Consider the following 72,089-nt stretch of genomic DNA (forward strand, 5'->3'; position numbering starts at 1 on the left):
CTGCGATATGACTTAATTTCTGCTTTAGTCGAGCGATGGCGTCCGGAGATGCACACATTTCATTTGCCGTGCGGGGAGTGCACCATAACTTTAGAGGACGTTGCAGTACAGCTGGGGCTCCCCATCGACGGGAACATGGTCACGGGCGTAAGTTCGATCTCGAGGCCGGCTCGCCTTTGCTACGAGTTACTTGGACGCTCCCCAAGTGAGGGGAAATTTGCCACATTGCGGTTTTCATGGCTAAAGGCCAATTTTGAGCATTTGCCCAATACTGCCACTGAATTGGAGGTTATGCAGGCCGCTCGAGGTTACATTATGCACCTTATAGGAGGTGTACTCGTGCCGGATTCACACGGCAGTAAGGTCAGTTTGATGTACCTACCGCTACTGTCTAATTTGCATAACACGCGTTCATACAGTTGGGGGTCTGCAGTGTTAGCCACGCTGTACCGCGAACTTTGTCAGACGACAGATCCTTTTGTGATGGACATAGGCGGATGCCTTATACTGCTGCAGTCGTGGGCACTTTATCGGATGCCATTCTTGGCATCCATTAGTCACCAGCCATATATATTTCCACTTGTTAATAGGTGATGAATCTTTACATGTTATAGCAATTAATTGAATTTTTTGGGTTATATTGTTCTAACAATTTGTTTCCGTAGATGGAGCACGAATCCGGGTATCGGGAGGTCATACACGGTTCTGATATATCGTCTGATGATCGAGAATCATTCTGGGGAGGGGGTAGGTTTTTTCAATATCAATTTAATTTTATTATTTTTATCTCACTCAACTCACGTTAATATGAAAATGTTATTAACTGTGCAGTTCATTTGGATGCCGTATTCTGTTCCTAAGATTATGGCCGTTATTCCCTCGCATGCATACGTCCACTCAAACTTATGGTGCATTAGCGCACCCCTTATCCATTTTCAGATGGTGGAGTGGTATCATGGCGATCGAGTACTCCGACAGTTCGGTTGTGTACAATATATCCCGACACAACCAGTACGATTGCCTAGAAAACTTCATGGCATGATTAGGAGGGGGATGCATTGGGCAAATTGGGGAGATGTGCATGAAGAGTATGTTACGATGTGGAACAACCGGTTTGGTAGGATACCTCCGATGGATCGTTGTTTGGATCTGCGGCCCTCGACACAGTACTTACAGTGGTACTATGAGAAGGGGAAACCATTTTTATTTGGTGGGCGGTCGATGGTAGTTCCCCCTCATACGACACGGATTGGGCAATATTTTCTAGATCCGCATCATGCACCAACTCCGGAGCCAGAGCCAGAGCCAGAGCCGGAGGCAGTGCCGGACCCAGAGCGGCGGCCAGAGCCGGAGCTACACTCAGGGACTAGTTCTTATCATCCAGATTTGGGGGCCGATGACTATTTTCCGGGCTCTTCAGCCCAGGAATATTATTCAGATTTTGATATCTTCAGCCCACTGCCACACCTGTACTCTACTCCTCCCGGCTCATATCCACCACCGTTCTCTACTCCACCCGGCTCGAGTTCATCAGTGGCATTTGAGACATTCTCTACACCCCTACATATGGCCGAAGAGAACGTTGATCGTCGTAGTCGCCCACAATGTGAACGTCGAGCTCCACAAAGATATACCCCTAGAACCACACCATCAAACCATCAATTTTAAGGGGTTTTGTAATATATTGAAAGGATAAGGTTATTTTTTACCCATTTTCACAACTTGTCGTTTCCAGTCTGCGTTCTTATAATCTCGATAGAAGTTAGCCGCGATTTGCCGTATACAGTAAACAGATCTCCATGGCACACCAAAACGCCTAATGGCGCAACTCGTATTTAAATAGTTAACTTTGTATTTATGTAATGACTTTTTTGCCATTTTATTTATCAATTTTATGGTTTTTTATTTATTATTTAAATAAATAAACTTTATACTAACTATGTAAGTCAAATTAGATTAACTGCAACAAATTGTTGACAAATTTGTGATTCAATCCTTTTAACATGTCATGAAACTACATCTCAATTTCTACCCGATTGCGTTGATTGTCCAACATGGTAGTTTCGGAACGGGCATTTACTTCGATTATGATCGGCTAATCTGTATACGCCACACAGCTTTCCATCGGATTTCTCCCTAATATCCATTTCGTTACGAATTCTGGATGATTGTGGACGACCTTTCAGGTTCCTACTTAACCCTTTATCTGGAACAAGCTCGAAGGTCGTCGGAGGTACCTCCCAAGTAGATAGGTCAGGAAGCACGGGGAACTCGTTCTCCCATACACGCAATGTGTGTGCAAGGGTGTACACTTTATCGATAAAATGTTCTACATTGAGTGAGACTTTAGCACAAGCTGCTACAACATGTGCACATGGATAATGAAGTGTTTGAAACCTCCTGCAATCGCATCGTCTATTTCGAAGATCAACCTCGTAGGATCTAGGTGGTATACCGGGTCGACGACCGATAGTTTCAGTAACTCGAAACGTTTCATTACGTCGTGAATATACTTCTACAGTCATTGACCTCGCCATCCGACGGTTTGCAGCAATTGCATCCTTGACATCTTTTACAAACACGTGTCCCGCCTCCATTTGGTTAACTTGTTGTTGACCCATTCTTGGCATTAAGGTAGCCAACCTGTAGAATGTAGCTGAGAAGACAGATGAAATTGGAAGATGTCGTGTTTTTAACAACACAGCGTTGATCCCCTCTACTAAGTTTGTGGTCATTTAACCATAACGAAAGCCCTCGTCAAAACTTTGAGTCTATTGCCACGGCTTTATAGTACCCAACCACTGTCAGAAAGATGTGTTTGTTTGACCCTCCATGTCGCTCTCAAGTCGAATCATTCTTTGGCGAAAAATGTGTGGCTCTAACTCGTACGCTACATATGTATTAAGAAAAGATAAGTTACAACACTGCCCTAAAACATTAAAACTTATATTGAAAAGATAAGGTAATCCTTTACCCATTCTCACAGCTTGTCTCTTCCAGTCTGCATTCTTATAATCTCGCTGGAAGTTAGCCGCGATGTGCCGGATGCAGTAAACGGATCTCCATGGCATACCAGAACGCCTAATGGTAGCAATTAATCATTTCCCTCTATCAGAGATGATGCAAATATTATCGTTGCTAATAACATACCTCCGTAGGTTGGTAAGGAAGAATTCCCATGATTCCATGTTATCCTTATCGACGATGGCAAATGCTATCGGAAGCACGTTCCTGTTGCCGTCTTGAGCAATCGCAAGAAGTAGGATCTGTGTATATTTTCCATATAACCATGTCCCATCTACTTGCACAAACGGCTTGCAGTGGGGAAATGCGCGCACACATGGATCAAACGTCCAGAACATTCGATGAAAAATTCTTTTTCCCGATTGTAGTTGGTCATCTGGCCCGTAATAAGGTCGTGTCTGCAACCCAATGACAGTCCCTGGCACGTACTCCCTTATAGCGGCTATCCATCCCTGTAACTCATTGTACGATGCATCGAAATCTCCATACAATTGTTCCATTGCCATTTGTTTAGCTATCCATGCCTTTTGGTATGATACTCGATACTGGAATCATGCCTGCATTTCGGCAATCAGTACTGAAACTTTAATGGTAGGCATGTCTTTCACCATTGGCATGATGCACGTACAGATAATTTTGGAATCAAGTTTTCGATGATCTTCTGTCATACGTGTTGAAGTGCATGTGTGAAGCCCAACAAATTTTCGTATCTCCCACATCTGCGACTTCTGGATAAATGCAGCTCGTATCCGCCAATTGCAGCCTTCCGCCGACCTCTAACACTCTCCAATGTATAATGTCGGTTTAGACGTTACAACTTTATAGTCTACTGATATATTCATGCTATACCGCTTAATGGCAAAAACACATTCTTCTTTACTTTCGAATCTTTGGCCTACGAACAACTCCTCAGAATCAGAATATACAGCTATCCGGTGAGCAGGTAGTATTTCAGGGTACTCCGGAAACTCAGCTGCGTGTGCCGCATCGGGGTCTACCTAAGATATGTGTACCCCAGGATTATTGTGTATAGCAATACGACGAATCTGGTTCCCGACTGAAGACGCGTTAACGTTTCTATCATCATTAACGCATTCGTCGTCAATATCATCCAGGACCTCGTCTACGTCGGGATCACTCTCACTATCGACTTCATGATCAGAAGGATCACTACTATGGTATACATCATCACCAACCACATCAGTCTCGGGTGCAGCATTAAGATCAATGTCGATCCCGTGTATAATTGATTGGCTATCAACGTACGATATCGGAACCACCATACATGGCTCTTGAGCTCTATCTTCTTCACCTAATGAAGTGGGATCTTCAGTTGCCTCTATACCAGCTAACTTAGCAAATAACTGAATCGGTGCATTTTGGTTGTTTCGAGTCCCACAATAAAGAGCGACCATTGTCTCCACGTCTTCATCGTCTACGACTTCTATTTCGGTGAATTTTATGGGATCCGTCGAAACTGGAAACTTGTAGAAAAGTTTCGACATCCTTCTCCCACAACGTTTATAAATTTTTTCACTAATTTTTTCCTTCATATCATCAAACGAGATATTTTTACTAAATCTCATTGCTACTTGTTTGCGACATTCAAATATACATCCCACGGTTGTTGTTAAAATTTCTCCATCGAAAAAAACACATACGAAAAATTGATTCTCCATCTTCAATACTAGATCTGTTAAAAAAATTTCAAAATTTTCAAAACAGTTTCGAATAGAAAAAAATACATAAAATTTTTAATGCAAAAATTTTCATTCATAAGCTAACAAAATTAATAACCTAACAAAATAACTTTCAAATAATAAAATTACTAACAAAACTTTACATTCTATTTACAAAAAAAAATACTAAAATACCTTATCCTCCTCCTTGTTTTCTTCTCCTTTCTTTTTTTTTTTCTCCCTATCTTGTTCTTTCCGTTCAACTTTCGTATGCTAAATTTTGTGGTATATGAACCATTTGATTTTCGGGAGTATATATAGGGGAAAAGTTAAGCACGTGTGGGCCCCACCACAACCATATTCATTTGCGCCTCTGAGAAAGGCTCGATTAGTCGCGCCTCTCAAGTAGGCGCAACCTGTATTCGTATTTATACGCGAGTCATACTAACCCTAAAATAAAAAATAATATTTTATTTAAAAAAATTAATATAAAATAATCATTTGTGCCTGTCAGATAGGCGCGAATGAAAAAAACCCAATTTTCGTATATAATTGGGCTGACAACCTATTTGTAAAATAATTTTTTTTAAAATTTATTTTAGTAAAAAACCCTAAATAATTATTAAACTTAATAATTTTTTTTCTTTTCTCTCTTTGCAGGTGGCATGGGAGGGTGCAAGGCTGGGGGGTGGGGGTGGGGGTGGGGGTGGGGGGGCAGGGACACGTGGCGGGCTGCAGGGAAGTCACGCCTCTGTAGCAGGAGCGAATGGTCGCGCCTCCAGGTTTGGCTCGACTCGGTTTTGACTCGACTGAATTTTAAAAATTTAAAAATTATTAAAATATAATAAAATAATAATATTTAAAAAAAATAAAATTATATTATTAAAAAATAGGTCGCGCCTGTCAGGTATGCTCGACCTAAAAAAACAACTCATTTCCGTAAATAATGTATCTGACACCCTATTTTGGTATTTTAAAATTTTTTTTAACCTAATTGGGTAAAAAAACCTTTTTTTTCTCATATATATCAAACCCAATGTTTATTTTGCAAAAATTGTATCTAGGTCCTCTAGTCACCAACTTCACTCACTTTTTCTTTTCTTTTCAGCTTTATACATAATACTGATTGCAATTCCTTCTTTGTTCAAGTCATCTTGGAAATAAGTCCTAATTCATCCATGTAGTGTCAAAAGCGAAAGGTTTTAGTATTCGAATAGTACTTGACATCTGAAGAGTTGTTATCGGGGATGGTAGATGAAACTCCAAAATGAGGAATATTCTGCAACCTTTTTTCTCTACAAGTTTGCCTGTGCACGTAAAGATTGATCTCAACTCGTTTGCAACATGGCAACAACCTTAGTGATCTTGGAAGCTAACACTTGGGAGGACCATTCTTCTATCCATTCCTTATATATTAACAGAGAACACCTTTCCTTCAGCAGATTTTCAACCATCTCTTCCTTGCAAACCACCACTAAGACATGATTTTTCACCTTTTATAGTAGGAATATAAATATATATCCAGTTCACCTTCCATATTGAATTCCATGGAATGGACATAAAGTTCCGACTTCAAAGCTGGAACGTGCAGGATCCAACTTTATCCTTCAATCGTTTAAACTCATCTATTTCACCAATAATTGAAAACCTCATACAATTTGCTAAATAAATATGCTGTTACTTGTTTATGGGTAAACTACTCACTGAAGCACGAAGAATTGTTTAAAATTTAGAAGGGTTTATATAAAAATATTTGACTTTGAAAATAGACTTAGGAAAAGAAGTTAGATGATTTTTAAATTAATAATATTTTATATTATATAATTTATAACACATAAAAATTAAGATAATAATATATGATATTATTGTACTATAAATATTAAAAAATATTAAAGCTTGAAATATTTACAATTTTAATAAATAAAAATATATAAAATTATTAAATTTTAAATTAAAAATAATATAAATGTTTTTTATTTTTTTAAAAATTAATAAGATAGCTTAAAATAGACTTAAATTAGTTATGGAAGGTTTAAGATAAAATATTAATTCCATATATCTGGCCGAATTTGCACAGGCCATAAACTCTATGTTGAGATATATGAGAAAAAAAACTACTTTACAACAGGGTTGAACCCACCAGCCAATGACATTCAACCAAACCATCCATCCAACTACGTGGCGCAGGCTCATTGGTTGATCAGTCTAGCTGTGACGTCCTTTCCCGTATATAGTTCTTCTTTACTCCGCCCTGCTTCAGTCCATAACAATAATCGCCTACGAAATTTGAAACACAAAAGACCAAAGAGATGGATAGATCAAGGTTGCGGTCTCTCACCTTGCTTTGCACTTTGGTTCTTCTTGGATCTCTAGCTTCTACTCAGGTTCACTTTTTGTTCATGTTGTGGGTTTTGTTTTTGGTGTTGATCCGTGAATAAAATGTGAAAGTCTCTTTATATTTTGTTAAGATCTTCTGGGATTTTTCTGGGTTTATTGACCGATTGTTTAATTATTCCGTCTTTCTTTGTTTGTTTCACTTAATTTACTGAGCATAAGATTGGTGGTATATTTCTTTATAATTAGATAGATGAATTTGTCGATAATCAGATGTAATTAGTGAATTTCGTTATTTGATGTGTTTTTTTCTTGGAATTTTCAGGCAAAGAAGTCCAAGGAAGATCTGAAAGAAGTTACTCACAAAGTTTACTTTGATGTTGAAATTGCTGGAAAACCTGCTGGTATGCTTCCACTTTTGTTACTTACGGATTAATCCTGTCGGATCTGTGATAAAAGCTTAAATGCTATCCCTTAAGCTGTGACATGAATTGTCCAACAATGGTGTATGCGGAAATGTTTCTTTGAACAATTTGCAGATAGGGATGGATTTTTCTTTGGCAAGGGAAAGTATAGGGGTTGTTCAAGGATTGAACTCGGAACTAGTGTCAACTGAAAACTTTGATATCAAGTTTTCTATCACTCCATAGATTTAAATAGTAAAGAGTGGTGAAAGTAACTTAGCTTTCTATATACCGTTATTTTCTAGAAGTGGGTGAAAGCATCCTAGACTTAGTGCCTTAAGAAGAAATGAAGATTTAGTTTGACAGGGGGAGAGAACTTTAATTGAATCATTTCCGTATAGATTTCTGGATAGAAGTTATATGTTGCTTCGCATTATAGCTGCTTATGCTTTTCGGTTTAGAGTTAGACAGCTCAAAGATTACTGAACTATTGTTCTCAGGTCGAATTGTCATGGGACTCTTCGGGAAGGCGGTTCCAAAAACAGCAGGTATGATGGTGGTATGGCTACATTAATGGCTGTAGTCTGTTATTGTCCTAGCAGTTATTTTTCTAATTGGCTTAAACTTTCTTATATGCAGAAAACTTCCGAGCACTATGCACAGGTATGAGTTACTTAATCTCTTTGATCAACCTTTGTTAATGTAAATAAAGATGTAATAGCTGTAGGACTAGGGAAAACCATAAGCGACAGTTGTTGTTGGGAAATGAAAATGAAAATAAAAACGAAACTGAAGATTCACTAGCCTTTTGTGAATGGCTCCTTAGAAACTTTTATTTAAAGTAGAGCCTTTTTTTAGATTGGGTTTTCTATTACAGGTGAAAAAGGTGTTGGAAAGAGTGGGAAACCTCTCCACTTCAAAGGAAGTGCTTTCCACCGGATTATTCCAAACTTCATGATTCAAGGTGGTGATTTTACACTTGGTGATGGAAGAGGTGGAGAATCAATCTATGGTGAGAAATTTGCTGATGAGAATTTCAAGCTGAAGCACACTGGACCTGGTGAGCCAATATGCCATAAATAATATCAAGTGCAATATATAACTTAAAGAAAGACTGAAATTTTAGGACAGGACTGAACCCTTTTTTCTTCTTTTTTTTTCCCTTTTTTGTGGAATATAGGGCTTTTGTCAATGGCAAATGCTGGTCCCGACACCAACGGCTCACAATTCTTCATCACAACCGTGACAACCAGCTGGTAAATAACAAGACGATCGCAAACAGTTAAAGATGTTTATAGTTTTCAGGTTTTACATTGTTGGTAACGATTGGCTACTATTTATCTTACAGGTTGGACGGCAGACATGTTGTGTTCGGAAAGGTGCTGTCTGGAATGGACGTGGTTTACAAAGTCGAAGCGGAAGGAAGGCAGAGTGGCACACCCAAGAGCAAAGTTGTGATTGCTGACAGTGGTGAACTCCCTCTGTAATTATCAAAGCTCAAACTTGGGTCTTTTCTTTATTCCAATTAAGTCCATGATAAATCCTCCAAGATGAACCTTTTTTTTTTTTTTGCTTTTTTGCTTTTTTGTCCTAGCAGACTCGGTTTTGTCCTAGCTATAGGAATCATATCTTTCACTTGCTCTATGATATGTTATGCGTAGCCTTAAAAACTTATAAGATTTGGTTACTGGGTGATTACAAACAGCCATGAGTTTTTCAGCCTCTTGAGACTCGTTTAAAACTTGCCAAACTGCAAGAAGCTTTGTCAATCCCAACATCTGAGTCTTCAGAGACATGGGTGTAATGAGTTAAATAAATTGGCTATACTAAACATATATAACTCATCTTTCTTTTTTAAGTATTTTAAAATTATCTTTTTAATTATCTAAAAATAAAATCAATCTCTTTATTTAACCTTTAAATAATTTTAATATATTTCATTTTTTTAAGAAACTATCCAACGAGTAACCAAACTTCCTCTCGCCACTATTGAATTAAGCTCTATGATATTCCCACCATCCCACTATCAGTAAACCCCATCATAACCTTCAACCATCACCTCCGTCATAGCCACCATACTGCCTAAGCCACAATATCATTATATTCTTAACCCATTTTCCCATTGTCAAACAACCAACATCACATCACCACCATGCCCCCTAAACCGAGAGCCACTCCATCAGTCACCATCAACTCTCAACTCACCATACTAACTTAAACCCAGAAACAACAACCCACAGAAAGACTAGTAATAAACAATAGTCAATAACCAAAAATTAAAAATTAGATACTAAAAAAGATAGAGGGAGGAGAATTGATCGGTGCCCTTATTTGGACCAGAGAACTGTCTGAAAAACGAGCGACGACAGTGCAAGCACAACGATCATTGGGAAGCAGTGGTGTTTGTGGGAAACCAATCAGGGAAGAGATGGAGAAGAATCGGTTGTCGGCAGCTTAAACAAAGTCCGAATACGTCGGCAGCAAAACAACGACCGTTTCCGTTTTTTCCTTTTCTTTCCTCAGACTCTGCTAGTAATAAGGATATTCATTTCTTAAAATATCTCATATATGTAGGCAGAAATAAGAGAAAGGGTCAGATTTATCTCAACGGGAACAAAAGTAACAATATTGTTTATAATGTTACGACAACATATGTAGTAAGTAAAATCATACGAAAAGAAAAAGAGCAATTAGCCCATCCTTGAGAATTGGTAAAATTTTTACTTATTTATTATTTCCTTTTGTAGTACTTTAATGAAAGAAATCCTTTAAAGTTGATGTACAATATATGCTTCAATAATTCTTGGTTATCAAATAATTTTGGTATAATTGTGGTTAATCCCTCGCATGCATTCATGTTATCATAATTTTTTTTTTGTAAACATATTGATTAATTTTCAATAATTAGTCAATGTCCCTGAATTAATTTGATCAATGGCCCCTTCACTGTGTTGAGTAAGAATTTTTTTTAATAACAAGATGTCTTTACCCGAATAAATTTAAACAACTTTTTAACACACTTTTTAAAATTATATCAAAATAGATTTAATATTTTTTAGATAATGTTCAAACAATTTTTAAACATTTTAAAGACTAATTCATCAAGAAAAATTAATTTTAACAGATATTTAATTTTTAAAATATCGTTCCAAATACTTTTTTTTGAAATACTTTTAAAAAGAAAAAAAAGTTTTAAAAAATTTAAAAAATTTATTTATTTAAAACTCTTATTTCAAATATAATTAAGAACGGAAAGAATTTAAAAATTGTTTCTAAAATAAAATTTTCATATATTTTAAAAATTATTTTAAGCATATCATTAAATGTTCATTTTTTCCTATATTATAATTAAATACCTAAATTTTTTTATTTAAAAATGATTTAAATATAAGATTTGAAATTTAACATTTAATGACTTTTAATTTAAATAAAAATTAAACAAAAAATGAAGTATTTAATGTAATATATACATTAATCTTAAAATATAATTTTTAAAAACGTTTTATATTTTCTAAATAATAAATGAGAAACCAAATTAAAAAAATTAAAATTTTTTAAAAATATATAAATAAATTGATATTAAATCTTAATTCTTAACCTATTAAATTAAATTATGTTAATTTCCAAATAATTTATATGATATATTTCTATATATGATCTATCATATCCCTAAAGTTTCTACATTTAGAAAAACATCAATCTTAATTACATTAAAAAAATAATTACATTTTTATAAAAATTCCACTTATGAAATTAATAAATAATAACAAATAATTGTTGTAATGTAATACATTAAATACAACCATTTAAAATGCAATAAATAGAATAAATACCAAAAAAATGTTATAATATGTACTATATTCCTAACTAAATTGCGGTCCCTAAAAATTTAATTTAAATATTTTTATACATAAAAACGGTAAATATAAAATTGGGTATAAATTTAAATAAATTAAAACTCTAATTATCCTCATTTAATACATAAAAACTCTAAAATAAAACGGTAAATATAAAACTCTAATTACAACTCTAAAAATTTAAATATTTTTATAAATAAAAACGTAAATATTATTTTAACATATTAATTTAGAAAAATTAAAACTCTAATTATCCTAATTTAATTAAATATGCTAAAAAATTTAGGGCATAAATTTTAAAATAAATTTAAATATTTAAGTTAATAATAAATTGAACTATTTTCATCCAAAATAATGGATGAGAAAATTAAATAAAATTTTGCCTTCAAGTCGGATAAAAATGGTTTTTGCCCTCAAATTTAAATTAAATAAATTTTTAAATTCTTTTATTTGAAATTTAATTGTAAAATATATAAATATTACTATAAATTAATATATTTTATATATTTTATTATTTTTAAAAGAGATGAATCTTAAAATTATACATGAACTTTGATTTAATGTGTAATTTGATACACTAACTTTGATTTGGTGTAATTATACACATAAAACTTTAATTGTAATTTAAATGTATAAATAAAACTTTAATTTTTATTCAAACATGCACTTTTAAATAAATAAATACATCAAATTATTTTTATATTGGATAAATTATTGTGTATGTAATATATAAACATAAAATAATGTTATATCAATAATTATGTTAGTAATTTGTGAGAAATTGATCCAATCAAAATTTCATGTGTAAAATTACACAAAATCAAATTTCAAGTATAAAATTACACATTAGATCAAAGTTTATTGTAATTTTGAGATTTTATCCCTTTTTAAAATAGTAATATGAGTTATTTAGATAGGTTAAGCTGTTAGGCCAAGTCGAACCCAAGCTAAGGCCTAGAATTTTTTTAAATTCAAGCTTCAGCTCAGTTCATAAATAAGTATATTTATCAAATGTTTACAAAATAAATTACTTTTTTTTTTCAAATATAAACTTTCAGAGGATATTCTAATAGAGATTTAATTATGCGAATCCAAGAGTTATGCAAGTGTGAATGGAGAGTGCTCTTAAACAAATACATAGAGAGGTGAACTTAGCTGCTAATATTTTAGTTGGGTTGATGAAAGGTTCTCTTGTAGGCATGAGAATATTTTATGTTGCTCCTCCACAGGTTTATGATTAATTACGGACAGACAAACGTGTTATGACATCCAACCCAGATTCTATTGTTAACTTATAATTGAAACTTTTATATCTTGTTACCCAAAAAAAAAAATCTTTTCATTAGATTTTTTTTTTCACTTTTTAAAATTATTTTATTTATGAAATGGTGAAAAATTTGTAAAAAAAAATATAACATATTTTAATAAATATGCACAATCGATCTGTGTGAAACACAAATTTTTGAAGTTTTATTGTGATTAAAATTAAAAATATTTTAAAATTTTTAAGTATTAATATGAACACATACATTGTTATTGTAAAAATCTAAAAGGAATAAAAATACATATTTTATGTTTTTCTTTTTAATGAAGATAATTTTATTAACTATGTATGATCATGTTAAATTCGGTAAAAATTCTGTTTTTAATAAATTTTAAGATTGATTTTAATTTTTGAATTCCTTTCGCAATTTAATTTTTTAAATAATTTTTTTACTAATAAATAAAAAGTATTAATTTCATTTCAATAAAGTTCATTATATGGATTCTATATTAACATTTATTCAAGTAATACATTTAGAAAAATTTTATATTATATTTAGAGTAATATACAAAAATAGTCACTTTTGTTTGCCTCAGGTTACATTTTAGTCACTTATGTTTGAAATGTTACGTTTTAGTCACTTATGTTATTATTTTGTTATGAAGTGATCATTCTATCGTTAAGTTCCTTTATCTCTCTAACATTATTCCTACGTGACAGTCCAACCAGATTTTAAGTGCCAACTTGGATTTCTAAATAGGATGAAAATATATTTTTAATTAATTAAAATTTTCAAACCTAAACCTTAACTAAAAAAACTGTTCATATATTGAAAAAAGTAAGAGACAGAAAAAAAATTAAAAAAAAGAGATAAACAGTTCTTTGAGATAAACAGTTCTTTTAGTTAAGGATTAAGTTTAAAAATTTTAATTAATTAAAAATTTATTTTCATCCCATTTAGATTAAAACGTATTTAAAATATAGGTGACTAAAATATAACCTGAGCCAAACAAAAGTAACTATTTTTGTAGATTACCCTTATATTTATAAGATTGAGTTTTAACAAAAATAAAACAAATTTAAAGCATTTAATGTAAATAGATTCTTAAATAAAAATTTAACAGAATTCATAAACACATTTAGGAAATTGTATATAACATATAACCAATTTAAGACAGTATTTTTATAAATAAATTATAAAATTATAAAATAATTTTAATTGATATATATAATTATAACCAAATCCGTGCATAGTGAATTTATCAAAATATTTGCAATTCTCATGTAAAATTTTGAATAGATACCATATCAGGCAAGCATTCTTCCTAATATTTACTAATTTAGAATATGCCATTGATTTTCTGGGCAAACAAAGCTCTAAGAGATTTCTTCACTCTCCAACTTTATTTGATACAACAGCCCCAAAGGGAAAATGCTCCTACTATACTCGTATGCTTAATTTGATTTATCATAAACAGAATTTAGTAAAAACTTTTGTTGCCCCTTATATTGAGGCCGGATAACCTGCTCTACACTCCCCGGTGATCTTGGCAGATCCCGTTGACATTCCGCCGAAACTAATTTAGATGAACTAAGGGAAGCATGGAACTCGTCATGCCCAGCCGGCTTTGTGAAACTCACCTCATCATCTCTTCTCTCCAACCAGCATGTACCCTGCACCTTCCTTGTTTGCACCTCCTCCTTAATTCTCTGGAATGTCAAAAAAAGAGAATAAAAAACCACCTTATGAAAGAAGCATACACCAGTTTTATATCCGAACCAACACAATTTCGTATATAAAACATCGTTAATATTCTTCAAGTCTAGAAACATAGTTTATAATCATTTGATCCAGATAAAGAGAGTAAAAGCCAAGTGCCTCTATGCTCAGGGAGCTAATTGCTTATGAATAGCAGCACATAACAAGTTCCCTAAAAATAACAAAAAATTAATAGGAAGCAGATGTGTTTTTTTTCAAGACTAAGACATGTCGATTGGGAGTAAGTCTTTACCATGAATGTCAAGTCATAAACAAAGCTCAGCACCGGATAATAATAACAACTGAATGTCTTTTATGCGAGAGAATTGGTGAAGGTTGAGATATACCTTGACATTTCAAGAATAAGAATAATACCAACTGAAAGAACTTCACAAGAAATGTTTTGGCAAGCAATTTTAGAAATGTCATTTTGTAAAATCTTCAATCAATCAAATCATCACCTCATGGTAACAATAGCACAGAAAGCAAAGGGGAGGAAAAAGCCCTTTAAAAACACACAAAAGAAACCAGGCAGAGTTTCCTAAGGAAAGAACTTTTAAGTTACAAATCCCAGTTTTCGACATGCAACAAAACAACAAAACCAAATGAAAGTATATATACGATGCATTCATCCACACAATGAAGCTACCACGGTCAACTGCATATTTACCAAAGACTAAAATCAGGATCCTATATGTTAACCATGACAAGAAACCTATAATTCCTTTCCAAGTACAAATCATTGACAAAAGTGCAGCAGCATCACTGCATTATACGGTCTGCCTTTCCCATTTACCCCCAGCTTCCAACACAGAGATCCACATAATTCACTCCCTTGAAGAATATTGCTAAGCATGCACTTGTGCTACACAAATGAAACTTTCAATCAATGCACATTTCAAATTGTTCCATTTACCAACATAAATTTTATCCTAAGTTAAAGTCTCCAAAATTCACAAATTTTCAGGGGGAAAAAGAACATATATGAAACAGTACCTAAATGTCAACTAAAACAATTTCATATCAATGAGAATAACATAAAAAAATAGCCTCAGAATATGAAGAAACAAACCTGCAACAATCTCAAGTCGAACTTAGGGAGACCAATATGAGCCACGGTAAGCGAACCAAAAAAGTTTCCCACCAAAGCAGCATCGGGAACAACCAACCCATGGACCAATCCGCCGACAAACCCACCCAAAAAACTATCTCCGGCACCTGTTGGATCAATCTGGTTTGCCCCAAAAGGCGCAATTTTCATCTCCCCATCTTTCCAATAAACTTCACATCCATCTTTCCCATGGGTTACCACCACACAACACCATTGCCTCACTTCCTCAACCTCCATAAACAGTGCCTCGTCCGAAGAGGCCTTCAAAAACTTTAATCGCGGTAACAAATGGTAAAACCCACTCTCTTTTAACCGCACAAGCTTTACCGTCCCGTTTTCGTGGAAAGAACGGATCAAAGCTTGGATATCAACGAAAACGGCGTCGCATATCTCCACCATTCTTTCCAGCGTTTCCGGTAATATCTCCCCGCCAACCCCAACCGCCATTCCGAAATCGAACTTTCTATCGGGTAGATCCGATGGATTAATCGGATCGCAGACTTCGACCCGTTTCAAGACCCGGTCCTGATGAGCATTTTCGCTATAACCCTGGTCGAAATAGGCGTGGAAGACGGTGGTTTTGGAAGTGGGGACGACGATGGGGTCGTGGTTAACAGGGTATTTAAAATCGACCCCAACTTTAGAGGTTAAATGGAAAGAAACGGAAAGGCCGGTAAGGACGTTGGAGATGAAAGAGGCTGCTCCACCAAGGGTTTCGGCTACGACGGCGCCGCCTTGGAGAAGGACATCGTGGCAGTAGTTACCGACAATGAGAACGCTTTGAATTGGGGTGTTTGGGGTTTGAGGTATGGTGGTTACCATGGTGGAAAGAAGGTGAAAAAGAAAAGGAGGGAGCTTTGTTGTGGTGAGTTCTGGTCTGAGATCATGGAAGATGAAAAGGAAAACAATGGAGAAAGGTTTTAAGAATTGAGGGAATCCATTGAAGAGAGAGAGAGAGATTTAGAAAGGAAGACAAAACAAAAATCTAGGTGTCAAGAAGGGGAGGACGCGCGCCAGATACTGGTTTATTTGAGGCTTATTTATATATATAGGTAGCAAAAAGGCCAAAAACTACACACCAATTAATAGAAGAAAACAAGGGTTATTTCACATTTCGTCTTTAAACTATCATTTCAACTTTAAATTCATCCTTCAATTCCAAAAACTCTTCAACGCATCCGTTTTGTATAATCAAGTCTCTTTCTCAGTGAATTTATTGTATCAAATTGTAAATATGTATAGATCAATGATATTTCGAATAAAAAGTAAAAACATTTCCCCATTTCCTCTCAAGAAAATTGGAGCAACTTAATCTTCCTTAATTTTAAAAATGAGTAATCAATGATAATTAATTATGGTGTTAATATTTTTCAGCAATTGTGCATAATTTTGATTGGTATAATAATAAATTTAGCTCTCAATGCTTACATATTTTGTTAATTTGGTCTTGATTTTTAAAAATTCAACAAATTTAACCTCAACATTTACACATTTACAAAAACATTCCAGGCTAAATTTGTTTAAATCATGATTAAATTGTTAGAATGTGTAAATTATGAGAGCTCAATTTGTTATTATACCAATCAAAATTATACACAATTGAAGAAAAACATTAACAATATGATTAATTATCCTTAGTTACTTTTATATCTTTAAAAGGGACCAATTTGCTCAATATCAAACTTGAAAGATACTAAAGAGGCCTCTTTTACCAAAAAATAGAATTATTCTTTTTTAAGATGTTAAGTCCAAGCTATTCATATTTATAACATAGTTTAAAACAAAAAATGATGGCAACAACATAGTTTATAACATAGTCCAAGCTATTCAGATTTTTGAAAGGGACTAATTTAAAATTTAAAAACATAGTTTGACAACTTATGATGGCAATAACTCAAAAACAAAATATGTTTTTATAGGTTGTTTAAAAGCTTATAAGAGGGTCATTTAATTTTAGTTCAATTGGCATACGCATTATCATTAATATAAAAAAAAACGTAAGTTCAAACGCATTAAAATATATTATCCTCATATTTATAAGTTGAAAAAAAATTATGATAATTTTAGATATTGCATAAAAAAAATAGGCATAATCAAAACTTATAATCAACCTAATAAAACAACCTTCGTGTCAAACAAATATAACTTAGATTCCTCTTTTCCCCAATTCTTCATAATTACAAATTTAAAAAAAAATTTATTTTAGTATTTTTTATAATTTGTTAAAATAAAATGAAAAAAAAAGTTATTAAAGTGATTGGGTTCTTTTTTCTGTAATGCACAATAAAAAGTATATAAAGTTCCAAAATTACATAAAAAATATATATATAATTAGACTAACTATATGTAACTTCTGTTTGATAATTTTGACAAAATTACGTCAAAATTCATATAAAAATCTTAAAGTTTAGCTTCTTACAATGTTTAAATCATTTTGCTTATTCAAAATAATAAATAAATAAATCAGATTAGAAGTCCCTTAGAAAAACTCAGCCAAGTTTGATCATGTCTATATTTCGTCAAATAATGTACATATATCAAAAATTAAAGCTTATATTTAAATTTCATAAAAATATATTAATTTAATTTCTATCATGTGCTTGAAAATCAAATTAAGTCACGTTTTAGCCACCATCTTATCCATGCAAGACTTATGAATATATAATCAAAAATATAAATTCCTATTTTCTCTACAATAATAATACAACTATAAATTACCAAAAATGCTATAGTTTTATTAATATTTTACAATTTTGTGAATAATTTTGATCTAATTAATGAAAAGAAAATTGTTTAAAGTCAACTAACCATTGAATCCTGAAAAAGTCCTTCCCCTACCCCTTTATCAAGAAGAAAAAAAGAACAGAGAATTTATGTTGTAATTTCATTTTTAATTCCTGTTGCTTATTTATGATTAAAAAAAATGGGGGATAAACCATATAAAGTTGAAGTAAGCAGAGAGTAATAATGGAAGGAATGAAATAATTGCCAATTTTTTAGATGCCAAAGTTGACAAGAAAAATACAGAATGAATTCAAGGAAGAATTCCATGGCATCTAAAATGACTAGACGAAAGTAAAGGAATATGATTCTGCCTCATCCCAATCTATGCGTATGTATATATGTATATATATCCACACAAAAAAAAAATCATAATAATTGTTTCGAATGTGATTCTACTTTTTGGAGATTTACTTACAATTCTTTTTCTTACCTATTGGATATCAAGATATGCAAAACTATGTTTGAACACAAACCACCGTTCACACAACATTATAACAACTGCTTAAGCCTAATCCATTCAAAACACAGCATGCAGCAGGGCAGGCTGTGTAAACAATCAACGATAAATAGCTTGCACATGAAGATTGTGGAAACAAACACAGCATCCGAAAAAGAGAAACAAAACTATACTGTAAATCTAATTTCTTGTATTAGATTTGAACACGGTGATTGCAGACCGCATTGATTGATTGCTGACTCAATAAGTTAATTCAAGCAGTACAGAGAAACCAAAATTAGATTTGTTTATTTACTACGTAAAGGTCAGGATATGATGACAGGATAATGTAAGTGATCAAACCAGCACATGAAGATTCTCAGTCAGCACAGATTCCGCCCATAAAAGTCCTTGGATTAGGACAGCTCCCCTAGAAATGAGCTTGGGAGAAATCAAAGCCTGGGTTCTGCAGAATGAAGATAACATATTGTTAGTGTAACATGCAAGTCATCCCTACAAGTGGTTGGAATATGGCTTGAACAAGGTATTGAGACAGAAGCTTAACCATGTGGATTCAGGCCTCAATGAACCACATTAGAATTGATAACAATTCAATCACACTTAGATGCGCAACTAAGAGGAAATAAAAGAACAGCTAAAATGATAATTTTTAGTTTCTTATGAAATGTTACCATTTATATAGAAGTGATCAAAAGACAAATGAAATCCTGAAAAGAAAGTTTTACTGGCATCAAAACTCAAAGCATTCCAAAATAAGCACATAATACTAGCATTTTTATTGCTACCAATTACAATGCAGAAATGTTTCAACTCTGAACCAACCTTAATATAGAACAGATCGAACTCCCATTTGTAGATCAAATCGTCCTGTAATTCACAAAGTAGCTTCTTGGTTTATTAATTATTAGTTTAATCTTGCTTTGTTCCATATAAGATACTGTTTTATGTTATGTAGTACATTAGCCAAAAGTTACCTATGACAATAGGACCTCAATAGAGATAAAATAGTTAGACATAAAAATAAAGAATAATTAGTACAAATTTAAACAAGCAATTAGAAAGATATGTAAAACCCTTGTAAAAAATAACACCTCTTCAAAATAAGCAGAAAGTTTTCCTTCTTTTTGTCACAAACAAGTCTTTAGAGTGGCTAAAAATTACCAATTGTGAACAATGACTAAAACATGTGGAAAAAATAATACCCCAACCAAACGTAGCATTAGTGTTAGAAGCTTCCTTTATATGACCATGCGTTTTCTCTTCATATTGCTGCTGGTTAACCTCGCATGCTAAGCGACAAGATACTGTGTAAGAACCGGGAAGTTAGTTCCGTTACCCATGCCACATCAAGAGTAAAACAAAAATCGGAATATGCAGCTTCATGATGGCAGTCAAAAGAACAGATGCTTCTAGTGAGATCATGTTGCGGACATGGAACTCTTAATAAAAATCTTAGGAGAAGTTAGGTAGGACTCTTAATAAAAGAAGTTATTTTATTTTTCTCAGGAGAAGTTAATTGTTTTAGGACTCTTAGAATAGAAGTTGTGTTTGGTAGGACTTTATTTAGTGTTTTACTTTATCTAATTATTGTAATCTCTATTTAAAAGGACCTATGGAATAATAAAAGGTAAGCAGAATTTTTATTAGAAACCTAAGATATTTGGGTGTCTCTCTAATGAGTTCTAAGGTTTCAGTCTCCCTTGGACGAGCTGAACTATCAATCATAATAGGTCGTTCTAAGAATTGAGATAAAGGGAAGGCAATTGATTTCGGCTTCCCCGTCAATCACTTGGTGACACAATCCTATTCTCACATTCTTAACAGATCATTTTCCATTCCTCATCAATTCAGAAAGCACATAACTAAGACAAGATTTCATGCTTCTTGAGAAAAACCACTTCCAAAAGTCTGTAATTATAGTAGATAAGTAGCAACACTCCAATGTGAAACATATGCAGGTCAAGCATTAGCTAATGTGAGGCTTAAGTTATAAACACAATTGACATGTCAAATTCAGGCGATACTTGTCTTTGGAAATTTTCTTTTGTTAACACTTGTTACTATGATCCTAGACACATTATAAAGTGACAAGCATGCGTTGAAAGAATTAATGTATGTAATTGATACAGCTATTCCTGGAAAATTTCAGAGGAACTATGGATCCACGCGAGAAAAATATAAATGAAACAAGGTAAAGCTACACATAGAATACAGCTTGCTGAAATAGAAAACATCCGACCAATATCTTACTTAAGAGAGAAAACCTGAATCTTATAATTAAACTAGATATAATTAACACAAAGACAAATGAAAGTTTCTCAAGGCAAGGTCGTCTGTCAGCGTAAACAACTTTTAACCTGGGATACGCGGGCTCGAAGTGTCGGATACAGAAATGTGTCTAAGAGGGACATACTAAATTTATTCTAAGTTTTTCCATACATTTGAATGATCATACCTCCATATCTATATCTAAACATGTGTTCGGAAAGGAAGCAAGAAAACATAGCTTTTAACTAGCATCACAAAGGAACAAATCGACCCAAAAATGAATAAGCTGAGCACCTTAATTTTAGCAATTGTAACACTAGAATAATCCACTACAGGATGAACTGAAAAACCACATCATAACATTTAGCGCAAGTAATTTAAAGGAAACACATGATTCACCTCTTCCTGAAACCTATGAAGCATGAGGCGCTTTTGCCCGAGATCAGTCGAATATGGGTCTAGCTGACCCTGACCTAGTATAGGTGATGACCAGGTCTGACCCTTGTCCCTCTTCTGCAATGTTATGTGCATTATATCATCCTCTGGCCTTAATTAAAATATCCCCATTTTAGATCAACTCCAAAAGAAATTAAATGATGATTCATCATCCTAAATCATGGATTCAGCCCGGTTCACCGTAATGTCAAGTTTCTATTTTTTTTCTCTTTACCCTAACTTGAACAAAACAGTAATTTTCCTGGAAAACAAAATACCTAGCGTCCAATGAGATGAATCAGTCTTCACCTGCAGAACAAATGATGCTGAAAAAAAAAAGAAAACGAAACAGAAATTATTGAAAATGTAAAAAAAAAATGATATCAAAATTGAAAAAAAACTGCTTGGAGTGGACATTGGAGGTAAATTTATGTAAATATTTACAAGGTCTGGTCCCATTCAAATACCTTTTTTCACCTAAAAATTATAAAAGAAATTATAGAGTTTTTTAAAATAATGAAATCGGAAAGAAGAACGAGGGCGAAAGCGAGAAAGACCGTTGTGAAGGAAACTGTGTCGTTTTTCAGAAGCCAACTATTCCGACCGTCTTTTTCAGCGGTTGGATGTTTCGTTTTTCAGTCACTGATTCTCTCTTCCGTTCTTGTTCCCGCGGTTTCTTTTAATCTTAACTGGCGAAAAAATAAAGGGTAAATTATAAAAATACTCATGGTTTAAATTATGGTCCCGCTGTTTTTTTTAATCTTAACTTAAGATCAAATCTCAAATACCAATCGTAAAATCAAAATGAAAATTATTAAAAATTTTGTGTTTCTTTTATGGTCTTCTAAACTTCATTTTCTAGTTAAAGATTTATCAAAGTTTGATTTAATTAATTCTTGAAACTTAATTTGTGCTTTAAAATTTTTTATTTAGTATTCACACATCGATTAAATTATCTAAAAATGTTCATTTCCAAGCATATTTATAGAAATGGACAGATTACACAATTGTTTACTAGAAATGGCCACTTTTTTGCAAAATATGCCTACGTAGCTGCGTTTACGAGGGAAATTGCCAACAAAGCGCGCTTTTAAGGAGCGTTTTTTGCCACGTCAGCAAAACGCTTCCACGTAAGCGCGTTTTGCTGATGTGGTAAAAAACGCTCTCCCAGAGGCGTACTTTGCTCCATGTTTTTATATGTTAGGGATATTTGCATGTTTAGTTTCTATGATTTTTTAGGGTTTTAAGGTTAGGGTATTGCCAAAATAAGTTAAGGTTTAGTATTTAGGTTTTTGTTAAAATAGGTTAGGGTTTAGAGTTTTAGTAGATTTTAAAAATTACGATTTAGTGTTATTTTATAAAAATTATTTAAATTAAGGTTTAAGGTTTATAAATAAATTAAATAAATTAAGATTTTTAGGGTTTTAAATAAATTAAGGTTTAGGGTTTATAGTTTTTAAATAAATTAATCAAATTAGGGTTTAAAGTTTAAGGTTAAATTTAATTAAATTAGGGTTTAGTTTTTTTTAAAATAACATTGTATTTATTTTTTTAACAAAATTGACTATTTGTACCCTAAAAAAATTATTTTGAGAAAACATTTCTGAATAAATAGTGTCAAAAACGCTTGAAGCAGGATGCACTGTCAGCAAAATTACAGAAAAAAGCTACCACGTGGACGCTCTTTTTCTACAGTAATTCCTGAAAAAATAATTTTGAAAAGACGTTTCTGAACAAATAGTGTCAAAAACGCTTCAAGCAGGATGTGCTGTCAGCAAAAATCACAGAAAAAAGCTCCCACGTGGACGCTCTTTTTCTACAGTAGTTCCTGAAAAAATAATTTTGAGAAGATGTTTCTAAACAAGTAGTGTTAAAGCTTCAAGTAGGATGCAATGTCAGCAAAATTTCTGAAAAAAGCTCTCACGTGGACGCTCTTTTTCTACAGTAGTTCATGATTGGCCTTAGGCTATAACGAGGCAAATTTCATTCTCAGGATGCATAAGTTACAGCAAGTAAAATTAGAGAGGCTAAGCAGAGTAGAAATTAAAGATGAGTGGATGTATTAGTGCTGTTATTTACTATGATGGTGAGGTCCGTGACACCGAGAACAGAGTTGTTTTTTTATCAGAAAACACAACACCAATGGTTTTTAACCAGAGTATAGATTTTACAGAATTTCGTAAAAGAATTAGGCACAAAATCTTCGGAACGACGCCAAGTAGGGTTTCTTTTATTAAGTATCGATTTTGTGCTTCGATTGATCCCGTGACATATGACTCATTTGATATCAAAGTTGTTCGTAGCTTTGAGGCGATGGTGCAAACTCATCTCGCTAGTGGATCACCCTATCTTGATTTATATGTTCAATTTTCATCGCCAAATAAAATATTTGCGACTTCAACATCAACTACTGTTCGAGAGGAATACACGACCCATAGCTGACACTCTGTTAGTGAAAGGCAGAATACGGAAGCACCTGTGTTTGGTGGCAGTATGGAAAACACAACTCTTGCACGACACTCTGTTAGTGGATAGGATATGCACATTGTGGGTCAATGTTCGATGCTGGAAATACGTATTGGGGAATGGCATCAACTTCTAATGGTTGGCAATCCACATCTGATTAGAGACGTTACGAAACGTCCACAAGAAGGGATGATGTACTCCCTACAACGAACATTGGCAAGGAGACCTCATACGTTGCAGATGATAGTGGATTAGAAGATGAGTCTGATGTGGATCCACCTCGAGAGCCCGGCCCCGATGGTGCAGAAGTTGCATTATTTTCTGAACCAAAGCTTGTTCTATCCTAACCTGAAGACGTTGAATAGGGTTCAGATGAAGAAGAAAAAGAAGATCCGCGATTTAGGGCGTACTCCTTCCCAACTATATGCATAATGTCGATATATTGACAAATGATATGTTGGAGTTTCTAGATCTACCACACAGAATGCGTAACTGTACAGGTTCGACATTAGATTCGGGTGATTTAGAAGTTGGTAAGGAGTTTTCCAGTAAGGATAGTTTTCTTGGTACTTTGAAATAATATAGCATCAATCAAGGGGTTAGCTACAATGTGGTTAAATCCAAATTCGAGAAGTTCGAGGCCAAGTGTGCAGTTCAAGACGGTACATGTTCATAGAAAATCATGACTTCTTTTAGGAAAAAGACAGACTTATGGGAGATAAAAAAGTATAAAGGTTCACATATCTGTGTTGCCGGTATAGTATCATTGAGTGTTTAGGGTTTTGAATAATAATGTTATTACTTAATGTTGCATTATTTAACGTACTTCGTTGACAAGTGTTTCATAAAATCATCCCAAGATGGATTCAGATGGATTCAGGCATGATAGCTAGCTTAATACTACCAATGTTAAAGGCGGATCCCAGGGCTTCTATGTCATGCATAATTGCCAATATTCATAGCTAATTAAGATACACTTCCTCTTACTGCAAGGCTTGGATAGCTAAGTAAAAGGCGTTGGAAAAGATGCATAGTGGATGAGACGCTTCATATAATGAGGTTTAGCAGTGGTGTCAGGTGCTGGAGAGGTATGTCCCAAGTTACATAACAAACCTTGAAACGGTCCATGTGTACTACAACGACCGATTGCTCCGTGGATGCCAAGTGTTCAAACGTTTGTTCTGGAGCTTTAAACAATATCAAGACGCATTTGTGTATTGCAAGCCATTGGTACAAATTGACGGTACCTTTATGTAAGGTAGATATACCCATCCGCTATTGCTAGTTGTGGCACAGGATAGCGGTGGGAGAATCTTTCTAATTGTGTTTGCAATAACACCGGAGGAGTCAGCTGATGGATGAGATTTCTTTCTTTCTAGGTTAAGGAGGCATGTATGCCCCCAACTTGATATCTGTGTTATATCGGATCGAGGCACTGGAATACTAGCCACAATTGAGTGATATGGAAGCCTATGAGATCGCACATACCATCGGTATTATCCAAGGCACATTGTGTCCAACTACTACGGGCAATATCGGTCTAAGACTGAACGAAAGCAAGTGACCAACATGGGTATTTTATCTATATTAATATACTTTCGGTTGTAATATTCAATTTATTCTGAATGGAATATTAATATATAATTTTCACTATCAACTTATATTGGCAGGGTACTAGATTAATAATGACCGTTTTCATGAGATGTTGGGAAATTTGCGTTTAGTTAACGATCAAGGCGCAGACTACCTCTATAACATACATTTCGAACAGTGGACACAAGCATACGACGACTACCTACGATATGGTCATATGACCACAAACTTGCCTAAATGCATAAATTTTGTTCTAAAAGGAACGTGTCATTTGACGATAACCTCGGTTGTACGAGAGACATATTTTCGTTTGGCGACACTATTTTTAAAGCGAGCAGCGAGTTAAAAGGCCAAATACAGGGAGGCCATGTATGATTACGAAAAGTATTGCAAGAAATTAACAAGGCAAAAACGTGGGCCAACATGATGCACACTGTATGTCATAATTGTGATAACCTATGGTTTCGTATGACTTAGTTTGGTAGACTGAGCAAATGTATTATCGGCGGGCAATATCGTGTACACCTGAGAAATAGAACTTGCGACTGTGGGACATTTGACGCACTTCATTATCCATGTGCTTATGCAATTATAGCTTGTCAGAATCTCCGTTTGGATTCCATGAGATATGTCAACGAAGTGTACAAAATAAAATACATGTACAATATGTAGAGACACGTATTCCCACCGGTCCCAGATGAACGTAAGTGGTCATCTGTATCGCTTGCTCCGTTTAAGTTGTTACCGGATAGAGAATTACGTCGCAAACCAAAAGGTCGACCTTGCTCGAGTAGAATACATAATAATATGGATATCCGGGAAAAAACGAACCAATAAAAGTTGTGTGGATGGTGTAGAAACCCAAGTCATACAATTCGATCATGTCCAAATAAAAATAGTTGATAATTGCTGTTATGAAACGATGTTCATTATTTCTATTCCGCCTTATTCAAAAGAATTTATATTTTATTAAAAATATAAAATTAATTTACTATTAAAATATAAAAAACAACTTCTTTTTTATTAAATGAAACAATATAGAAACAGTTTCTACAAATATGTTAAAAAAATCAATGTATATACCGGTCGGAATCAGTGCCACATGGGGGTGGACGACGATTACGCGTTGGATTCCTTATTGGTTGCTTCGGTGAAGGTTGTGGGTGTTGGGAAGATGACCCACCTTGGTAGAATAAAGAATGTGGATGTGTTGGTATCACCCACGGTGGAGGTGTTTGAATCCCATAAGGCGATAGAGAATGGTAATGAGATGAGCTCGTCGACAATACCTCGTGCAATCTCTACGGCGACGATGGCCTATATATCATCGGTTGAGTCGGAGTCATCGGGAAAGGAGTTGCACCGGGCCATGCATTCCAACTTGGCATAAGACTGAAAAAAGGAAACATATAAGGGTTAGGATACATATAAGGGCTAGGATACGCACCTAGCATAATCTGAAGGGGCTGTGATGTAGGTGTCGTCAGTTGAGGCATTAGGCCCGATGATTGTAGGGCACTATTGATGGGCCAGGTGATTGTTTAGGCCCTGTTGATGGGCCTAATGATTGTTTGGGCACTGTTGATAGGCCTATGCCATCATCCATTCTTCTTGGATTTAAAGGGCCCCGTCGTTTCTTTTCCACGCTGATTTGCCGACGCCTTTACTCTTCTAACAGCAAATATGGCTTGCCATGGAGCTTAAACCATGGCATGTAATCAGGGGTGCATGCTAACTCTAGGATGGTGATCGGTTCACAATCAGGTATATAATCATATCAGTTTTCCCAAATTTTGATATATTCTGACCAGAACACTAGCTAATTTGTATTCGTTTGCTATAAGTTGATTCTGTGCTGGTCTTTGAGCACCTCAGGTTCCTCAAGAATTGATTGTCGGAGTTTAAATTGTCGCAACACTCTAGCCGTCTGGTGCATCTCGACAGTAGCATAGTTGATCAATAGGACTTTAACATGCCAAATGTTCGGATTTTAAAAGAATTCTTTCGGAATTACAACCCGTATTACCGAATCATCGTATGGTGTCCATTGAAACTATATGAATGGGATAAAAATATTATTTATATACATAATACTAAATACTAAATATTAAATATGAAACAACTATTTTATGTATATATATTTTATTTAATACTTACTTGCGTTTCCGACCGTTGGTCTAATAGAAGTAGTATATCTTCAAGAGCGGTAGGTATTCTAACATAACTTGCCGGATGGTTCCACCTAATTAAATAAATTTTCAGCATACAATTTTATTTTAAATCTATAGAATAATTGTAAAATCAAATAAAAAATTTACCTCGTTATGAGTGAGAATATATATGGGTGGTTCACTCGAGGACGTAAAAATAGAAACCAAATTCGAGTTCATGATTGTAATAGTGATAGGCAACCTCTAATTTTGGCTTTATTTGGTGGCGTCGCCCCGCACATCTTTCTATACAATGTTGCCAACACGGCAGACCCCCAACTAAGTTCACCAGCTACTCTAAAATCAACGAGTTTCAGCAACCACCTTAGATGTACGAGGTTTCGTGACAAGTCTGACATCAAATAACCTCCAATCATCTCAAGGATGTATGCTCGAGCATATCATATTCTTCCTACTTTATTCAAATTATTCCCTAGCTTCGGGAATGTGTCTCGTAATTAGCCCATTTCGATCCGACCTCCGTAAATATTATTCGAAATCGCACCCAAAAGATTGTAGCATATGGCTCCCTAATCAGCAGATTGAACGGACCCGGTGAGTACGACCCTATCCACCGGTAATCCTAATTGTAACTGGACGTCCTCCAATGTGATAGTACACTCTCCGCATGGAATGTGGAATGTGTGCGTCTCCGGTCTCCATCTCTCTATTAACGCGCTAATGAGTTTCAAGTTCAACTTGCATCCTCGACCTATAGTGGTTGCGTGCTAAAAAACCGTTTCCCTCAAGTAGTTTTCTATCAACGGTGATGGTGGACCAGACATATTACGAATATAATATTGTAACACTCAATCTATAAACTGTTATAAAAAATTATAAAATACAAATTAAATAAAATTACATAAATGAAAAAAATTAAATAATATTCAAATTTTAAAATAAGCCGTTACCATTTTCATTTGTTCAACGGAGATATGTTTATGATCGAGACGAATTAATTCCCCGGCCATTGCTAACACGATCAAATATTTTTGAAATTATAAAAAAATAATACTAATTTAGAAAAAAATTAAAGTAAATAACTAATTATAAATAGTTTTGAGAAATTTAATGAGAAATTTGAGAGCTTCAAGGAGAAATTGTAAAGATTTTTTGCTAAATTGTGAAGAAATTATGTGTGAAATAATAGGAGGGGGATTTTATATATACATACATATATATTTACCGTTGGATCCCTCCCAACGGTAAAAAAAAATTAGCCATTGGGTTGAAAAATTGCCAGTAAAGCGCAGCCCTAGGGGAGTTTTTTTGCCATGTCAGCAAAACGCGCGTTTTGCTAACGTGACAAAAAAGCTCCCCCAGGGGCACACTTTGCTGGAAATTTCCCCTTTAACGTGGCCACGCAGGCGCATTTTGCAAAAAAAATGGCCCTTTTCGGTAAATAATTGTATAATTGGCCTATTTTCGTAAATATGCTTGGAAATGGACATTTTTAGGTAATTTAGTCTCACACATCTTCTGTTTTATGTACAATTATTCAAGTTTGTTAAATATTTAGTTGGTATGGATGCGTGTGTTACGTTCAAAATATGGAATGAAAGAGGTAATTCCAGAGAGTCTAGGAAAAAAAAATAGTTCTGCACTATGGAAAGCAATTGAGAAGGTTTGGCCTATATTAAAAGACAACCTATGCTGGTCGATTAAAGCTAAAACGAAAGTTTGCTATTGGAAAGACAACTGGATTCCTACAGTTGGGCCACTGATCAAACATGTTCAAAATCCAAATAGACCAACAAATGATTGTTTGCTCAAAGACACGATAACAACGAAAGGGGTCTAGAACCTAGAAGCATTTAGAGGAAACTTAGTAGACGAAATAGTACAAAAAATTATAGACATACCTCCCCTACATCATTTAGCAGGGCCTAGTAAAATTAGATGGATGCCTGCCTCTACTGAAAAATTCTCGATAAAATGCATACCAAATGATAACAAAAAATTCATGGAATACTAGAGACACTAGGTTGAAGGAAATTTGGAAATAGCCAACTCCCCAACGTATTCAGTTCTCCTATGGCTAGTTTGCAAACAACGGTTGCTAACCAATTTAGAAAGAGCACGAAGAGGGCTCAGCCACAACACCTCTTGCCCGGTCTGTCAACATAACACAGATGACGTTCTACACATTCTCAAAGACTGCCCGACAACTAAAGAAGTTTGGTTAAACATTGTCCCTCTAAATTGGCAAACCCAATTCTTTTCAAGTAATATTTTTGAATAGGTGGAAGAAAATTTAAGACATCACGAGTGGCTGACATGGGCTAAAGCTTCCAGGCCCACCTTTTTGGGCTAGTAGCATGGCGTATATGGAAGAATAGGAACCTATTTGTCTTTCAAGGTTTAACATAGAGTTTAGCAGAAACCATCAATATTTCTGTTTGTTGGGCAAGACAGTATACCAACTCTCATGTGTGAGATCCATCTCAAGATTTAAATGAAGAATTCGAGCAAAACTTAGGAACAACTATTGAGTAAAGACGTAGATTTAGGCTTTGTTTTTCTTTTAATTTGGCTTGTTTTTCCACAAAAAAATATTTGGTTGATATTTAATAGCTTAGAACGGTTGCCTTATCAATTAGAATAGTTAAATTCATAATTTATTTAATTCATTCTAATACTAGTGACAAACTGTATAAATTGTTTATGCCGTTGTTAGAATTAAGCCTCCCCATTTTTAATGTTGCCGATAAATTAAACATTGAACGTTAAGTTATAATATTATTTTTCAGTTAAGAAAGTAATTTCAAACGTGCTACATCTTTACTATTAAACAGGTAAGGAAAGATAAGAATATCAGCATTGAGTTTGTTAAAAATTAATTGAATAGCATGTTATAGTTTATCTATTTTATAATCTTATAATTCTATTACCATTTTTAAAAAATAAGTTTGTCAAAACATTTTTTTTAAAATTTTTTGTTTAATTTTAAAAGTACTATTAATATTTTTACTATTCATTATTAATATCTCTAACATATTATTAACATAATTTTATAAAATAAAAAACAATTTCATATATTTTTAGTAATAAATAAAAAAATAAAAAAATTCAAATATTGTTTCACCAATATTTTTAATTAATGTCATTATGTAAATGATAACAATGTTATTATACACACGAATAACTCATGAATTGTACGGAATAAAAAAGTAGTATATTATAAAGCAAATTTTTAACTCAATTTTAGAAATAATTAGTTTTGGTGCAATTCTATAGCTGACATGTATATGTTTTTATCTTCTTCTCTTTCGTTGTTTTTAAAATATTTTTTAAATCATTATTAATACTTTTTTTGTTAGCATGTCCTTTTTTACAAGTGGTTTTTTTTTATTGTACACTTTTTTGTACTGTGGGTATATTTTTATTCTAAAAAATCATCAAGTGTTTTTTTAAAAAAATAGAAAATTATTTATTGTGTATTTGATATTCCAATTATTATATTTTTGTTTTTTAATTAACAAATATTTCTAATCCATTGTACGTTGGGGGGTTCATTTAATATTTTGGACTATAGTTTAATATGCTTAAATATATTTTATCAATATTTTGTATTGTAATTTAATATACTTAAATATACAGTTACATAATTAATAGTACTACATTACTTAAATATACTTAATAATGCCTAGACACTACTTTTACTGGATCAATTTAATAGAGGTTTTTATTTCTACCAATGAGTACACAATTTATTTTGGTAAATAATATTATTTCATTAAAAAATACATTATTTCTATATATGAAAAGCGTGTCCATGAGCATTGGCTCAATGAAACCCTAACATTGGCATAATGAAACCTGTCAAGGAGGAAATATGATAGGGATCTAGGGAAGGAAAATTTGTAAAATTACTCACCCAATTATTAGGATGTTCAATTACCTAACAATGACCTTTTTACATGCAGAATAAAAATTTAGCCCTGCAATGTTTACAAATTATATCAATTTAGTCCTAAATCTAAATAATTCAACAAATTTAACTATCAACTTTACACATTATGTCAATTTAGTCTAAATTCTTAAAAATTAAAATTAAAAAACTTTAAAAATAAAAAAAAATTAAAACTTTATTTTTTTGATAAAAGTATATAAGATTTTGTAAAAAAAAATACATACAAAATTATAACCATATTTATAAATAAATAAATATTTATTTTCTCATTTTTAACATAAAATTATTTTTTAAAATAATAATTTTATAAATAAAACATTAATCTTATAAATAAAATAATTTAAAGAGGGAAACCCATAAAGAGTACTTAAAACAGATTGAATTTTTCTCTTTTTTTTTTTGACTTTAGCAACCAATTACATGTTCAAGTTGGGTAAAAAATTACAATTTGAAGTTGAAAATTGGTGAAAATTGATATCTTTAGGTTGTTGCGCAAAATGAATTTGTTGTGTTTAAAGTTATGCTTGTGGGCGAGAATGATTTGAGAATATATGGGTGAGGATGAGGTCTTAGAAATCCAGTAAGTGGATGGCCATTTCAATAGCTCTACAACCAATTCATAGTTCGATGGTGTAATGATGGAAGATGTAAAAATAAAAGAGATCAAAGTAAGGGTTATTGGCACCAATGGTTGTGGCCGAAGGCAATGCCCAATGCTTGGCAAATTTGATGAGGACTAATGAGAAAGGCTAGACTTATAATAAAATTTATTATTTATAAAATAAACTAAAAAAAATTGAAAGTTTCAACCTAGTTCAGTCTTAATTGTTGGTTTTTAAATATATATATTTTATTTATAAAATTATTGAATAAATAAATTTCATGTAAAGAAAGAGAGAAAATGAATGTTCATTTGCTTATATTTTTATAAAATATTATGTATTTTTATTAAAAATGAACTTTTAAATAATCTTTTCAAAGTTTTAAAATTTTTATTATTCAAAATTGACATAATGTGTAAAGTTGAATGTTAAATTTGTGAGTTTTTAGACTTAGGATTAAATTGATAAAAAAAACTATAAACATTGGACGGCTAAATTTGTTATTATGTCAATGAAAAAAAAGCCACTATTAGTGATTTAAGGGAAGAGTGACCAAAATATTAAAATTTGATAACGTTAATGACTAAAATAGAAAATTTTAAACATAGGTAACCAAAACAGAAACACACTAATAATGCATTCCTTTAGGGAAATGGATAATGGGCTTATTCCGAATTCAGTCCCTCAATTTTTTATGCAATTAAGTCACTATTTGAAGCATTTAGCATGTTCAATTACGTCCATACCTTGAATTAATTAATTTATTTTATTACTAAATTTAGACAAAAGTAAGTTATATTCTCTTGGAATAATAAAATATTATGTTTGAATAAAATTTTTAATTATTTATAATGATAATAATTGAAAAATAATTTATTAATTTAATAATTTAAAAATATATTCACAATTTAAAAATATTATAACTTGAAAATATTTTCATATATATTTTTATTAATTTTTTATAATCTTTTTAGCATTATTATCATTTATAAAATTAAACAATAAATTTTGTAATAAATTTCCCACGCAAGTGGGGCAATTATACTAGTACATGATGAAAATGGAGAGACAATCTAATAATATTATTAAGCAACACTGAATGAAAAGTAAGAAAGATACATTATGGGTAAATTGTTAAAAAATAAAAAAAATATATAGCAATGTAATTTTTATTAAAAAATACATAAGATAGCAAATTGTTAAATTTAAGAAAGAATAGAAAAAAGAGTGTAATAATGCTTTATTATTCATGTCTGTTTTACGGTCTATGTTTAGAGTTCGTAGCTATCCCTCTCGACAATGTCGTATCCAAAGTTCAAACCTAGATCCTTCCCTTGGGAGTGCAATGTGCCTTACCATTATATCCTATCACTTGTTGGTATAATGCTATTATACATAAGTGATCACTAGCCCAAATCCCAGGTAGGATCCGGGTCGCCTACCTGTGACTTGGATAGATCCCACTAGACGATTAAGTGTGAGGCAAACCGTGAGTGGATAGCAAGGGGGGCTCGCAGACCTAGCTCGCAAGGAGAGCTCGCACAAACCAAGGGAAGGTCGCGGTTTTAGTTCGCATATACTCAAAGGAGCTCGCAGAAGGGAGACCACATGATCTGGTAAGCAACCCAGAGTGAAACACGTGTCTGGCATGCCTGAAGTCCGCTTAGAATGTCAGTCCTAGGAATAATGGGGTCAAGTCATAAACAGTGAAGTCATGTTGTGAACATTAATAATATGTATAAATTAATATCATAATGTTCTCATTAATAAGATACGAGATAAAATTACTCAACAAATGCATATCTTTTTAATTGAATTTGAATCTACATTGTGTATTATTATAACTTGATATCATAACCAAAAATTGTTTTTAATAATGGCACAAATAGAAGGATTAACATGTATAATGATTTGTAACTTTAGGATCAAAATGAAATAAAATAAACTTTAAAATATCAAAGTGATAATAGAATATAAATAAACCTTTAATCCAAAATAGATGTTGACATCGTGATTAGGAGGAGGCAAGGGTTCCGACTCTCTAAAATAAAAAAAATTATACTTTTAGTCTCTGGAAGTTTATAAAATTTAAAATAAATCAATTGTAAAATTATAATTTGACCCAAAAAATAATAACTTTTCTTATTTAGTTTTTTTAATATATCTATAAAATTACATTTTAACTCTTATAAAAACATATAATGCAGTCTTAACCAAAAATTTCGAATAATAATATCAATATGTGGGTATATGTTCATTATTAAAAATTAGATGGTTGTTTTTATATTTTAGTTTTGGTTGAGTTAAAAAACATTATACAAGTATACACTCCAATAATTTATAATTAAAATAAAAATAAAACAACTTGGATTAATAATTAAATATATAAATTTAAATTACCTATTTGAATTCCTTTACGTTAGAGTATAGGTGCAAGTCAGTTAGGCAGTTGAATTTGTTAGTAGGCTGTTAATATTTGGTTAATAACAGTTGAGGTCCTATACCTTAAGATATCAAGAATGAATAATACAGATTGCAAAATAATCATTTATCAGTTTAGTTTCTCATATTCTCTTTCTTGTATCAACCTTATCATTTTAAACAAAAATAATTGAGTTTCGGTATCTTTCATATTAGAAGACAATAATTTAAAATAAAGTAAATGAAATGAAATTTCGAAGAGAAGAAAGATTGCAAGATTTTGTATGTATTTAATTCAACTGCATAACATTACAAACAAACTGCAAAAGCGACAATGATTTTTCAGAAGATACTTCTAGAGCCGTGCGGAAATTAGAATAATCAATTTCTTATATATTTATAGAATTTAAAGGGGTTGAATATTTCTTTCCATTTTTTGGGGGGGTTTTATGTAAAATCAGTTTATTCCTTTATTCCTTTTCGGTTCTTAACTTCATCGATTTTCACAACACCATTACTTATTTCTATTCTTTTCTCTTTACTCTCCTCCCTTACTATTCTCGTTTCAACATTTTTTATTTTTAACTTCATATCGCTTTTATTTTTTTAATTATTCTTATACATCAATTCACACAACATTTTTATTGGATAAATTTAACAAAATTTAAAATAAAGATTAAATTTAGGGTTAATTTCAATTGAAAATTTTAAATATAATTTTTTTAAAAGATAAATTCATTAAGTTATTTAATAAATAGAATCATACAATTCAAAAAAGACAATAATAAATACTCTGTCATAAATGATAAAGGAGAAACTCCATCAACACAATATAAAAAGGTTTAGCCTTAGCATAATAGAATATTATAACACGTTGACAATTAGTTTTATCACAACTCAAGTACAACATATCTGGAGTGATTGCAATCACTTAATATGATAAGAAAATCAGCCAAAGCAGTGAAAAAAATCGACAAAAGAATCGAACATTTACCAAACTAGAGAGGACGACAATAAAATCATCCCTAAAATCACTTGTAAAATTAAAATTACATGTATAAATAAAATTAAAAACATACTGTAAGTACAGAAAAAAACTTAAAAAGAACCAGTTTTTTAAAAAGAAAATTCCCAATTCTTAAAAAACCAAGATATCATTTGTGGCCATGTCATTTCCCTTTTGTGAAAAAAAAAACCCAAAAACAAATTTAAGTGGCCTATGAGAAATTGAGAATTAAAGCACCTTACGTAATTGAAGAAAACCAAAATAAATCAATAAAAATATTTTAACCACACGTGATAATAAACAATTTTATGTATAAAAAAAGATAATAAAAAAAAAATTTAAAGCCACATTTTAGGACCCGATATATCTTGTTCGTGTAGTGTTATAACGGTGTCGTTTCCTATCATCTCTTCAGCTCATTAGCTTATCCTTCGTTTTTATATACAGTATACAGACCATCCAAACTCGAAACTTGAACGTCGCTTCTTTTGTTAGAAAGACGTTAGTAGCGGAAAATTTTGAACGTTACTATTAAGGAAGGATAATGCTATCCTTGCGCTTCGCTATTCCTACCGCGAATACATTAACTCCGCCCAAGATTAAACCAAAACCGGGTTTAGTAGTACAAACCGCTTGGAACCAAACGGACCTTTTTCCTTCTCTTCCCAAACGAAATGATTATAAGCTACAAGCAGCTACCACGGACTTATCTGTGGCGGGAGATATACCGGCGGAGGAGGTGGTGGAGCTTCCGGCGGAGCTGAGCAGAGAGTTGATGCCGAAGCACGTAGCGGTGATAATGGACGGGAACGGGCGGTGGGCTCGGCAGCGGGGATTGGCGACATCAGCGGGACACGAAGCCGGTGTAAAGGCGTTGAGGGAGCTGGTCGAACTATGTTGCCAGTGGGGGATCCAGGTTCTGACTGTCTTCGCCTTCTCTTACGAGAACTGGATTCGTCCCAAGGTAATTTATGTACTTGTAACTTCATATTATGGTTTTGATTAAGGTAAAGATGTAGAGAGGGTTAAATTTGGAGTGAATACTATGATTAATTGGGGGTGTAGTTGAAGTGCAGGTGGAGGTTGATTTTTTGATGAGTTTGTTTGAGAGAGCGTTGAAGTCTGAAGTGGAGTCACTTTCTAGGTAACTCCCCTTTCGCTTCTCATTTTTATACCAAATTATTTTACTGCTTATACTTCCAAATTAATTTTTACATCTATTTTTTCCAGATTAATTAAATATTAATTCAATTAAGAAATAATTAATATATAATTAAATTGTTAATTAAAAACTGTTATGTGCTAATTTGTTTCATATGATTTTTTCTTTTTCTTTTTTTTGTATATGAATGATTAAATTGTTCTATTTTAACTTTTTTTTAAAAAAAAAAATTAAAACAATTTCTTGTATCTAGAATTATATTTGATATCCTATTTTGATTGGAGCAGAGGAGGCATTCGAATATCTGTAATAGGGGATTCAACAAAGCTTCCCACATCGCTGCAAAAGTTGATCAACGAAGTTGAGGAGACCACAAAACATAACTCCAGGCTCCAACTCATTGTAGCCGTCAGCTACAGTGGGAAATACGACGTCGTTCAAGCATGCCGGAGCATTGCCGAGAAAGCCAAAGACGGCCAAATCCAACTAGATGACATCAACGAAAGCCTAATCGAACAAGAGTTAGAAACAAATTGTACGGAGCACCCATACCCTGATTTGTTAATTAGAACCAGTGGTGAACTTAGGGTCAGCAACTTCTTGTTGTGGCAATTGGCTTACACTGAGCTCTTCTTTGCTCAAGAACTCTGGCCCGATTTCAGGAAAGACGAGTTCGTCGATGCTTTGAGTTCGTACCAGCAGCGGCAGCGCCGCTACGGCGGAAGACATTGATCAGCTCATCAGAAAGTATATATATATGGTGTTAGCAATTGAAGATATATAGTCTTACTATACATATATAGAAATGTTATACAAATATGTAAAATCTTTCGTGTAGGATAGTCAACTGAATCACAGAAAGTTGATATTAATTTCGGGTTTAATCTCCAAGCAATTTCTACCTCTTATAAAAAGAATACTTACCATAAATTATAGTACATGCTCTTGACTATAATTAATGGCAAGCAGAATAATTTAGTTGATTGAGCAGCTGGGGAATTTTCATGATCAAGATATTGTATGTATTAGGCTGATGTCCAAACATGGTCCTTTCAATCTCTTTTTTTTTTTTGTTTTTTTTGGTGAAAGGTCCTTTCAATCTTTGGTCCTTTGATCTTCTACAAAATATTATGGTGCTCAATGTACCAGTATATCAAGGGATAAAATTAAATAAAGAAATCCAACTTGCATTAGAGTATGTTGGAAATAAGGGTCACCTAAATGTCGCCCATTTTAAGTCTATATCATTGATCTCTGTAAATTCAACGTTTGAAGTGGTTGTTAAAGTAAAAAATAAAATAAAATAAAAGAAGGTTTTGAAATTAAAAATTAAAATCAAAATATAAGAAAACCGATATGAAAATTTGGTTAGAGGTAAAATCCCTGATTCGTAAATTTGATCATTGATGCAAAGATAATTCTAGTGCTCTTTAATCAATTAGTTATAGTTGTCGATGTTGCACCTAACAATCAATCTCTTATTACCTTATTCAATTAGAGGAGGCTTGTTAAAAATATTCCCGTTATAAATAAACAATCTTATAACTTTGCACTTAGGATTAGCTTACTGATAGCATTAAGAAGGAAAAAAAATCCTAATTCAATTATTCAAAAAAAAAATAAAATAATTCTGACCAACATGCACACATAATCAGGGTTCATTTAGATGAAATCATATATCCATATAACATGAATTGCATAGTAGCTTATACTCGATCATGCTATTTGTCACAAGCATGAGAATCAATTAAATCATTACAGATTCAACTATTCTAATAGACAAGGTAAATATTTTAAAAAATTGAATACGATACAAATATTCAACAAACCTGAATATTTATAATTAAAATAAAAGACATGTAAATAGTAAAGACCAAAGAAAAGATGGAGGGCGATTTAGATCTCACAAACTTTCAGAATCAAAATCTCAAAATCCTTTTGACTAGAAAAAAAGTTTAGAAATTCATATATGCATGGCTATATGTAGCCACTAACCTAACTTAGAAAATAAAAAAAAGTGTCCTTAATTAAACAAAATAGATTTTTTTAAAAAAATTCTTTTTGACATATTTTCACATTAAACTTTTGAATAATTTTTAAACACATTATCAATATTTTTCAGGCTCGAGCAATGAAATAAATTCGATTAGAATTTTCAATTCCCTTCGAAACAATATATTATAAGCCTAAAATAAAATTTTATAACTCAAGTTATGATTAAAATACTACTACAACATCATATTAAACTGTAAACTTACTAAAAATAATTTTTAAAATTTTATTGTTTGAGTGATTCTCTAAATTTATAGGAAATAAAATATAATAAAAAATTCAATAGCATAATTTAAAAAGAGAAATATCATAAATAAATTACAATCTACGCACTTATCAACCGGTGAAAAAATAAAGTTGTCTATTGTCTAACTAATATGGGTTTTGATGGACTAATCCTTTTGTTTTGAACGGAGGGATAATCCTTTTCTGTTGAACGTAGAATACCCAAATTGTATTAATGATTTGGTTATTGTTGGACACGGGTTACCAGATTGAATTCACGATATGATTTTGTATGATGTTGGTTAATTAATTATATTAAAAAATAGGCATAATGATTTATTTATATTTTTTATTTTTTAAAAGGGTTATTTTAATTTTTTATTTAATTTTTTTAAGTCTTTAAATTTGTACTGTTCATTAAATACTTAAAATAGATAGAAAAATTAATGTCGGTTAGTTTTGTTAATGTGGTGATATACACGTGGATGCCATGTCAGTAATTAATAATTTTTTAAATTTAAAAAAAATATAAATTATAAAAAGATTTTTTTATATTTTTATTTCAAAAAAAGAATTAATTGTTAATATGACATATACTTGATTGCAACATGAATACCACATCAACAAAGTTAACAGATGTTAATTTTTCCATCCATTTTGAGTGTTTTGATAAACAATGTAAGTTTAAAAGCTAAAAAAAAATAAAAATTAAATAAAAGACTAAAATAATTTTTCTTTTTAAAGTTGAAGAGTTAAATAAATCATTGTGCCTAAAAAATATATTATTTTATTTTTCTTAAATATGCATTTAAAACATTTCTTTGGAGAAATGTAAATGTATTAGTTATACATTTCACTTAATACAATTATTATTATTACAAATAATATGAGTTTGCTTAACTAGTTACTAGTGTCATGGGATGGAATTTTATTCTCGTAATCCGTGTAGTCTTATGTGATTTTTTGGGTTCAAATTCACTTAAGTTAACTTAACTCTCGCAAAGTGAAAATTCTCGATAAGAATTCTTCAAAACACCGAAAATAAAGCGGAAACAACTCAAAACGAAGAATAACAAAAGAATAAAAATTGCCACAATAAAACAAAACACGTCAAATGTTTGAGTAAATATTCTCAAAGTATTCTATTACTTTAGAAAGAATACAAAAAATGGGATGATATAAATGAGGGGGAATGCCTCTATTTATGATTGAGCTTCTCAAATCCAATGGTATAGATTGAATTATATCAACGACTCAGATTAATGCCTATTTACAAGAAAAGAGTAGGGATTTAAACTCTATACATCTTTATCCCTTAGGATTTACATTAATTACTTTAATAACTCTAGTTTTACTGAACCATCAAGGCTTCAAGTAAATGAGTTTTTCCATAGATTCCACGAATCAAATTGATTCAAGTGGGTCAAATGAGCCATATTTAATAATTTAACTTGTATAAGACGTTTTGTGCGTAATTATCACATATTCTAATTCGCGGCCAATGATGCCCATAAACACTAATTAAGACTTATTCCATTATCAAATTTAAAATATTTATTTTATATTTACATTATTTTATTAAATTTAAGAAAAACAATTTACTAATTGCATTTTTATTTGTATATTGACTTAGCTATATGGACTAATTTAAAAAGAAAAAGACAAAAAAAAAATACTAGTAAACATAGAAAGTGACAAAGACAGTAGGGTGCATCGATTTAGAAATCAAAATTAGGTTGACTTAGCATTTTGATTCCTTATTCTTTCCGAAATTTAGACATCAATTTTTTCTATTGGTTGAAGGACATCAATTATTATAAACAACATAAAAGAATCAATAATTGAAAGGGAAAATCTATAACCATCATTTAAAGTTGTCTCCAAGGACATATTTTTTTGTATTGTTTATATTATTCTATACATGTTCGAAATTTATGATTAGTTTTATTAATAACATTATTTTTGAAATTTAAATTTATATCTCTCATTAAAAATGCATCATATCTTATTAATTCAATCACCACTAATTACTAAAGAAATGATATCTCTTAATTTCAAATTTAAAGTGTTTTATTTTATGACAACATTAATGCTGGTGGAATGGGTTTTAAAGATTTATATTTGTTTATTAAGGCTTTACTTGCAAAGCAGGTTTGGCGTATTTTATCCTAGCCTAATTGTTTTTTAGCCAAAGTTTTAAAAGTCCGTTATTATTCTTTCACAGATATACTATAAGCAAAAGTGGGATCTTACCCCTCGTTTACCTGGAAAAGTATTTGCAGTGCTCGGGAGTTGATTGCGAATGAGATTTTATGGCGTGTTGGTAATGGTGCTCACATCAACATTTGGGATGACCCTTGGTTGCTTGGAAGAGGAAAAAGTAGAGTTTCAGTTCAAAAAATTGTGCCTAATTGGACATCTGTGAATCAATTGATTGAACATGAGACTAGTACCTGGAATAAGGAGCTGATTCATACTATAGTTGATGGTGCTATAGCAGCTCGTATTTTTTCTATTCCTCCTACTGGGAGTAATTCGGAGGACTTGTTGGTTTGGAAATTTGAAGGCTCGGGGGAATATACAGTGAAAAGTGGGTATCGGGTTGTAGCTACAAAGCACCTACAGCATACTACTTACACCTCGACTAATGTTAATGAGTACAATGATTTTTACAAGACTTTGTGGGCCTTGCACATCCCAGAACAAATTAAAATACACATTTGGAGGCTGTGTAACAATTTTTTGCCTCATTTTTGCAATCTGGCGCAAAGAACTCTGAGTGTTGACATTTTCTGCCCGCTGTGTAAGGCTGCTCCGGAAGACTCTAATCACTTGATGTGGTCTTGTGGTATTCTACAGTGTGTATGGGCATCTTTAGAAATCACGATTCTATTGTTTGGAGATTTGATGTGTTGCAAGGAACGTTTTGTTAAAACTTTTTCTGCAACAGAAGAACAGCAAAAACATTTCATTATGCTTTCAATATGGAGTCTATGGTATCGAAGAAATAAACTGACACATGAAGGGGTAAAGCTCTCTCTTCATGAAGTGTTGGGGTTTATCAAAGGGTATGAATAAGAGCTTAGAGTTATTCAGAAGAATCATAGACTGTCTTCCAGATCTATGACAAGAGAAATTTGGAGGCCCCCAGGTACTGAAGTTATTAAGATAAACGTTGATGCGGCTTTTCAAAGTCCAGTTAGACTTGCTATAACAGCAGCTCTTGCCAGAGATTCAACAGGAGAAATTATAGGGGCGGAAACTTATCTTTTTGCTAATGTTGTTGATGCCTTTGTGGCTGAAGCGAGGGCATGCGAAAGGGCATTAATTTTTGCGGGATCGATGGGCTTCCGGCGACTGATTGTGGAGGGTGATTCCCTGACGATTATCAAAAGTATCAAGAAAAAGGAGAAGGATAAATCGATTATTAGGTTGATTATACACTACATCAATATTCTGGAAACTCAGTTTGATAAAGTTACATACCGTTTTGTACCTTGTATGGCTAATGAAGTGGCTCACATGTTGGCACTGGAAGGTTGGAGAAGTCAGCGTTTTGGTGTTTGGGTAAATGGAGTGCCCAATGCTGTGGAGGCGAGGGCGATGAAGGACCGTTTGGACTAGAACCAGAATTACCATAGTCCCCCTTGATGCGCTTTGAATAATGGAGAAGGTTCGCTGAATCTCCAGGTCAGGTTCAAAGCTTTCGTTCTTCTTTTTTACTAGTGTTTTCTCAGAGGTTGAAGAAGATGGTCGGTTGATATTTGGTAGAATGCTTCTGATTATTTGGCTTGGGGCGTTTTTTTTTTTCATTTTTGGGTTTGATTGTCCCTAGGTGCTTTTATTTCTTTGTTTGTTTTGCTAGTTGTTTTATTTTCTTTGTTGTTTTGTGGTTTCATGTTGCTGTTCATTTATTTGGTTTTTGGTTGTATTGTCTTTTCGTGATACTGTTTTGCTGTGTTTTTCTCAGTCTTTTCGCCTTGAGCAAAGTGCTAATAAATATCAGTCAAATTCACTAAAAAAAATGGTTAAGAAAGGTGTTATGATTTTTTTTTTGTGTGTTTTATATGAAGAAGTGAAGGAAGAAAATAAAGTTGGAAAGATCTCAATTACTTACATCTTATCTTTGTAATTATACATAGAAAAATAGAAGAATTTTTTTTTGTATTGTGTTTATATTTATTATTATTTTTGTGTCTTCTTCATATTTGAGGTTTTATAAATTTACATAAATTTTGAAATAAGAATAATTCATTTTATATAAATTTTGACGAATCTAATTATTCATGTTAGTTTGAGTTAAAGATGTCATGTTGTGTCAATTATCACTATATTTTATATAATTTAACACCATGATTCATTTTTAACTTTAAATTTATTAACTTATATATTGGATCAATCTCGACAGAAAATAATTGAAATATGACACAATAACGAATACATTAACCATTGGATAATAGATATGACACATTAATATTAGTTGTGTTAATTGTACCATACGTCCTCAAGGTTTGATTTAATTTTAAATGAGTCTCAAACTTTAAAATATTCTAATGGAGTCTTTAAAGTATTAATGTTACATCAATTAGGTGCTTTCGTCAACCTAACTAGTAGTATGAGTGTTAATTTATAAATTGCATGTGTAACTAGCATTTCAAACTTTTTTTTATACAATATTAAGGATAAGGGATGGGGATAACATGGTTTGAATCCATGTCAAACGAGTGTCTAACAAGAGCTTTAACCATCCACCGTTAAAGTCAACATTGTATTTAAAATTTTAGCTTAATTATTTCAACTAAAACCTCACTTAATTTTAAGATAAATATTTTATGTAATTTTTTGTTGTTTTAATGCTATTTTCTTGTTATTTTCTCCTTTTTTTGCTATCATTTTGCTATTATGTTGATACTATTATGTTGTTATTGTTTGAATATTGTATAACACTTGTTTTATTGTTAATTATGTTATTTTTTTAATGGCATTTACTTGTTAAGTTGTATCTATCTTAGTGTTATTTAAGTGTACATATTTTTTTCAAATTTATTTTTAATTTGTTGGGAAATATTAATTTTAATGTTTTTAGTATTTTTTGATGTATTACATTTAGCACTTTTATAAAATATCCAATGTGGTGCCTTAACTATTAATATGCATCCTATTATGGTACCTATACTATCAATAACTTATTTGGTATGTGTACTTTGAAAATGTTCAATGTAGTACATGAACTATCAATAAGTGTTTTATTATGGTACTCAATGTTAACATCGTTAGTGAATTACTAAACTAACCAATGAAAACTCAACACGTAGAATTTTGTTTTTTTCCACATCATCAAGTCCACATGAATAATTTAACATTATGTGAAAAACTAAATAGAACAAAAAAATTTAAATTAAACAACAAATAATTATACATATGGTTAATAAAAAATAAGTAAAATACTAAATTTACATTAATATTATTTAAAAAATCAAACACCTCAATTATTAATATTATTTATTGGCATAATGACTTATTTGGCCTTCTAATTTTATAAAAAAAAATCATTGTAGCTCTTTATTTAAAATTTGTCTTTTTCGTCTTTAAACTTGCATTGTTTGTTAAATAACCTCAAAAACGTTAACATTTGTTAATTATGTTGAATGAAAATTTTTTAAAAAGTATAAAAATTATTATGAAATATTTATTAATATTTTTAATTTAAAAAATAATTAATTATTATCATGGTATACATATGGATTTTGACATGAATGTCACATCTACAAAGTTAATAGACGTTAACTTTTCCACTATTTTAAAGTATCTTAATAAACAATACAAATTCAAGAGCTAAAAAAAGATAAAAAAAATAAAATGCTAAAATAAATTTTCTTTTATAAAATTGAATTACCAAATAAGTTATTATACCAATAAGCCACTGCTTAATTGAGTCATTATTCTTGTAATTGCTCAATGCGTGGCACAATTACTTTGTGGTTTAATCAAATGCAAAAGCAAAGTTCGCCGGATGGCTCAAATCGATTTTTTTCATCCACTAAACCCGAATCCAGCGCGAAGAATTTGCCACTTAAAAAAGAGGAAATATCATTTATTTATTTATTCAATCTTAGGTAAATGATCATTTACCAAATATAATATCTTTTTACCGAATCCACTATAATCTCTTCTTCTTCTTCTTCTTCTTCTTTTTCCTTTTAAAAATGAGTTTTTCTTGGATTTTGTTAAATAAATGAGTTTCTCTCCACTATAATCCTCTCATGCCAAGGTGCTTTTCCAAATCTTGGATTTTCTTTTTTAATTTTATGTTATAATTTTGATTCATTAATTCGCAGCTTACATCTGCTATTTACTTAATTAAACAATGGCATCGATAGTTGATTTCTTCGAGTTAAGGTAGTTTCTTTTATTCTAGAAATAATCTGATTGCTTATTGTTGTTTCCTTTTTGTTTTTTTAATGCTTCAGTCTTGAGGTGGAATATTTTGTTATGTATTTTACTCTTTATTTTCAAATTTAATTTTGTTTTATTGTTCCATTTAGTTTGATTATAATTTTACGAGGGGATCAGGCGAGTTCGGTTAGCATTTTAGGTTATATATTCTAATGCTTAACTTCGTAATTCTTATGCTGAATTATTTGTGATTTAATGGATTACTCTTTATTTTCATTTTTTTCTCGTTCAATTTAGTTTGATTATAAGCTTATGAAGAAATTAAACGATTTCGCAGTAGCATTTTAGTTGATATCCTAATGCTTAATTTCGTCATTCTTATGCTGAATTATTTGTGGTTTAATGGATTTTACTCTCTATTCAATGCTACTTTTTGTGTTCATTGTTCCATTTAGTTTGATTATAAGCTTATGATGGAATAAGGGCGATTTCGAGTTTTCATTTTAGGCGATATCCTGAAGCTTAATTTCGTATTTCTTATGCTGAATGATTTGTGGTTTAATGGATTTTACTCTCTATTTGCAAATTAGGTGATTTTCGGGCAGCATTTTAGTTGATATCCTAATGCTTAATTTCATCATCAATCTTTTTTTGGTTTAATGGATTTCGATCTTAGGTTGCTAGAAACCAACATTGTTACAGTTTCTAAATGCATAAACAAACATGACTAATCTAATTATGCAATTGGCGCTCAGGCTGGCTTTAAAGTAGAAAGGTCACCAGTCAAGTTGTTTGGATGCACATACACATAAGTAGCTAGCCACTAGACTTTAGGTGGAAAAGTGGGCATCTTGAAACCATTTTATCTAGGGTCTTTTCTGAGAACTTGTTTTGTTTGTATGATATTGAGTTTCATGGTTTTGTTTAGGTGATTCAGAATAATATACCAATGGCGGACCTAAAAGAACGTCTGCTCCCACTGAAACCCCAATCGGCTATAAATCTTAGAGGCACTACATCTCAGGCACCTGCCTCCGGACGTCAACCTTTCCAAGGCTTGGATTTATCTGGTTTAAAGAAGCGGGGCCAAGGACTCCGATCTTGGATCCGGGTTGATACATCTGGGAATTCCCATGTCATCGAGGTTGACAAGTTCACTATGATGCGTCGTTGTGATCTACCAGCTCGGGATTTACGGCTTCTTGATCCTTTGTTTGTGTACCCCTCCACAATCCTTGGCAGAGAGAAGGCTATTGTTGTAAATTTAGAGCAGATACGATGTATCATCACTGCTGATGAAGTTTTGCTCTTGAATTCCCTTGATAGCTATGTTTTGCAGTATGTTGTAGAGCTACAAAGACGACTAACAAGTGGAGTAGGTGAGGTTTGGCAACCAGAGGGTCCTGAGTTGAACCGAAGAAGCTTTAGGAATTTTGACAATGTGTATGGGAGTCCATCTCCCGATTATTTACCCTTCGAGTTTAGGGCTCTTGAGGTTGCTTTGGAATCTGCATGTACATTTCTTGATTCTCAGGTACGTGTCAACTAAAATGTCATTGTGTTTGACTTAATACGCGATGATAAACAAAGGTACTTCAATTATAAACTTGTGCTCCCAAAATTATTCTCTTGAGAATATAGCTTGCTGAAAAATGGAGGGTTAGGAATTGCAATTCATGAATTGGATATTGAATCTAAACTAGCTTGTGTGGTATGATGTAGTATCAAGTTTGTTCCCAGCAAAGTTTCATAAATCAGATTTTATGAGTGGACTTTCTTTCTCAATGTCCATCTTCTCACCCCTTTTTGCCTCATCCACGAAGATGACAATCTTTATATCCCTTAATATAAAGACTTTGTTTTTGTTTTGTGATTTAGTATCAATTTGTTTTGTTGACCTTTTTTTAAAAAGAGGGAATGATTATGTTCACACCGTCAGTGAGTAAGATGGATAGTCAAATGTTATAATTATTTATAATTTGTATAGTTAAATACAAAAATAAAATTATTCCTAAAATCTTGCATCCTAAGTCTTATACCCTAGATTATAAATATTAAACCTTAAACCTTTAATACTAATTTTGAAATTTTAAATTCTAGCATTACATTAAAAAAAAACAAATCTAACGGTTAAAAATAGTCTTTGCATTCCAAAAGGAATGATGTGCTTACCTTTTTCCTTTTACAAAATGGCTGGAAGTACAAGTTTGGACCAAGGTTGGCTCATTGACTAGTTTAGAAATTTCAATTGGGTTGGGTAAGATTCTCTTCCCTCTTGTCTATTGGAGAGAGAAAAGTGCAACCATGATTCTATGAGTTCCAACCTTTGAACCTTAATGTCATTTCTTTCTAAAGCCATTGAGAGAAAAGGGAAGTATAAGCATGACAGATAAAGTCTATCTGCAATTTCAAACATTGATCCTTCTTAGTCCTATAATATATGGTCTCCAACATCATGCGCTCCTATTTGTAAATTTATCGGGAATAGTTTTATGTTGGCTGTTTTTCATGAATTCTTGATCTTTACCTTCTGCCGTTTTCAAGTGAAAATGAATAGTTAATTATCACCCATCTAGAGTCTCCATCAAAATAATACTTAACTAATCTAAGGTGACATTAAAAATAGTTAAATTGTAAATTAATAGCAATTATTTGTTTGATGAACACCCTTATTTGATTGATGCAATGCTTACCTAATTGCCTTGCTAAAATAAAAATTTTGGTTTTAGAATGGCATAATCGCAAATCCAATTATTTCATGGTAACTTCATACAAAAGAGCCAATCTGTGTGCTTTCTTCTGCCAAAATTAAGTACTAATGTGCGTCTGCTACTTTATATGGAATGTGAAAAGTTTTGCTTTTAGCTGTCTTTCACTAAGGTGATAATTTCTGAGGAATGCTTTTGTGTTGATGGGGAGGCTCGAAATTCTAAGGGGATTATAACCATTTATGCTTCGATTAACAGGGTATTATTTACTTAATATGTTTTAGTATATGAGATAACAATAAATTAATTTAATTTGATAAATTTAGTCACTTACATAAATTGTTTTGGGAAAAAGAAAGATTTTTTTTTCTTATTTTGAGGTCTTATTTTTTTACTAGAGTCTTTACTTATCTTTCTATTTTCAAGTTTAAATTTGAATTGACTATTTTTTACTTTATCTAAGGACTGTAATACATGTCATAAATAAGCCTTTTTTCTCATGTTATCACACTAATAACCAAATGAGGCATTAATGATATCATGACTTTCGTATGTTGACCGTAAAAACAAATGATAATATTTTTATGTTTAAAGATAGATATTCTTAACACATGCATCAACTTTTTCACTTATATCTGAACGCACCTTATATTTTATTGAAGTTATAAGAAATCCATGATCTGGTTTGGAAAAAGAGTTTAGATTGGGATTACACATTAAATATTAATCATTTGTTACCAGATTCATCAGCTATCTTATATTTTATATTGTGAGCAACCTAATATTCAGTTAAAGTAGCAACAAATCAAAGGGGAAAGATTCTTGAGAATCAATTGCCAGCATTTTAATTTTTATGATGAGTATTAAAAATTTAAATTTTTAATTATTTTTTAATGAATGGTAAGTAAATTGAAGGAACCCAAAATTTTAAGTGTCGAAAACTGGCCAACTATGCTAGTGTGATGATTTTGTTGAAGAGCTTGCAGTATGCATGTTGCAGTTTGTTTAGTTACTTTGTTTTAGTATACAAGCAATGTTTCACAACTTATTAGGTTGATTAGTAGTAGTAGTTGTGTTTGGTAGAAGAAATTGTCTATAAAAGTCATGTATTACTATGATAATGGTAATGAAGATCAATTTTTCTTTTCTTGTTGTACGTTTGTGAGCAAGTAAAATATTTCATGCATCTTGCTACTTTGTTCTTTGTTCTTTGTCCTGTTTTCTACTTTTGTTGTTGATAAAACGCCAACAATTGGTATCATGAGTCTAAGTCTTCAAGAGCCATTGATTTTGCTTTTGCTATTTGTTAAGAAAGACAAAAGTTGTCAAAGCCTGTTATCTTTGAGGGATGATTGTTAAGGCAGTAGCAACTCACTCCTGTGAGACTCCCAAACAAACTTAGGATAACTAAGGGAAGAGTTGATGGAGTAAGAGCAAGCCTTCAAAGTGCGAGCTTGTTGAAGAGCAAACCAAAAAAGTGCAAGCCAAAGTGGCGGACAATTTAAGTGCAAGCCAAAATGGCGGATAGTTCAAGTAAAGCCAAAATGATGGACAATCCAAGTACAAGCTAAAATGGTGGACAGTCCAAGTACAAGCTAAAATGGCGGGCAATCCAAGTGCAAGCCAAAGCGTCAGACAACTTAAATGCAAGCTAAAAGTGGGTGCAAGCCAAAGTGGTGGATAGTCCAAGTACAAGCCAAAATGAGGGCAAGCCAAAGTGGTGGATGATCTAAATGTAAGCTAAAAGTGGGTGCAAGCCAAAATTGCAGACAACCCAAGTGTAAGCCAAAGTGGCGGACAGTCTAAATGCAAGCCAAAAGTAGGTGCAAGCTAAAGTGGTAGACAGTCTAAATACAAGCCAAAATGGTAGACAACCCAAGTGCAAGCCAAAGCAATGAACAGTCTAAATTCAAGCCAAAATTGGTGACAGCTAAAGTGGTGGACAGTCTGTCACACCCCCCAAAAATTGGCGAATTCAGAACGATGAGTAAAGTATGTATGTAAAATATTTAGGATTTACTGTGGGAGCATAATTCGCCATCTTGTTGGCCTGATGGCGAGTCAAAATATTGGCACATACTAACAAAGAATTCGCCCGTTGACGGTATTTAAGGCTTTGATTTCAAGGTATCGTCAAGTGAAGAAAGACTTAGCTCGAAAATGATACACCTAAAGAAGAGTACATTTCAGAGTTTTGGTTAGGCACAAGAGTCTACCAAGTGTATGAGAATGTTACTAGAGACTTAATTGTCTTTAAGGCTATCCACATATGAGTTATTGCCAAAGTATAGTACACTAGGTTTATTTGAACACTATTCATGTTTGTTCTCGTGACAAAATTAGTTGGGAGTCAGTTGAATTGATTAGACCCTCTCTGTGACTGGTCAAAATAGTACTAAAGATATTCGCCAGATTTTATTTACATTCCCCCAGATTTTTTTTTTGAAAAAACTAGGAGATTGAGTTAGGTAAGCATCGTAACTTGTTAAAGTCCATAGTAGGGGGACAATGAGTATATATCTAGTAAGAGAGTAGCCATTTCAGATGACTTTTCTTTCTACTTTACGTTTTGGTCATTCCTTCTAACCTAAATGTTCTTTTCTTCTTCGATGAGATAGAACTAAAATATCATTTAATTAATGGATGATTCAACCTTCTGGTAAGTCTTATAACCCTATATGTTATGATTGTTGATAAGGGAAGATGATGAAAGATGTAAGAACAGTAGGGTGTAAGTGAAAAGCCCTACCTGGGGTCACACGTAGTTGAAACATTATTAAACTAACTGTAAATGAGGATTCTAATAGAAGTTTCATGATCTCTTAAGTAATTGTTACTACTGGATCGAGAAGGAATGTTGAAACAGAAGCTCTTGGTCGAGGTAAAGGTGAGTCGGGTAAGTCTAAACTTGACTCTTGTGTCACGGGGCTAGATTTTTCATTTCGCGATTCGTATGGCCTTAGGTGATCCGTTCGCTCTAAACTCACCTGAGTTAGTCTTTACTCCCAAAAGTGAGGATTCCTTTAAAATTCCTCCAAGGTACTAATTTGTATAGCGGAAGTGGTTGTGCCAAAAGAAGCTACAAATGAACAACAGAAAGCCAAAGAAAGAATACACACAAAGTGTTTGAGTAAATCCTCAAAGAATTCTACTACTCTTAAGAATTCAACATACAATGGATGATTTACATATAAGGGGGAGGCTCTCTATTTATAGTTTAGCTCCCCTAAAACTGACAGTCAAGATCAAAATACATCAACGGACGAGATTAGCCTATTCCTTGATTTTAGGGATTTACAAGATTATACCATATCAAATCAAATCTACAAGATATGATTCTCTTACTTACTAAAAATAGCCTATGTTGCCATATCTTTATTATTGGGCCAACCAGGCTTCAATCTGATAGGCTTCAATAATTCTTGGAATCGGGCCAATTCTCGTGGGTTAAATGATCCCTATCTAATAGATCGACCTTCATGGAGCGTATCTTGTACCATGGTCACGGGCTTTGTACTTTGGCCAGTAACATTCTCCCCCACCCATTCTCGCAACGTCCTCGTTGCGACTTTTAAATAACACTGACTTGATTCACCTTGAAACTTTCTCGTTACCTTGGCTTCTTCCTGACTTGTCCTGTGATCGGGTTGTCCCTTCCTTCGGAACCTTTGCCTCGACTTTCGTCGCCTCTTAACTTGAACTGTTGCACTTGTTGGTACATCTCGTTGGCAAGAAGTATCCGTTCTAACTTGTCTCAATTTTGACTTGTTCCCACTAGAATCTCCTGGATTCTCACATCTTGGCTTCGTACTGCCTACAGTTCCTCGGCCTTATTGCTTAAGAACTTTGAAAGGGTCCCTACGACCTTGCCAAGCTAACAAGTCAAAATTAAAAACACAATCAGAGTGTTTACACGCCTTACTCGCAATATTTACTCACTTTGACTGCTTTTGCATCGGTTCTTCCTCCTCGAAGTCCAATACACCATCCACCTTCCCCAAAGGTGATGACTCTACAGTTGACTCCATAGGTCTCATGTCGATCTCTTGCTCCATTTACTTTTCCGAAGGGACTTTCGTAGTATTCCGTTCTATCGAGTTAATGCTTCTCCCATACGAAACATCTTCGACTAGTTGGATTGACTACAACACCTTGATCCCAACCTTCACATCCCATTGCACTGGCACTATAATTTTTGACAACGGATCAGTGACAATATGAATTTTATCAGCCAATAGAAGCAGAACTGTCTGAATCTTATCAAGGAAGTTTAAGCCAAGTACATAATCATAATTATCTAATTGGATTACCTCAAAGTCTTCCTTGCCCTTCCATTCGTTGATTTGTAGCTCCATATTACAAACTACTCCCACAGAGTTAGGTCCTCCCCAAAATTTACTGTCTTGATCTTCTTATTCGATTTCCTAATCGACAGACCAAGCTTCTTGGTAGCCTTTTCCAATATGAACAAGTCCAATGCTTCCGTATCAATAAGAGCACTCCGCTTTTGACCCGCAATGTTGATGTCCACAAACATCAACCCTTCTCCACCATTCTTTTTCTTAGGAATGAGCACCATTGAATTGACCCTCGATGTCTTTCCCTCAATAAGCTTCGCCTCTTTCTTCAGCTCGTTTTTCTTTTGGATAGTCGAAATCATCAATTTCTTCAGATATTTTCACAACATGTGTGGTCCTTGACAATGAAAGCATTTTATCTTCTTCTCCTTGTCCCTTGGGTTATTGGATCCTCGCTTCGCATCTCGTTGTTTCCCATGTCCACTTGTGCTATCAGTACTGTTGCCATCATCGCTAAGTCCCTCTTTATCTTTCTCATGGTTTCTCTCACCATTGCCCTTTCTATTTGGCTCAGATGACTTGAACTTGTTTTCCGTTAGACCAAGCTCAACAAAGGACTCTGCTTCGGCCATAGCTACAGTAAGTTCGGTGATTCCTTGCCTACACAACTCATGCTTTGCCCATGGCTTTAACCCATCCTCAAACCAATAGAATGCTTGCTTCTTTCTCACTCAAGTCAGAAATTTGAAGCATCAGCTCGCTACATGCCTGAACATACTCCAGAAAAATACCTTGTTATGTAAGACAACACAACTTAACCCGAGCCTCCTTCTCGACATACTGTGGGTAAAACTGCTTCTTCAACTCTCTTTGAAACTCCTTCTAAGTCTCAATTGCGTTCCCACCATGTTTCTCATCCGCGGACCTACAACGTCACCACAAGAGAGCCACATCGGTAAAATAGATTGAAGTAGTGTTTAGCTTAATGGCATCATCCTCGATGCCCATTGCTCAGAAGTGTTGCTCCATTTCTCACACGAAGTTGTCCACATCCCTTGCGGACCTTGTACCCTTGAACTTCTCCGGTTTGGGAACATCCATTACTTGTTGCTTCGGTTTTTAAGACAACATCCCATTACTCAAAGCAGCTTTGTAAATTGTGAGCTCCCCCTTAAGCTCTTCAATTTCTTTATTCATGGCTAACACCATATCCTTGAGATTCTCATCCCTCTCTATCAGCTTTTACATAGAGGAATTAAGTAATTCATTCATCTTTTCTGTATTGGCACTGAGAAAATCCAACACAAAATCTCTAAGTTGCTCTTTTATTGAGTTAAACCCATCTGTGCGTTCCTCGATAAATCAAGTGTCTCCTTCATATTCCCTATAGACTCCTCGAGATTAACCACTCAATTTTCCAAAGCTGTCAGTATGTCCCTCGAGCGACTTACTTTTCTGGCCCTCCCACGGGTTTACATTGGCTCATTTTGATCAACAACTTCTTTCGACATCCCAATAGTGCCTTCGAACTAATAGCTCAGATACCACTTATCACGGGGCTAGATCTTTTGTCTCACTATTTGTGCGGCCTTAGGCGATTCGTTCACTCCAAACTCGCCTAAGTCAGCCTTTACTCCTAAAAGTGAAGATTCTTTTAGAATTTCTCCAAGGCACCAATTTGTATAGTGAAAGCGATTGTGCCAAAAAAAGCTACGAATGAACAACAAAAAGCCAAAGAAAGATTGCACACAAAGTGTTTAAGTAAATGCTTAAAGAATTCTATTACTCTTAAGAATTCAACATACAATGAATGATTTACAAATGAGGGGGAGGCTTTCTATTTATAGTTGAGCTCCCCCAAAATTGACGATCAAGATCAAAATACATAGATGGACGAGATTAGTCTATCCCTTGATTTTAAGGATTTACAAGATTACACAATATCAAATCAAATATACAAGATATGATTCCCTTACTTACTAAAAATAGCATCTGTTGCCATATCTTTATTTTTGGGCCAACCAGGCTTTAATTTGATAGGCTTCTCCAACAATTATTAAAATTGGGCCAGTTCTCTGGGCTAAATGATCCCTATCTAATAGATCGACTTCCATGGGACGCATCTTGTGCCATGGTCACGGGATTTGTACTTTGGCTCGTGACACTTAATGTCATTTTATGTTGGCTATGGTATGGTTGATGTTCCTGTGAACTAATATGTATTCTTATAGAGTGATGTAAATATGTGTACATATGTTTTATTAGAAATATCTACAAGTACGTAAATGAAGTAAACAACATACGACATGATATGACATGTGGTATGCATGTATGAAAAATTAAGTATTAGAAAATATGATTCTGTCTTAGATATGAATAAGATTTTTATTGGTGTTTCTGCCGTAATGAGTTGACTCATAGAGTCTGGATGTGTGTGATATTTTGTTGTTGGTGTGAGTGTGATCATTGTCTAATATCTTCCTATTATATGATTCTAGTACTGACAAATATGAGTTATGTAAAAATGTAAGAAAAATAATTTCTTGTGTAACCGACTGAGAAATTTGCCATAGTAATCTGCCATGACAGGAAACTTTATGTATTTGAAATATTAGGTGATGCAAGTGTCCGCCAAACCTGGTTAGGTCCTGTATTGAAGACATATGAAATTCTATTGCTTGAATTAAAATGTTATATTTTTTTAAGAAATGGACTGATTTGAAGAAGCGATATAGCATGGGTTCTAATAATTGATGGATCCTATAAAAGAATACTTCAAAAGTAGCATTCGTTGTGTATCATTCTTAGAAGTGTATTCAACTATTATCTGTAAAGAAGTTGTGTAATGGGATTCGAAATATGGTATAAAGTCTATGATCTGCCAATTGAATGAAGAGCGTATAAGATGGTTAAGTGTAGAGATCGGTGTATGGTTATCCACTAACCAAGAATTAGAAAAAGTATCTATCAAACTCTGAAAAGAAGTCTAGAATCTTTAAGTTAATGATTTCAACAATATAGTTAAAAGGTAATACTGTTTGGGACTTATTGAGTTTCATATTGAACTTATGGGTGTTTATTTGCAATACAGGTTGTAAGATTTGAATCGGTTCACCGGAAGGGACAAGTCAGGAATGTGCCAAAGTAGTTGATAGTAGAGATATTATGCATATAGAGGGACACTTTTAAGAATATTTTTTTAAATGGAGAATAGTATTATACGCCACTATTGGGTCTGTTTTAATAAAGTTTTAAGTGATATTGTCTTATAATATCATTTAGAATCAATTGTAATCAAATAAACATTTATCTTCAGAAGCTATGACTTAGAATAATAAATAGGTAATAAGTATGTTCAGCAAAGTCTTTGTCCATTTTAAAATTTTTATTAAGTGTTTAATTTTAGTGGCATCCTATACTCAGATATGGTAAATCGGGTTGCGTATAAGGTGTTACACAGTCTAAATGCAAGTCAAAATGGGTGTAAGCCAATGTAGCGAACAATCCAAGTGCAAGCCAAAGTGGCAGACACTCCAAGTGCAAGATATTTCATAGCAGGATGGAGTATGTGCAAGAAGAAACAAGACTAGGCAAGATGCGTTTGAAGGCAAGTTGCAAACCAAGGCTGTGAAGGAGGAGAAGACTCTATATAAAAACCAAATCTGACAAAAAAGACTGGATAGTTAAGTGTGTGAGTCAGATATGGTTGAGAATGAGGCCAATGTTGTAGATGAATTGTTTAAGCAGGTCAACTTGAAACAAAGCATCTTGGGATTGCCAAGCTAAAAAAAATTGATGAATGATTGGTATTTGCAGTATGGAGGTCAATGAGTGTTGAAAAGTGGCCAACTATGCTACTGTGATAATTTTGTTGAAGAGCTTGCAGCTTGTATGCTTGCTGCAAAAACAAATTCCTTGTTTAGTTACATTGTAATTATAGTTGGCTGAAAATTAACAAGCTTGATGACAGCTTGTTGTGTTTAGGTAGCTAAATAACTTATTTAGTTGGCCTATTTTAGTGTACAAGCAATATTTCACAACTTTCTAGACTGATTAGTGGTAGTAGTTGTGTTTGGTAGAAAAAAAATGCCTATAAAAGTCATATATTTCTATGATAATGGTAATGAAAATTAATTTTTCATTCCTTGTTGCATGTTTGTGAGAAAGTAAAATGTTTAATACATCTTGTTGCTTTTTTCTTTGTCATATTTTCTGCTTTTGCTGTTGATAAAACACCAACATTAAGACCCCTTCTGTCAAGTATTTTTTTGAGAGAATCATGGCAACCTGTCATGGATCCCATAATATGTGAGGTCAGCTGAAGTGACTTGTTGAAAGTTTCTGTAAATGTTGCTTGTACTCTAAGGAAATTGTCTAACGTACAAGAATGAGGTTGAGAAAACAACTGAAACCTTGACCTTTGAAATCATTTGAGCTTGAAAAGGATTTATTCAAAGAAGTAAATGTTAGAAGGGCAATTTTACTGTGAACCTACCTAAGCAAACAAATCACTGAGAAGAGGTAGCTAATTGCCAATATTGAATGTCTAGGATACAGTACCATTCAGTATCTAGATTTTGTGTTTGTTCTTTCTTGAATCTTGGGATGACTTGTTTTACATTCATGTTTTGTTGAATTACTTATAATAAACTCTTTTTAGAGGATTAGGCAAATATGCCACAAGTCAGTCAGAGCATTAACTTTTACTTTCTAGAGAGAATATTTAATATGTTGTTATCACATTTGGGTAAAATATATGATAACTTCAATGTGATTTATAACTTCTCTCTTTTTTTGGCCATTTATGAGGAAAGAGTGGAGAAGAGGTTGTCCAAGGTTTGAAACTAGAATTTATGTCAACCAAAACCTTAGCATTAAGTCTTTTACCATTGTATTAGTGGCTTAGTTGGAAATTATTTTTTTCTCCTTATTTAATGCTCTCTAGTTCTGATAATGTGTTAACAGTAATATAGGTTCCTAGAAGCTTAGTGGATACTGGGGAGTTAACTAATGAAAAGCTGAGGATTAGACTAGTTATAACTGAACTATCAAAATTTGACCACTAACATTGTATTTTTATTGTGACCATTATCTACTTGTTGAGCTCTGGGTCCTTTTTTTTAATTAGTGCTTTTTTATTATCAATTTTTCTATTGTTTGCATGTGATTACTTTTGAGCAAGTTGGTAACTTATATGATGCTTTAAAGGCGGCAGAATTGGAAGTTGAAGCATATCCATTACTCGATGAGCTTACATCAAAGATTAGTACGTTAAACTTGGAGAGAGTTCGTAGACTAAAGAGCAGACTTGTTGCTTTGACTCGAAGAGTTCAGAAGGTATAAAGTATTTGCATTTACTTTTGCTCTCTTTCTCTCCCTGGAAAGTAAATGATAGCCTTATTTATTTTGATCAGTGTTGTTAAGGCATTTGACTAGGCATACCTTGCACCTTATAAGCTATATTTGTACCTTAGCGCTAGACAACAAAAGCAACTCAAAACCCTTTTGGGCTAAGCAACGAAAATTCTAGTTTACACTATTTAACATATGATTCCCTAAACTTTTATGTAAAACAAAACTTTTAACTGGTTATTCCCATTAGCTTCCAAAATTTAAATAGATATCAAAATTTATAACCAAATACTAAAATCTCTAATGGATACCAAAATCTTTAACATATATCAAATATTTTAACAAATAACGGTTTGTATGAAAAGTCGGTAAATATCCCTTTCTTATTTGTCAAGAAAAGAGAACCTATTATTTCAACTTGAGGAAAAAAATTCTTCTTTAATTTTTTTTTCATTATGATCAAAACTCATCTCCATTTTTGCCTTAAGAATCAAAATGATTAAGGGAAATTTGTTTGCATGAAGGGATTTCCATTGCTGTTTTTGTTTGCTTGAAAAGATTTGAGTGTTAAAAAATTGAAAGACTCTTAAAAAAAATCTTTTTAGTGTTGATTTTGATTCGATAAAAGAAGAATAAAGTAGTTTGAAAATTAATTTTTGGGCTTAGACTTTAGATTTTAGAAAAGAAAATAAAATAAAAACGTGAAGCCATAAAGGAAAAGGAAAAAAAAAGTCGATTTAATTTTTTTTTCTTTCAAATTTTGATGAGAAAAGAAAAAGATGAAGTCTTGAAAGAAAACCAAAAGTATTTGCAAAAGTTTTGTTCAAAATATATATTTTGGTGAGAAAAGAAAAAGATAAATTTGAAGGAAAATCAAAGGACTTGAAAAAAAAAGTTTATTCTTACTACAATTTTCAAATTTTAATGACCTAAATATGAAAATTTTGAGTTTACAACGAAAGATTTGACTTTGTCGGACCAAAATTCTAAAGAGTGAAGAACATGAAATTTTGATATCATGTTATATACTGTATCACAATTTGTTATACCCAAATTTCCATTTCATGCTTGTGTGTGGATCAATAGGTTAATTTCCATTATAAATTCTAGCCAAATTCCAAAAATTTTGGTAACGGGTCCCAAAATATCTAACAGCTTCCATTAAAAATTTTAGTATTTGATTAGAGATTTTTGCATCTGTTAGAGATTTTGGTATAGCATTTGAAATTTTAGTACAATCTATTGGTCCTACACGAGTGGGAAAAGGTCAATTTTAGTATACAAAAATATCTAACGTCTTCAATTAGAAATTTTGGTATTCGTTAGAGATTTAGTTAGGAAATTTTGGTATTCCTTAGAGATTTTGATATTTGTTAGAAATTTTGGTATCAGTTAAAAATTTTGGTACTCCTTCAAAAATTTTGGTATGCCACGTAAGCAAATCATTTAAAAATTATAAAATCATATTTTTGGCCATAAAAACATATAATTAATAAAAATACTAAAATGTTATAAATAAAATATACAAAATATATTAAAAGTGCACAAAATTATAAAAATTTAGAAATTTTGGTATTCAATTAGAAATATTGGCATCTATTAAAAATATTGGTATTTGATTAGGGATTTTTATATTCATTAGAAATTTTAGTATATTATTTGCCTCCACATATGGGTGGAAAAAGAAAAATTTTAGTATACCAAAATATGTAACGATTTCCTTTTAGAAATATTGATAGTATTGGTATTTAGTTACAAATTTTGATATTAGATTAGAAATTTTCATACTAAAATATCTAACATTAAGGTCAAATGTTTTAAATTGTTTTATTGATCAAATAAAGTCTTTTTACATGATTGACTTCTGTTTGTAGTACCTGGTAGCATGAAATGGAAGGAAAATGAAAATACCCCTTCCGAGCATGTATAACCAAAAAATCTCTTTACAAAATCTGAACATATATATTCCCTGCAAATTGCAATCATATAGAGTAGCTTTCCGTGAAAATGAGCGAGTCCTGAAACTGAAGTCACAGTTTAATAATGGGAAAAGATGAAAATATTTTTTATTCTGCTCTTTCTTTAAAAGCTCAACAAACACCACAACTCGTCAAAGTGGACTTCATCACACTCACCTTGCCTAGTCACAGCCTTATCAATTATGACTTCGCCTATGGACAACACTACGCTATCACGGCCCTCGCAAACATATCGAACACGTGGAGCGCCTCTAATCTAGCTCACCCAAGGCAGGTGTGAAGTCATAGCTTTGCATGGAGCAGACATAGGGTTCACGTTGGGCTCCACCTGATCCACATCAATAACATTATTGGTCCACATAGGGACCAACCATAACAAGATTGGTAAGACGTGTGTCAAGGTCTAAAGTCAAGGGGTGGTCTACCTTTTCTTGGAGGTCTCATGACCTTGTTGAATTTCATAATTAAATTTCTTGAATCTCCTTGCAAACATGACCTTTTCTTCTGCTTCATCCTCTTCATTACTTGATTCATATTCCTTCTCATGTGTGGTGGATTTGAAAGCTACACCACAACTTTCATTGGAGTCTCCTTTATCTATTGATTGTTGTTATGGTTGATCTTTATCTCTAATTGAGTAGAGATCCAATATGCACATCAAGAGAGAGCTTATACAAGTCTTTAGATCGTTCAATGGCTATCACTTTTAGCTTCCCATGACTTTGGAAGGCTATTGAACATCTTTTTCATTATCTTCTTATTTGGATTGCTCTTCCCAAGTGCCTTAAGCCCATTGATAATGTCGGTGGATCGATCGAACATCTCCTTTATACCTTCACTCGGGTTGACTTTGAATAGCTCATAATCCAATGTGAGAAGACTAGTCTTTAATTCATTAACTCTATTTGTTTCTTCATGTGTGACCTCAAACTTGTCATACATTTCCTTTGCATTGTTACATGGATACTACATTGTACTCATTTGGACCAAGAGCATAAAATAGAGTATGCATGAACTTACAAATTTTATTTATAACTTTAAAAAGAGTATAATATTTGAATTTCTTGATGACAAAGAAAACTCCTTTTGGTTCTTCTCTTCAGTTGAACTTTAATCCAAAGGACATCTAAACTTTGATCTTGGAAGGATGCGGTTTGCTCAAGTGTTGCGTGACTTGCTCTTGAAACAAGTTAGGAAATATCTTGATTGAGAATTTGATTCAATTTGGATTCAAGGGTCATTGAGATTTGATCTTGAATCAACAATGCCTACTTTAAGAGTCGTCGAGACTTGATCTTGAATAGGGACAAAATAATCCTTAAAGAATATGGTTTCTTTATAAAAGAGTTCTAAAAGGATTTAATTTCTTAATGTATTTCTTTGTTAGAGATAAACAATAATGACAGATGAAGAATTTTTATTGGTCCAAAATTTCTCCCTTTACAAATGACTCCTCAAAACTCAGTCACGTGCAAAGATTTTGTCAAGTATAAAAAGTTGAAAAGTCTTGGAAACTTTTTGCTTTCAACTTTGAAGATTTTTTTTCAAAAGATGCCATCAATTTTTTATTTGGTCTGAACTTGGCAACGAAACTAGGCTGCCTATGTCTTTTCATTTTTTTAAGAATCAAGTCATAACGTAGCTTAATTTCATTTTGGATGTGCAGTTAAGTTTGTGCTTCTAAGCATTATTTTTTTGATGAACAGTTTAAACTCATGCTTAGGAACATCATGATTTATATTGTGTGAATAGTTTAAGCTCATGCTTAGGAGTATCAACATTTATTTTGGATGAACTATTTAGACTCGTGGTTAAGAGCATTGTGATAGTTTAAACTTATGCTCAAAGCTTTGCTTTTTTATTGGCTTCTTTTAACTAGTGATTAGAGTCCAACCATGACCATTTAAAGATCTTAGAAATAGATGATTGTCCTTAGTCCTTGGAAATTCATTGTCATGCTTCTGGTTGGAGTTAGTGTAATAAGATTGAAAGAATCGAATTTTATGGTTCTATCCATCATATTGAATTGACAAACCATAATGGTTGATGTCAAGTTTGATGATGTTACCTCTTTGTTAAACTCATTTTTTTCTTCATGAAGTTGCATGATTTTGTCTTTCGATATGAAGCACTTCGAGCATGCTTGGAACATCAACATCAAGGAAAAGATACTTATTTTTTCATGTCTCCTTAGGTGTGAATTTGTTTACCTTCATCTTGAGCATAAATTTCACATTCATGACCATAGACTAATCGACATTTTCATCATCAACTAAAATTTTGCCCATATTATGGATTTCTTGCTTAAAAGGTTTTTGATCTGTAGCAATTTCCATATTTAACTCCATGTCATGAGTTGGAGTAGCTAGTTCTTTAAAGGATTTTGGCTTCACACGTTGGAGAATGTAAGCTCCAATTCATGCCTTGTATACACGTGTTGATGGAAGAGGATTCTAACAACATCTCTTTGCAGTTTAAACTTAGATTTCTCTACGATGGATGGAACCAATGATTGACTCATCTTTCCATTTTTTTTAAGCTTGTGAGCTCAATCATGTGGATTGCTAAGTTCAAAATTGATATTTGTAGACAAAAAACAAGCAGTTCTTAGAGCAATTCCAATTGCTTTAGGCACCAACAATAAAAAAATGTAGAAAAACAAAGAATATTCACTATCTTTGGGGCCTTGCTCAAAAGAATATTCACTATCTTAGCACCTTGTACAACAAATATTTTCAAGCTCTAACACTTACCAGTTTAGACTTCTCACCTTTATACTTAAGAACTAGATATTTTCCCTTTAAGAAACTAACCAAGTCATACACTTGATTGTTTCACTACAGGAAAACAGACTTTTGGCGGCATTTTTAGTGGCGTTTTATTAAAAAACGCCGCAAAAATTTTAAAATTCAGAGCAATAGCGGCGTTCTAGAAAAAACGCCGCTAAAACCAGAGCATTAGCGGCGCTTTTCCTAAAACGCAACAAAAAACTAGAGCATTAGCGGCGCTTTTCGTAAAATGCCGTTAAAAACCAGAGCATTAGCGGCGCTTTTCCTAAAACGCCGCAAAAAACCAGAGCATTAGCGGCGCTTCTCGTAAAATGCTGCTAAAAACTAGAGCATTAGCGGCGCTTTTCCTAAAACGCCGTAAAAAACCAGAGCATTAGCGTCGCTTTTCCTAAAACGCCGCAAAAAACCAGAGCATTAGCGGCGCTTTTCGTAAAACGCCGCTAAATACCAGAGCATCAGCGGCGCTTTTCGTAAAACGCCGCTAAAAATCTCATAACCCCTAAACCTAAAAAAAATCATAAACACTAATCTATAACCCCTAAAACAATAATTATTAAAATTTATGATTATACAATATATTAAATATTTTCTTATATAATCATAAAAGAGATAGTATTGAATTTAAAATATTGAATTAATTATCATTATAGTTTAAGGTTTATGGTTTAAGATATATGGTTTAAGCATGTTTAATTAATTATGAGTTAACTATGGTTTAAGGTTTAGGAGTTAACTAGTATTTGAAGGTTTATGATTAATTCAGGGTTTAGGGATTATGATTTAGGGTTTAAAGGTTAGGGTTAAATTAAGTTTACAATTAATGGGACAATTATTAACTTCTTAAGAGATAATTTCCTTTCCAGATTCTTACCTAGCCTGGGATGCTATTAAGAAAGGGTGATTTTGAATGTGGCATGGATTTAGCATTTGTTGAACTATGTATAATTTCCAAGCTTATATAACATGGAAATATCTTACAGACCGGACATTATAACTAGAGTGTTCCAATAGAGAATTAATTGTTTTATTAAAGTTATGTAACTTTGTATAAATAATAATGCTATTGTGTATTTTTAATTATCTATTTTTTTGTTTAAATATATTTAGAATATTAAATAGAATGTCTGAAATAAAATATGTTATAAAAATTAAGTTTAGGTTAAGGGTTTAAGGAAATGATACTATTAGGTAGAAATTAACTGAAGAACGACATTTGGATTTTACTAAGATTCATGTATTTTATATATATATATACGTACTCATATTATTTAATATAATTAAGAATATAAACATATATATATGTGTTTTAATTTGTACTACACTAACATTGGCCACACGAATTAATTCCCAAAAATATATATGTTTATTATGGTTTAGGGTTAACAGTTTTTAGAGTACTTTATAGTTTGGGCTTTATGGTCTAGGAGTTATATGGTTGGTTTAGGGGTTACCGAATGGTTTTGGGGTTTAAAGTTTGGGGTTAGGGGTTTTGTGTTTGTGGTCTAAGCTGGTTTAGGGTTTAGAGTATCAGGTCTAGGGTTTTAAATTTAGAGTATAATTTTGGATTTTAATTTAGAAGATAAATGTATATGAGATAAATATATATAAAATATTATTTTAAAAAATATATAAATATACATATGAAAAGTGGTTAGTGTGCAATTTGATATAATAAATGTAATTTGATCTAGATCTTGTAAAATATTTACACGTTATTGATATAATAAATAGCATCATGTTTTAATTTAATTAATTTATATGCATACATAATATGTATTTTAAAATGTGTATTAAATCAAAATTAAAGTTTCAACTATAGTTAGGGTTTTCGGGTTTATATATAATTTAAAATAAATTCTAAATATATATATAGTTTTAAATTTTGATCAATTTCTATAAAATATTCAGGTGTTAGCGGCGTTTATACATAAAACGCTGCAAAAGATAGAAAATAGCGGCGTTTTTTTAGAAAACGCCACAAAATTTCATTTTACATTAGAGTAAAACGGCGTCGTTTCTTCTGAATAGTAGTGGCTTTAGCGGCGTTTCTATAATAAACGCCACAACGCGTATTAGAACGGCGTCGTTTTATAGTGTAGATAAAATAGGTGTTAGTGGCGCTTTGCTAAAAACGCCGCAAAAGATCTTATTAGCGGCGCGTTGCTGAAAACGCCACAAATTTTCCTTATTTGAAACGGCGTCATTTTTTCTCTCTTGATGTTTATGCCCTTAACCCGAAATCGGTTTCATTTTTTTGCTAAGTCATTTCCCCCATTTCGTCTTCCTACCTCAAATCCCTAAAACAAACACCTCCTTCTTTTTCCCCAAATCATCCCCTAATTCCCCAAACCTGAAATCCCTAACATTTTTCCCAAGTCCCCTTTTTTTCCCTTAATCTGTTCCCCCATACCCGAAATCCCTAATTATTCTCCCTTTCCTCTCGTCGACGGTCAGATGCTTCATGGGTTTGAAATGGTTAGTTTTTGAGTCCCCTTCAGATTAATGTGTAGTTACTGTATTACTAGACTTTAGATCCCAACAAAAATCGCTCCTTGCTGATGATGGGAACCGGGTAAATCATCCCAAGGTTATTGATGATTTTGATGATCTTAATGATGATGATGTTGATACTGATGTTGATGTTGATCTCGATGATTATACCCTTGTTTTAAGTAATATAAAAATATTGAATATGGAAATTGTCGGTTTTTTTCTATTTATTGTTCTGAGTTCGGAAAACTAGTTAGTGTCTTTTATAGGTTTCGGCTCAAAAATTTCTTTTGATCTGAGTTCTTTACTAGTGAGTACTACTGAATTACTAATTGATGATGGTATCTTGATTTGATTTTGCATACTGTTTTCCTTTTAATTACTTGAGCAAAATTTCGTTTCTTTTTTCTTTTTGTCAGTTTTATATCTGTTGTTTGAATATTTTTGTTTGGAATTGGGAAAACTGGTTAGTTCTTTTTTACTGTTTTCAGTTCAAAGATTTCTTCTGGTCTGAGTTCTGTACCAATCAGTGCTATTGAATCACTGATTACTCTGATTTTGTATAGGTTCCCTTTTAACGCAGGTTTCTTTAATTACTTGATCCAAAATTTGATTTCTTTTTTGTCAGTTTTATGTCTGTTGTTTGGATATTTTTGTTCTGAAATGGAAAATTCATTTCTTTTTTTGTCAGTTTTATGTCTGTTGTTTGGATTTTTTGTTCTGAAATGGAAAATTCATTTCCTTTTTGTCAGTTTTATGTCTGTTGTTTGGATTTTTTGTTCTGAAATGGAAAAACTAGTTTGTGCGTTTTTACTGTTTTTGGTTCAATGATTTCTTCTGATCTGAATTCTCTACCAGTGAGTGCTACTGAATCACTAATTTCTTTGATTTTGTAATAGTCTCCTTTTAATGCAGGTTTATATGTTGATAGTTTTTACTAACATTTTTAAAGATTTTCCTCAATCGCTCCTTTTTATTTAATTATTTATAAATCGCTCCTTTCATCAATTTTTAACATCAATGAATTATTGCTATATCATCAAAGGTGGCATTGGAGTAAGAAGCATATAACAGCGTTGGCACCTATTGACGTACGAAACTCCTCAAGTTTCAATTAGAAAAGGTAAATTTATCTTATATATGATTGGGATAATTGTTTTTCAGTCTCTGGTAAAAACATCTGCTGTACCCTTCAACAAAAAGCTATTTGCTAACAAAACAACTGTACCAACCAATATCCACAAACTGCAACTATACCTGAGCAACTTTCCACCATCAACCAAACATATAATTTATCAGATGTAGAACATCACTTCCTTCACATTATCCTTTATGCTGGGGAGCTGCCTAACCTCTACAACCTTGTCTTTCGGCTTTCGGCCTCCCTCAGTAGACCCACTATCCGACATCTCATCCTCAATATAATAGCGTGCCCTAAAAGCAGCGAGGTGAGCATAGTATGCCGGAGGCACTGCAAACATATAATCCAAATATTCACTGTCAAAACCAACCTTAGTCAACAATTTTAACAAGACAAAAAACATCATCACAAACCTATGGAAACAGACTTGGTACACCTCGCATACCTGTCCAAAAAGTAAAATTATTATTATATAATTACTAGGTGCTGATCTAAAGCATTATTTATTCACCCCATTTCAAGATTATAGAGAAAGAAGTAGACACATACGTGTAACATAAACTGTTTGTGAGCACTTGCAAGATGTCAGCAGTGAAGCCATTTTCATCAAACAAAACGTGGTAATGTGTGGGCTTGCCATTTTCAATGGTCTATCACCGCAAAAGGAGTTTAGGACTCGGGTGTACCAGGTTTAACCTCTCAGCTAGAGTTTAATTTGAATTTAGTTGGACGATAGTTATGTTAGTTTTCATCAAGGCCTCTGTACACATAAAGTTGGTATTCTGGTTAGGAGAAGTTAATGTTTATGAGTTTTGTGGAGTATGATTCTGCACATGCAAAGTTGGTTTGTTTAAAGCTGTGCATTTTCATGTTTACATAATAATGGTGATTCCATTTTGGTTTTTTAGATGTTCTTTTGGTCTGTTTTCATGTTTCTATCCAACTTATGTATTTACTGTGCAGTTTTGCCAGATTTTGCTGAGGTGTACAGCTTCATTGGCAGTGTCTTTGATCCTGGTACAAGTGGGTACTTGCAAAATTGATATAGATAAAGTTTTTATATTTGCTTAAACTAAAATATATTTGGTGCTACTCTTATAATCTTACATCTGTTCTAGGTACTATCGAGCACTTGAATTAATATTTGGTGCAACTAAATACACCACAGCCATTGGCATTTGTTCTAGGTACGTACAGGTTTCGTTGCTAAATTTTGATCCTTATTTCTATGCATTTTCACTTTAAATTACTTAACAAATATTACTTTTTTGACTCCAGCCTCTGCTTGCTGGTGAGAGTGGAGTAGACTAGGTACGTTTTATTAAGGTAGGCTTTATTTCAAAATTCTAATCAATAATAGTTTTATCATGATGATTTTGGAAAAATTAATATTTTGGGGTTGCGATATTGTAAAGATTTAATTGCTGGTTCTGTTTGGAGTAGAACTATTTTGTTTCCAAATTAATTTTAAATATTTGGTTCAACTTAATTATTATTTGATTCAACTTAAGTATGAATAGGTATGAATTAATTTTATTACCGTGTAGCTTGCTTGTCCATTAAAATTACAACAATAGCTGACCTTCTCTCCAACCTTATTTTAAATATTTTAAAGATTCAAAGTATATAGGCTGGAAACCTGACGGGTTGCCTTATATCGAGCTGCAAGATATAATGGATCCTCCCTAAGTGTAACAACGCCACGTATGATGAATCTTAAAAAATTCAAAAAGACTTGAAAAAAGTTCTATCGAGCTCATTTACTATTGAATATTTATATAACATTAATTTATTTCCAATTTACTTATAAAAATTAAACTACGATTCTTTTTTGATATTATTATATTCAAATTACTATTTTTTTATATTAATAATGTTCGATTTTAATATTTAAATATTTTAAAGATTCAAAGTATATAGGCTGGAAACCTGACGGGTTGCCTTATATCGAGCTGCAAGATATAATGGATCCTCCCTAGGTGTAACAACGCCACGTATGATGAATCTTAAAAAATTCAAAAAGACTTGAAAAAAGTTCTATCGAGCTCATTTACTATTGAATATTTATATAACATTAATTTATTTCCAATTTACTTATAAAAATTAAACTACGATTCTTTTTTGATATTATTATATTCAAATCACTATTTTTTTATATTAATAATGTTTGATTTTAATATTTAAATATTTTAAAGATTCAAAGTATATAGGCTGGAAACTTGACGGGTTGCCTTATATCGAGCTGCAAGATATAATGGATCCTCCCTAGGTGTAACAACGCCACGTATGATGAATCTTAAAAAATTCAAAAAGACTTTTTATCACAAATATTATCGTCCGTTTTACCATTTAAGTTAAACTTTTTATTCCAACTAAATCATAGCTTTTAAGCTAAATACGGATGTCCACACAGTGCTTTAATATGTAGTTAAGAAAAGATGACTTGTAAAACATAAATTAAATTAAGTGTGGACTATTTTAACTGCACATGTGATTTGTCAAATAAAAACGAACGACATGTATATTACTTAATTAAAATAATTTTTATAAATATTATTTAATTAAATATTATTTAATCCTGCTACTTACCTGTAGATACTTGATACTTGATATATATTATCCATGTGATTTTCCACATCGTGAAATAAAAAACTTACATAATACATAAATATATTTGATATCATAATTTATATAACTTACAAAACGTACATAACTTATATAACTTAGATAAATATATAACTTATATAACTTACATAACTCATATAACATACATAACTTACATAACTTATATAACTTACATAACTTACATAACTTATATAACTTACATAACTTATATGTTGTCAACTTTAGATTTCAAGAACTACAAAATGGATAGGAGTTGGATGAAATTGTCAAGGGTAAGCAATGCCTATCAAAATGGAGTACAAACTTTTCTAAATTTTGCATTTCAAAATGCAAGCCAAGAGAATATGATTCTTTGCCCGTGTAAGAAGTGTGGCAACATCTACTGGCATTTTCGTGAAGTTGTCTACGAACATCTAATTGTTGATGGCTTTATTCGGGGGTATAAAAATGGATTTTCCATGGATAGTGTACATCTAGTGGAACTTCTTCAACGATTAATCCGACTTATCCTGATACTGATTACCATCAGTATGTTAGACAAGATGACATGGAAGATATGTTGCGGGATGCATTTAATATGCGTAGTCATGGTGAGCAATCGTTTCCACCTGACTTTATTATATCTGAGGATTGTAATATTACTGGAAATGTTTTTTACGAAACGGGAACAAGTGCACCTAATGAGGAGCCAAATGAAGAAGCGGCTAAGTTCTACAATTTACTTAATGAAATGAATGAAGAACTTTACGAGGGATCAAAATATTCAAAATTGTCCTTCTGCATTCGTCTATTTCACTTAAAATGTTTGGGAGGGTGGACCGGAAACTCTTTTACAATGCTGCTAGAGTTTCTAAAAGAGATGTTTCCGTTTGCAAAAATTCCCCAGTCTTGTCAAGACATGAAGAGACTAATAAAAGATTTGGGCCTTGGGTACGATAAAATTCATAGTTGCCCAAATGACTGCATGTTGTACTGGGGTGATCAGAAAAACCAACAATCTTGTCATGTTTGCGGTAAGTCTCGTTGGATGAATAGTAATACAGAAGATGTGAATACGGATGAAGGTGGGGCACAATTAAGAAAGAAGCCAGTCAAGGTCTTGCGATATTTTCGCCTGATACCAAGACTTCAAAGGCTTTTCATGTCCTCAAAGACAGCCGAATCTATGAGGTGGCATAATGATCAACGGACCGATGATGGATTATTAAGACATCCTGCGGATTCTTTAGCTTGGAAATCATTTGACAGTAAATTTCCAAGCTTTGCAAGCGATCCTCGGAATGTGAGGCTTGGGCTAGCAGCTGATGGCTTTAATCCATTTAAAATCATGAGTACTTCGTACAGTACTTGGCCTGTAGTGCTTGTTCCTTACAATTTGCCTCCATGGATTTGCATGAAGCAATCTTCATTTATTTTATCAATGATTATCCCTGGAGAGAAAGGTCCCGGAAATGATACTGACATCTATTTGCAGCCACTTATTGAAGAGTTAAAACAATTATGGGCGGGTGTTGAGACATATGATGTATTGAGAAATGAGAACTTTAATTTACGTGACGCTTTATTGTGGACAATTAATGATTTCCCGGCTTATGTTAATTTATCGGGTTGGAGTACTAAAGGACATTATGCTTGTCCTTGTTGTGCTGCGCAAACTTGTTCGAAGTGGTTGTACAATGGGAAGAAGTTCTCTTACATGAGCCATCGTCGGTGGTTAGATGGAAATCATAAATTTAGATTTCAGAGGACTCTATTTGACGGTACTGAAGAGTACAGAGGAGCTCCTCAGCAGACCGTTGGATCTGAAATCTTGTTTATGTTAAAAGATATCAACTTTAGTTATGGGAAGATGAATCAACCACCTAACACGAGATCAAAGAGAATATCGAGGGATGAATCTGATGATGAATCTGACGAAGAGGATGATCCTAATGAGGCACACTTATGGAAAAAAAGAAGTATTTTTTTGAGTTACCTTATTGGGAGCATAATATTTTACGTCACAATCTTGATGTCATGCATATTGAGAAGAATGTCTGTGAGAACATAATTGGGACAATTTTGAATGTCGATGGAAAATCAAAAGACAATCTTCAGAGTCGACTTGATTTAGTTGATATGAGAATTCGGCGTGATCTTCATCCTCAAGTACTTCCGAATGGGAAATATCGGTTGTCGCCTTCTATTTTTTCAATGTCAATGGAAGAGAAAGAGGTGTTTTGTATGGTGTTGAAGGATATAAAGGTCCCAAATGCGTATGTGTCAAATATATCTCGATGTGTGAGTCTTAAAGATCGAAGATTATATTCATTAAAATCACATAATTACCACATCTTGATGCAAGATTTACTCCCAGTTGCTTTACGGTGCTGCATGTCAAAAAATGTGACGTCCTGTATAATTGAACTATCCAATATAATGAAAGCTATTTGTGGCAAAGTTTTGGATGTTGAAGAACTTAAGAAAGTACAGGATCGAGCTGCTTTGACTTTATGCAATTTGGAGAAGATCTTTCCACCTTCCTTCTTCACTATTATGGTGCACTTGGTAATCCATCTCCCTCACGAAGCAATACTTGGTGGACCGGTTTTTTATCGATGGATGTATCCAATAGAAAGGTGCTACTTTATTTGTCAAGTATTTATTTATTCGCGTCTATACATTTAGTTACAACTTTTGATAAATATTGTATATCGTGTTTAGGCTCCTAAGCAAATTGAAATCTTATTGTCGTAATAAGCGTTATCCAGAAGGATCAATTGTTGAAGGCTACTTGGCAGAGGAGTGCATGACATTCTGTTCTAGATATTTAGAAGATGTTGAAACACGATTGAATAGACCAAATAGAAATGCTGGGCTCAATGATCATAACTTGGCCGAAACTTATTTATTCCAAAGTTATGGAGAACCAATCGGCAAAGTTGAAATTGCAGAATTAGATGATATATCATGGATACAAGCACATCGATATGTACTTTTTCACCACGATTTAGTTGAACCGTTACGCAAGTAAGTTCTAAAATTTCCTCACATATTTGTCGTTTTGATTTGTTTATCTTCTAACCAAATACACTTGTTTTTAACATAGTGAGTACAAACAAATTTTGAGATCTCGTGCACGCTCTCGAAGATTGCAACATCGAGAGATTAATAAGTTATTCACAGAATCTTTTCATGAATGGTTAAGTCAAACGGTATGTAACTAAAGTTAATAAGTTACATATAATCCCGAAATTTAGTTAATTATTCAATTTACTTTCGATTCAATAGGTTTGGAGTGGAAAG

At 32.7% G+C, this 72,089-nt stretch overlaps 5 protein-coding genes and 3 long non-coding RNA genes across 13 annotated transcripts; 5 read left to right on the top strand and 3 right to left on the bottom strand.

Annotated features, from left to right (window-relative positions):
- The first annotated feature begins 6,763 nt into the window (after window positions 1–6,763).
- On the top strand, window positions 6,764–9,145 carry LOC107889059 (peptidyl-prolyl cis-trans isomerase CYP19-4). The gene is made up of 7 exons (XM_016813358.2): window positions 6,764–7,087; window positions 7,363–7,441; window positions 7,942–7,989; window positions 8,081–8,104; window positions 8,319–8,501; window positions 8,622–8,697; window positions 8,790–9,145. The coding sequence occupies exons 1-7, from the start codon at window positions 7,013–7,015 to the stop codon at window positions 8,926–8,928; spliced, it is 624 nt and encodes a 207-aa protein (XP_016668847.2). The 5' UTR covers window positions 6,764–7,012; the 3' UTR covers window positions 8,929–9,145.
- A 4,725-nt stretch (window positions 9,146–13,870) lies between these two features.
- LOC107889058 (inositol 3-kinase) lies at window positions 13,871–16,479 on the bottom strand. 2 transcript variants are annotated; one of them, XR_001681630.2, is made up of 3 exons: window positions 15,394–16,474; window positions 14,992–15,186; window positions 14,109–14,272 (listed from the first exon to the last, which is right to left on the bottom strand). XR_001681630.2 is itself a non-coding variant. In XM_016813357.2 (2 exons), the coding sequence occupies exons 1-2, from the start codon at window positions 16,252–16,254 to the stop codon at window positions 14,018–14,020; spliced, it is 1,116 nt and encodes a 371-aa protein (XP_016668846.1). In that variant the 5' UTR covers window positions 16,255–16,479; the 3' UTR covers window positions 13,871–14,017. The 2 variants fall into 2 exon arrangements, 1 of the variants encoding a protein (XP_016668846.1); XM_016813357.2 differs by lacking the exon at window positions 14,992–15,186 and having other exon boundaries at window positions 13,871–14,272; window positions 15,394–16,479.
- A 2,364-nt stretch (window positions 16,480–18,843) lies between these two features.
- Window positions 18,844–22,082, bottom strand: LOC107889057 (uncharacterized). Of its 3 annotated transcripts, XR_005901094.1 has the most exons (5): window positions 21,934–22,082; window positions 21,341–21,702; window positions 19,496–19,977; window positions 19,345–19,380; window positions 18,844–19,118 (listed from the first exon to the last, which is right to left on the bottom strand). It is a non-coding gene; the product is annotated as an uncharacterized lncRNA (long non-coding RNA). The 3 variants fall into 3 exon arrangements; XR_005901095.1 differs by lacking the exon at window positions 19,345–19,380 and having other exon boundaries at window positions 21,934–22,071; XR_001681629.2 differs by lacking the exons at window positions 19,345–19,380; window positions 19,496–19,977 and having other exon boundaries at window positions 21,934–22,071.
- A 13,855-nt stretch (window positions 22,083–35,937) lies between these two features.
- On the top strand, window positions 35,938–37,633 carry LOC107891622 (dehydrodolichyl diphosphate synthase 2). The gene is made up of 3 exons (XM_016816465.2): window positions 35,938–36,551; window positions 36,664–36,731; window positions 37,037–37,633. Exons 1-3 carry the CDS (start codon window positions 36,132–36,134, stop codon window positions 37,479–37,481), a joined length of 933 nt encoding a protein of 310 aa, XP_016671954.2. The 5' UTR covers window positions 35,938–36,131; the 3' UTR covers window positions 37,482–37,633.
- Window positions 37,634–42,149: 4,516 nt separating this feature from the next.
- Window positions 42,150–42,650, top strand: LOC107890034 (uncharacterized). Its single transcript, XM_016814551.1, has one exon. It carries the CDS (start codon window positions 42,150–42,152, stop codon window positions 42,648–42,650), a length of 501 nt encoding a protein of 166 aa, XP_016670040.1.
- A 2,352-nt stretch (window positions 42,651–45,002) lies between these two features.
- Window positions 45,003–57,916, top strand: LOC107889055 (magnesium transporter MRS2-1). 3 transcript variants are annotated; one of them, XM_041076420.1, is made up of 3 exons: window positions 45,003–45,142; window positions 46,351–46,956; window positions 57,637–57,916. In XM_041076420.1, the coding sequence occupies exons 2-3, from the start codon at window positions 46,372–46,374 to the stop codon at window positions 57,769–57,771; spliced, it is 720 nt and encodes a 239-aa protein (XP_040932354.1). In that variant the 5' UTR covers window positions 45,003–45,142; window positions 46,351–46,371; the 3' UTR covers window positions 57,772–57,916. The 3 variants fall into 3 exon arrangements, with proteins under 3 accessions (XP_040932354.1, XP_040932352.1, XP_040932353.1); XM_041076418.1 differs by lacking the exon at window positions 45,003–45,142 and adding an exon at window positions 45,149–45,297 and having other exon boundaries at window positions 57,637–57,910; XM_041076419.1 differs by lacking the exon at window positions 45,003–45,142 and adding an exon at window positions 45,304–45,425.
- Window positions 57,917–66,155: 8,239 nt separating this feature from the next.
- Window positions 66,156–66,816, bottom strand: LOC107904599 (uncharacterized). Its single transcript, XR_005901096.1, has 3 exons — window positions 66,729–66,816; window positions 66,593–66,624; window positions 66,156–66,509 (listed from the first exon to the last, which is right to left on the bottom strand). It is a non-coding gene; the product is annotated as an uncharacterized lncRNA (long non-coding RNA).
- Window positions 66,817–66,856: 40 nt separating this feature from the next.
- LOC121206116 (uncharacterized) lies at window positions 66,857–67,701 on the top strand. The gene is made up of 3 exons (XR_005901097.1): window positions 66,857–67,202; window positions 67,298–67,366; window positions 67,458–67,701. It is a non-coding gene; the product is annotated as an uncharacterized lncRNA (long non-coding RNA).
- The last annotated feature ends 4,388 nt before the right edge of the window (window positions 67,702–72,089 follow it).

This window comes from Gossypium hirsutum, chromosome A09 (genome assembly GCF_007990345.1).
Source record: "Gossypium hirsutum isolate 1008001.06 chromosome A09, Gossypium_hirsutum_v2.1, whole genome shotgun sequence".
Lineage (NCBI taxonomy): Eukaryota > Viridiplantae > Streptophyta > Magnoliopsida > Malvales > Malvaceae > Gossypium > Gossypium hirsutum.

Coding starts and splice junctions, on each gene's coding strand:
- LOC107889059 (XM_016813358.2), top strand. CDS start 7,013: ATGGATAGATCAAGGTTGCGGTCTCTCACCTTGCTTTGCACTTTGGTT. Junction 7,088..7,362: donor GATCTCTAGCTTCTACTCAG/GTTCACTTTTTG, acceptor TGGAATTTTCAG/GCAAAGAAGTCCAAGGAAGA. Junction 7,442..7,941: donor AATTGCTGGAAAACCTGCTG/GTATGCTTCCAC, acceptor TATTGTTCTCAG/GTCGAATTGTCATGGGACTC.
- LOC107889058 (XM_016813357.2), bottom strand. CDS start 16,254: ATGGTAACCACCATACCTCAAACCCCAAACACCCCAATTCAAAGCGTT. Junction 14,273..15,393: donor TCGACTTGAGATTGTTGCAG/GTTTGTTTCTTC, acceptor TTGACATTCCAG/AGAATTAAGGAGGAGGTGCA.
- LOC107891622 (XM_016816465.2), top strand. CDS start 36,132: ATGCTATCCTTGCGCTTCGCTATTCCTACCGCGAATACATTAACTCCG. Junction 36,552..36,663: donor AGAACTGGATTCGTCCCAAG/GTAATTTATGTA, acceptor GTTGAAGTGCAG/GTGGAGGTTGATTTTTTGAT. Junction 36,732..37,036: donor GAAGTGGAGTCACTTTCTAG/GTAACTCCCCTT, acceptor TGATTGGAGCAG/AGGAGGCATTCGAATATCTG.
- LOC107890034 (XM_016814551.1), top strand. CDS start 42,150: ATGACAAGAGAAATTTGGAGGCCCCCAGGTACTGAAGTTATTAAGATA.
- LOC107889055 (XM_041076420.1), top strand. CDS start 46,372: ATGGCGGACCTAAAAGAACGTCTGCTCCCACTGAAACCCCAATCGGCT. Junction 46,957..57,636: donor GTACATTTCTTGATTCTCAG/GTACGTGTCAAC, acceptor GATGCTTTAAAG/GCGGCAGAATTGGAAGTTGA.